The following is a 62,035-nucleotide window of genomic DNA, read 5'->3' as shown; positions in this document are numbered from 1 at the left end:
GACCTCATGATCCACCCACCTCAGTCTCCCAAAATGCTGGGATTAAATTTCCATTTTTAAAGCCAACAGATGTCATGAGACTTATTCACTACCACAAGAACAGCACAGAAAAGAACCACCCCCATGATTCAATTACCTCCTGTCGAGTCCCTCTGACCATACGTGGGAATTATGGGAGCTACAAGATGAGATTTGGGTGGGGACACAGAGCCAAAGCATATCAAGGTCACTATAAGTCATTCATTTAGCCAAAATGATAACTCAACAATTTTTAAAAGGCAAAAACCTCTACTCATTGACAGAGGGAACACTTAGTTTCCCAAACTCTGTCTGTTGTCTTTCCCTTCCCTTTCCTATAGTTTATTCAAAAGACAAACAAAAATCTTTCATAGCCAGCCATGGTGTCTCATGCCTGTAATCCCAGCAATTTGGGAGGCTGAGGTGGGTGGATTGCCTGAGCTGAGGAGTTCAAGACCAGCCTGGGCAACATGGTGAAACCCCATCTCTACTAAGATACAAAAATTAGCCAAATGTGGTGGCACACACCTGTAATCCCAGCTACTTGGGAGGCTGAGGCAGGATAATTGCTTGAACCTGGGAGGCAGAGATTGCAGTGAGCCAAGATTGTGCCACTGCACTCCAGCCTGGGTGACAAAGCAAGACTCCATCTCCAAAAAAAAAAACAAAAAAAAAAAAACTTTCATTATTCTTTCATATACATAAATATCTTACTCAAGAGAAAAGCCAAGTTTCTTTTCTTTCTTTAATTTTTTATTTTAAATTCTGGAATACATGTGTTGAACATGCAGATCTGTTACATAGGTATACATGTGCCATGGTGGTTTGCTTCACCTATCAACCCGTCATCTAGGTTTTAAGCCTTGCATGCATTAGGTATTTGTCCTAATGCTCTCCCTCCCCTTTTCCCCCACCCACCAACAGACCCAGTGTGTGATGTTCCCCTCTCTGTGTCCATGTGTTCTCATTGTTCAGCTCCCACTTATGAGTAAGAACATGCAGTGTTTTGTTTTCTGTTCCTCTGTTAGTTTGCTGAGATGATGGTTTCCAGCTTCATCCATGTCCCTACAAAAGACACAAGCTCATTCTTTTTTATGGCTGCATAGTATTCCATGGTGTATATGTGCCACATTTTCTTTATCCAGTCTATCATTGATGGGCACTTGGGTTAGTTCTAAGTCTTTGCTATTGTATATAGTGCTGCAATAAACATAAGTGTGCATGTGTGAGAAAGCCAAATTTCACCCTTGCATTTGTGTACTATTAATGTCAACATCAATTTTTAATAAAACCTTATAGGCAAATCTATCTAATCCTAATCAGTTTCACCATAAGGTAAGAGTCTCTTAAGCCTCTTAAAACCCTTTACAAATTTTTGTTAAAGAGCAGATCAGTTCTCTAAGAAAACCCTGTTGTGCTTATTCCAATGTTCAATTTATGGAAAAATCAAATAATACCCCTTTAAATTTAGCTGATATGTTCCCACACAGAATTTCTTTTACAATATTAGTGTTCTATAAACCTTCCACAACTTGCTCAAACCTTCAGCCTTATCCTATCTAACTTAAAACAATCCTTTAATTCTTTAATTTAGGCACACACAAAAACCCACATTCCCTTGCCTTCTTATAATCTTTTGCCAAAATCACATTTTGCTTTCCTCACACACCTTGCATGTAAAACTGTTTTTTCAGTAGTCTCAATTACATGGTACAATGTTAACTCTTAGCAATTTTTATTTTTGATGAAAAACCTGGTAAGTGATTTTAATTATGTACTAGGTGTGGAGCCTAGGACACCAGAAAGAAATGCAGATAAAGTCTGATTTATTCCAGCATAGCCAGGAGGCATGGCTAACTCCACATGTCCCCAGGGCTTACCTAGAATGTAATGGCTCCAAAACAAGTAAGTTGAACAATTTTCAAAAGACAAAGCAGTTTATTACCTTAAAGCATTTAGCAAACCTAATATCTGATGTGCCTAACTTAGACCAAATAGCTTTATTTTACCAATAATCTTTAAAACTCTTCATTTCTCAAAGTCACATTAACTAAAAGGCATTAATTACAGTTTTTATTTTTGATATGGTTCAGCTGTGTCTCCACCCAAATCTCATCTTGAATTGTAGCTCCCATAATTCCCATGTGCTGTGGGAGGGACTAGGTGGGAAATAATCAAATCACAGAGGTGGTTTCCCCCATAATGTGCTCATGGTAGTGAATATATCTCATGAGATCTGATGGTTTTATGAGGGAAAACCCCTTTGATTTTGTCCTTGCCCACCACCATGTAAGACATGCCTTTCACCTTCTGCCATGATTATGAGGTCTCCCCAGCCATGCGGAACTGTGAGTCCATTAAACCTCTTTTTCTTTACAAATTACCCAGTCTTGGGTATGTCTTTATCAGCAATGTAAAAATGAACTAATACAGTAAATTGAACCAGGAGTGGGCACTGCTGTAAAGATACCCAAAAATATGGAAACAACTTTGGAACTGGATAGCAGGCAGAGGTTGGAACAGTTTGGAGGGCTCAGAAGAAGACAGGAAAATGTGAGAAAGTTTGGAACTTCCTAGAGACTTGTTGAATGGCTTTGACCAAAATGCTGATAATGACATGCATGGACAATGAAACCCAGGCTGAGGTGATCTCAGATGGAGATGAGGAACCTGTTGGCAACTAGAGTAAAGGTGACTCTTGTTATGTTTAGCAAAGAGACTGGCAGCATTTTGTCCCTGCCCTAGAGATTTGTGGAACTTTGAACTTGAGGGAGATGATTTAGGGTATCTGGTGGAAGAAATTTCCAAGCAGTGAAGCATTCAAGAAGTAACTTGGGTGCTGTTAAAAGCATTCAATTTTAAAAAGGAAATAGAGCCTAAAAGTTCAGAAAATTTGCAGCCCAATGATGTAATGGAAAAGAAAAACCTGGCCAGGCATGATGGCTCATGCCTGTAATCCTAATACTTTGGGAGGCTGAGGTGGGCTGATTGCCTGAGCTCAGGAGTTTGAGACCAGCCTGGGCAATACGGTGAAACCTCATCTCTACTAAAATACAAAGCAAATTAGCCAGTTGTGGAGGCATGCACCTGTAGTCCCAGCTACTTCGGGGGCTGAGGCAGGAGAATTGCTTGAATCCAGGAGGCAGAGGTTGCAGTGAGCCAAGATTGTGCCACTGCACTCCAGCCTGGGTGAGAAGAGTGAGACTCCATCTCAAAAAAAAAAAGGAAAGAAAAACCCATTTTCTGAGGAGAAATTCAAATCAGCTGCAGAAATTGGCCTAAGTAATCAGGAGCCAAATGTTAATCACCAAGACAATGGGGAAAATGTCTCCAGGGCATGTCAGAGGCCTTGAAGCAGCCCCTCCCATCACAGGCCCTAAGGCCTAGGAGGAAACAATGGTTTCTGGGCAGGACACAGGGGCCCCATGCTCTGTGCAGTCTAGGGACTTGGTGCCCTGCATCCCAGCCACTCTAGCCATGGTTAAAGGTGCCAAGGTACAGCTCAGGCCATGGTTTCAGAGGGTGCAAGCCTCAATCCTTGGCAACTTCCATGTGGTGTTGAGCCTGCAGGTGCACAGAAGTCAAGAATTGAGGTGTTATGCCCAGACCATTAGTTCCCCAAAGAAGACCACCAGAGTCCAGAGTCAAAGCCAAGCGGCAAGGATCTTTACTACAAGTTCGAACTTGGTCCCTCCATTCCACAGCATACAAGAGGGCCCTGAACAATGCGAGTGTTTGCTTTTTATAGCCTGAGAGTTACAGGGGAACAAAGAAATTCTTTTGGTTCCCACTTTTTCAGTAAAACTTAGAATGGCTGTCTCCTTATCGGAGACTTTCCTGGTGGTGTTTGTACTGGGCTCAGGAAGTTTGAGAGATATATGGTGATATGTGGTGAGATGGGAGGATGGGATGTGTTTGTACTGGGCTTGTTTGTTTTGAGCCCGGGGCTGAGGAATGTGCCCGGCTCCTTTCATTCCCCCCTTTTCTTTTCAGGTATTTTTAGAGCCAATCTTGGGTCTTATAAGTCTGATTCTGTTTCAGCGTTTACAGGTTGGTATTGGGCTCTGAGGACCATGAGTTGTACAGTGTCAAACCTTTCTCTAACGAACCGCAAAATTCTGTTAACAGCACAAGGTCCTAAGGTAAGCAGAAATAGTAGACTCAGTAGGGGTCCAAGGAAGGGAGCTAACAGAGAAAACATAGATGAGTTCCACCACTGATCTGCAGCTGAAGCAAACTGCCATGTTCTTACTTCTGTGCTTAACTTGCGTAACTGTTGGACCCGGTCTTCCACGAGCCCTGATTCATTTATGTAGAAACAACAGTCTTCCTTTAGAAACATACATGTTCCCCCTTTTTCAGCAGTGAGTAGGTCTAAGGCCCTCCGGTTCTGCAAGGTTACCTGTGCTAGGGACATGAGCTGCCACTGAAGGGAGGCAAGGGACTCAGCTGACTCCTCCATAGCAACAGCAAATTGTTGGTACAGCTTGTTACTTTCTATAAGGGTGTGACCTAGGGCTCCCCCAGCTAGTCCGGCCGCCATGAAGGATGCGGTGAGGGAGATTCCTGCAATGAGGGGGAGAAATATGGCTCGTGCAGGTCTCGGTCTAGGGTCTGGGTGAATAACAGCACTAGTCCAGTTACTGGTATACCCTAGGAACTTGCCGGCAGTAAGCAGAGTTAACCGGGGAACTAACGTGACAGGAAGACACAGTAGGTTGGTAACAGAGGGGCTTGATAGGTTTTTAGATAATGTTCCATTACACCAGAAGAATATGCCTGACGGAGCCCTTAAGGTGATGTTAGGGGGCATTGCAGTGATGTTGCAGAGGCTGGAATTAGTTCCTGAGAAACAGTAGGGAAACTTTTCTTGACTGGGGTTTAGGTATAGTGGCACATTAGGGATAGGGGCATATGAGAGGTTTCGGTGGTTGTTAGCTTGGGCTGAGGTGGAGGATCCCCATGGCAGGGGGACAGCAGTTAGCGGTGGACGCCCTAGAGTGGCACACAGAAAGCAGCCAGACAGGCTGTGAAGTCCTGTAAGGTTGGCAAGTTCTAATCCTTCTTGCAATAATTTTAACCAGGAAAAAGGATGTAAGTCTTGTGTCAGGCGGTTTTCTTGTCGCTGGATATTTCCATGGACCAGGGGCCGTACCTGCACTAGACCCCGCCACAGATAGAGGTGACTGCTAGGCCATGTGGAGGCGGAGGAGTAGTATATAGCCCCGTGTTGAGGCGTGGTCCAGCGGGAGTTCCAGGGGTCTCTAACTATCCATGTATATGAAAGGTCTCTATCTCATCTGCGATGGAAGGGCCATCTGGGATCTATCTGTTCTTTTCCACCCCACCATTGGTATTTATGGATGTTACAATAGTTATAAGGGCAGCCGGCACTTTGGTGCCACCAATAGTGTTTACAATTGTATTCAGTCTGATCATACTCGAAGCATATTATTGGTGCCACTGGTTTGGCTACTGGGAAATCGGTAAAATTTAGTAAAATTGGGCTATTGCACCCTGAGGAGGGGCAATCTGCACTGGCCACTAATTTCCCGGGCTTATGAGGTTGCCCAGGGTGGGTTTGGTTTTCATAAAGCCAGAATCTCCAGACAAAGGGATTAGGAGCTGGCTTTATGTTTTCCCCAGTGGCCACTAGGGCGACTAATGTTAGAGTTAGACTACCTAACTGCATGTTTGCAGTGAGCTATGCTGCCGGCGCAGGGTGAGTTTTAAGGGGTTGTTCTTAGCTCTGTCCACAGTCCACTTGTCCGGTGCTTCAGCCGCCGCCGTGATTGGCCCCAGAAGGCCGGAGGTTGGGTCCACTGGCTTGACGTGGGTGTAGTGGATCCACGACGCAATGCCTTCTACCTTCAGGGTGGTGGGTGTGGTCAGGAGTACTTGGAGTGGTCCTTTCCACCTGGGCTCTAGAGTCTCTTGTCGGTGTCGCTTAACCAGGACCCAGTCTCCCGGCTGGTACGGATGGGGTGTCGGTGGGGGACTGGTCTCATATAGCTCTTTCAGCTTGGGCCAGATTTCTTGGTGAATTTTCTGTAAGGCTTGTAAGGAAAATAAGAATTCAGAGACATTTTCTGTTTCAGACTTAAGCAGGTCATCTTTTAAGCTAGGAACCAGGGGTGGAGGTCTGCCATACATGATTTCGTAAGGGGTAAGGCCCAGTTTGTAAGGGGTATTACGGGCCTGGAACAGAGCATAGGGGAGAAGGACTACCCAATTAGCGCCAGTCTCTATAGTCAATTTAGTTAAGGTCTCTTTTAAGGTCCAATTCATCCTTTCTACCTGTCCTGAACTCTGGGGCCTGTAAGCGCAATGTAGTTTCCAATTTGCCCCAAGGATGGAAGCCAAGTCCTGACTTACCTTAGCGACGAAAGCAGGCCCATTATCTGACCCTATCTGGATGGGGAAGCCATACCTGGGAAGGATATCTTCCAGAATTTTCTTTGCTACGACCTGAGCAGTTTCTCTTTTGGTTGGGAATGCTTCAGTCCACCCTGAAAAAGTATCTACAAAGACAAGTAAGTACCGGTACCCGTACTTTCCTGGCTTTATTTTGGTAAAATCTACTTCCCAGTAGATACCGGGCCTGGTTCCCCTGAGCCTTGTTCCTGCTGCAGCTTGAGATTGGGGGTATGCGTTGTTAAGCTGGCAGACTTTGCAACTTGTCACGATACTGCTGGCCGTCTCAGCTATATGTCTGATTTTGAGCTTGGAGCGTCTGATCAGGTCTATCATCTGCCGGGCCCCCAGGTGGGTGGTTCAGTGGATGTGTTCTAACACCTGTTGTCCTAGTTTTTCTGGTAGGATGGTTTGGTCATTAGTATCAGTCCACCACCCATTCTGGATTTGTTTCAGGGGAAGTTTGTCAATCCACTGGAGATCTTGTTCTGAATATTCAGGGAAATATGGCAAGTCCCGGGGGCCCGGGTCAGGGAGCTGGAGTGCAAGGAGTTGGCTGGGAGCCTTCGCCACATTCCTTGCAGTTTGGTCTGCCAGAAAGTTGCCTTGAGCAGTTGGAGTAGTTAGTTTCTGATGCCCTGGGCAATGTACAATGGCTAACTTTTCTGGCCTCCATAGGGCTGTTAGCAGGGCTAGGATCTCTTGCCTGTTTTTTATCTCTTTTCCTTCAGCCGTCAGTAACCCTCGCTCCCTGTAAATGGCCCCATGTATATGCGCCGTTGCAAAAGCATATCGGCTGTCTGTATATACTGTCAGCTTTTTCCCCACCCCTAAGGTAAGAGCTTGGGTGAGCGCTATCTGTTCGGCCTTCTGGGCCGATGTCCCCAGGGGCAGGGGTTCCGCCCAGATTACCTCAGTCTCTGAAGTTACTGCCGCTCCAGCATACCTCTGGCCTTGATGCATGAAGCTGCTCCCATCAGTGAACCAGACGAGGTCGGCGTCAGGAAGTGGGCGGTCCTGCAGGTCTTCTCGAACTCCGTGCACCTGAGCTAGTATCTTGGTGCAGTCATGGAGTGGGGCATCCAGGTCCGGGTTGGGCAGCAGCGAGGCAGGGTTTAAGGTCGTTGGGGGCAGGAAAATTATCCTGAGAGGATTTAGTAGTAGTCCTTGGTAGTGGGTGAGCCGGGCATTACTCATCCATCGATTAGGTGGCTGTTTGAGTACACCTTTGATGGCATGTGGAGTAACGACCTGCAATTCTTGCCCCATGACAAGTTTATCAGCATCTTGCACCATCAGAGCCGTGGCCGCAATCATTCGGAGACAAGGGGGCCACCCGGCAGCTACTGGGTCTAACTTCTTTGACAGGTAGGCAACTGGCCTCCGCCAGGGGCCTAAGTTCTGAGTTATTACTGCCTTGGCGACACCCTTATTCTCATCCACGTATAAGTGGAAGGGCTTGGTAACATCAGGTAGTCCTAGTGCAGGCGCGGAGAGTAGGGTGGTTTTAATCTGTTGGAAGGCCAACTCGGCTTCGTCTGTCCAATTAAATGGCTGTTGCCCCCGTGTTGCCTGATACAAGGGTTTAGCCAGTTCTGCGAACCCAGGTATCCATAGTCTGCAAAATCCTGCCGACCCCAGGAATTCTCTTACTTGTCGGGTGGATTGTGGCCTGGGGATCTGCAGAACAGTTTGTTTCCGGGCGTCTGTTAGCCAGCGCTGCCCTCCCTTAAGCAGGTACCCTAGATATGTTACCTCTGGCTTACAGATTTGAGCTTTCTTTGCCGAGGCTCGGTAGCCTAGATTCCCCAGAGCTTGTAAGAGACCCTTGGTCCCTTGGATGCAAGCTTCTTGGGTCTCAGCAGCAATTAGGAGGTCATCAACATACTGTAGTAAAATTATTTCAGGGTGTTTACGTCGGTACTCACCCAGGTCTTCATGGAGGGCCTCATCGAACAGGGTAGGAGAGTTTTTTAATCCCTGTGGCAGCCTGGTCCATGTCAGTTGGCCACTTATGCCCCTATCAGGGTCATTCCACTCGAAGGCGAAGAGCTTTTGGCTCTGAGGGGCTAAAGGCAAACTGAAGAAAGCATCTTTCAAGTCTAAAACAGTGTACCATTGATATTTAGGGTTTAAGGTACTTAGGAGGGTATACGGGTTAGGTACAGTTGGATGTATGTCCACAACCCTCTTGTTGATTTCTCTTAAGTCTCGTACAGGTCTGTATTCTCCACTATTAGGTTTTCGTACCAGCAACAATGGAGTATTCCAGGGTGAGTGACATGGGCAAAGGACCCCTTGGTCAAGGAGCCAGCGGATATGCGGGGCAATCCCTTTCTTGGCCTCTAGGGGCATTGGGTATTGGCGTACCCGCATGGGGTCTGTCCCAGGCTTTAGTTCAATAAATAAGGCAGGACGGTGTTTTGCTAGACCTAAGCCCCCCGTCTCTGCCCACGCTTCTGGATATTGCTGGAGCCAGGTTGCTATGTCCTGGTCAGGGGCCGCTTTCTCCTGGTGGAGCCGGTAGTCATCTTCTAGGTTTATAGTCAGGACAGACACGGGTCGATTGTGGGAGTTGGTCACTATGGGCCCCTCAGGGAGGAAATGGATCTGTGCTCCCATTTTAGTTAGCAGGTCTCTCCCCAATAGGGGACAGGGGCTCTCAGGGATGACCAGGAAAGAATGGGTTACATTCTTGGCTCCGAGGTTTACTGTTCTTTGTGTTGTCCATGGGTATTTCTTAACTCCTGTGGCCCTTGTACCCACGAGGATTTGGAGGATAATTTCCCATTAGTTTTAACTAAGACTGAGTACTGTGCTCCCGTATCGACCAAGAACTGGACTGGGGACCCCTCCACTTGCAAAGTTACCCTAGGTTCGGGGAGGGGGTCCGAACACCATCTTCCCTAGTCTTCGTCTTGAGTGACTAGTACGGGTGTAGACCTAGGGGGTCCGGGTCCCTGTCCTCGTGGTTTCTTTTTGGGGCAGTCTCTTACCCAGTGGCCAGCCTCCTTACAATAGGCACATTGGTCTTTGCTCAGATTATCATGCCGGGGGGGACCGCCTAGGTTGGGTGTACTCTGGCTGTAGATGCTCTTTCTGTACCACTGCTGCCAGGACCTTGGTCATTTTTTCAGTGGCCTTAAATTGCTTTTCCTCTGGAGTATCTCTGTTATTGTAAACCCGCTGGGCTATCTGAAGGAGGTCCTGAATCCGCTTCCCCTCCAAGTCTTCTAATTTCTGGAGTTTTCTCTTAATATCTGGGGCTGCCTGATTTACAAAAGACATTACAACAGCTGCCTGACTTCCTGGAGCCTCTGGATCTATGGGGGTGTACTGTCTAAAAGCTTCCATTAATCTTTCTAAGTAGGTAGCTGGGCTCTCTGTCTTCCCCTGCAGAATAGAATATACTTTAGCCAAATTAGTGGGCTTGCAAGCAGCTGCCCGGAGACCTGCCATTAGAGTCTGGCGATAAAGGTGTAGCCGTCCCCTACCTTCTGCTGTATTGTAGTCCCACGCTGGCCTGGTCAGAGGAAAGGTTGCATTTATGAGGTCGGGGTTGGCAGTCGGTTGACCGTCATCCCCCGGGACCAGCTTTCTAGCTTCTATCTGTATTCTCTCTCACTCCTCCATGGTGAACAAGATTCGGAGGAGCTGCTGACAATCATCCCAAGTGGGCTGGTGGGTGAACATGACACTATCCAGTAAAGCCAGTAAATCTTTGGGGTTGTCTGAAAACCGAGCACTCTGAGTCTTCCAGTTATACAGATCACTGGTGGACAATGGCCAGTACTGGAGCCTGGGGATTCCTGTGTCATCTGGGGGTCCTATTTCCCAAAGGGGTAAAGCCACTGTGGAGTCAGGCGGCTGAGGGGGGCTAGTCCGCAAAGTGCGCCCTCGCGTCCGCCCCGCCGGCCCTTCAAAGTTACTTTCCCTTTCAGCGGGCCCGTGTGTGCTGGCCACCTCCTGTCTGCCTGCTCCCTCCCACAGCTCAGCCAGGGGGGCTGGGGCCTGGGGCCCGGAGGGGTACGGAGGGGGTTCTGTGAACAGTGGGTCCCCGCTGTCAGGTAGAACAGGATGGGGGGGGCAGTGGGCTGCTTGGATTTTAGTGGTCGAGCAACCAGTGCCTTACAGGGTTCAGAGGCTAATTGGAAAGGGGACAGCCAAGGAGGCGGGTTCTCAACAAGGTCCTGCCATATGAGGATATATGGGATTTGATCTAAGTGGCCCGCACGCCCAGGTAGGAAAATCTTGGACTTTACTCTAGTGATGACAGCAAGTCGGAAGGTCCCTTCGGGTGGCCACCCCACATCAAAGGCAGGCCATTCGGAGCGACACAGAGTAATTAGCTTTCATTTCCTGATTTCTATACCAAGATCATGGCCCCTTGCTCTAACTTCTTTGAAATTACTCGTAAGGAGAGATAGGGGAGTGCTCTGGGTATCACCCATCCTGTAATAATTTGTAGTCTCTTCCTATAAAGGAATGTGGGTTTGAATCCCTGTAAAAGAAATCTGATTTGACTTCTTATCACAAGCGCGCACCGGTAGCCCGGGTCAGAGTTAGCTGCCTGGGTCGCGGTCGCGCTGAGGCAGCCCAGATTAGAGGCAGCTGCTGCCTGCCAAACCGGGGCAGTTGAGATCACAAGTGTGCACCGGAAGCCCGGGTCAGAGTTAGCTGCCTGGGTCCCGGTCGCGCTGAGGCAGCCCGGGTCAGAGGCAGCTGCTGCCCGCCAAAATTGGGGCAGCTCAGATCAGAGACAGCTGCTGCCCGCCAAACCAGGGCAGCTCAGATCAGAGACAGCTGCTGCCCACCAAGCCGGGGCAGCTCAGACCGCAATATAGATCAGATGAGAGCCAGGGGATGTCTCCCACCGGTCTCCGCTGGCTGTTCTATAGTGCGTCCGCCAGGACTGTGCCAGCTCCAGTTTCAGACCTCGCGAGTCACGGATTCGGATTCAGAACAGACAACAGACACAGACAGACAAACGGAGACAAGCCAGCTCACCTATCAGTAGATCGATCCTAGCAGATCCGTTGACCAGGGGTCTGGTGGGCTTGGGGAATCCCGGACGGTCCCCCAGATGTTATGCCCAGACCATTAGTTCCCCAAAGAAGACCACCAGAGTCCAGAGTCAAAGCCAAGTGGCAAGGATCTTTACTACAAGTTCGAACTTGGTCCCTCCATTCCACAGCATACAAGAGGGCCCTGAACAATGCGAGTGTTTGCTTTTTATAGCCTGAGAGTTACAGGGGAACAAAGAAATTCTTTTGGTTCCCGCTTTTTCAGTAAAACTTAGAACGGCTGTCTCCTTATCGGAGACTTTCCTGGTGGTGTTTGTACTGGGCTCAGGAAGTTTGAGAGATATATGGTGATATGTGGTGAGATGGGAGGATGGGATGTGTTTGTACTGGGCTTGTTTGTTTTGAGCCCGGGGCTGAGGAATGTGCCTGGCTCCTTTCAGAGGTTTGGGAACCTCCATCTAGATTTCAGAGGATGTAAAAAAACATCTGGATGTTCAGGCAAAAGTTTGCTGCCAGGGTGGGGTCCTTATGGAGCATCTCTGCTAGGGAAGGGAAATGTGGGGTTGAAGCCCCCACACAGAGTCCCCACTGTGGCACTGCCTTGTGGAGCTGTGAGAAGACAGCCACCATCCTCCAGACCCCAGAATGGTAGATCCACCAACAGCTTTCACCATCCACCTGGAAAAGCCAAAGGCACTCAACACCAGCCTGTGAAAACAGCCAGAAAGTGGGCTGTACCCTGTAAATCCACAACGGCATAGCTGCCCAAGACCATAGGAACTCACCTCTTGCATCAGTGTGACCTGGATTTGAGACACAAAGTCAAAGGAGATCATTTGGCGCTTTAAGATTTGACTGCCCTGCCAGATTTTGGAATTGCATGGGGCCTTCAGCCCCTTAGTTTTAGCCAATTTCTCCCATGTGGAATGGGTGTACTTATCCAATGCCTGTACCCCCATTGCAGCTAGGAAGTAACTAACTTGGTTTTGATTTTACTGGCTCATAGGTGGAAGAGACATGCCTTGTCTCAGATGAGACTTTGGGCTGTGGACTTTTGAGTTAATGCTGAAACGACTTAAGACTTTGGGGAACTGTTGGGAAGGCATGATTGGTTTTGAAATGTGATGACATGAGATTTGGGAGGGGCCAGAGGTGGAATGATATGGCTTGGCTGTGTCCCTACCCAAATCTCATTTGAATTGTAGCTCCCATAATTCTCATGTATTGTGGGAGGGACTCAGTGGGAGATAATTGAATTACGGGGGCAGTTTCCCCCACACTGTTCTCATGGTAGTGAATATATCTCACAAGATCTGATGGTTGTATAACAGGAAACCCTATCACTTCATTCTAATTCTCTCTTGCCCACTACCATGTAAGATGTGCCTTTCACCTTCTGCCACTATTGTGAGGCCTCCCCAGCCATGTGAAACTGTGAGTCCATTAAACATCTTTTTCTTTATAATTTTTTTTGAGACAAAGTCTCATCTCTGTCACCCAGGCTGGAATGCAGTGGCACAATTATGGCTCACCAGCTAATTTTTGTATTTTCAGAAGAGACGGAGCTTCACCATGTTGGCCAGGCTGGTTTCAAACTCCTGACCTCAGGTAATCCACCTGCCTCGGCCTCCCAAAGAGCTAGGATTACAGGCATGAGCCACCGTGCCTGGCCTTTCTTTATAAGTTATCCAGTCTCGGGTATGTCTTTATCAGCAGCATGAAAATGAACTAAAACAATTTTTCTGACAAAATATTTGATTTAAATGCTTATTATTATTAAGCCAATTAATCACAACTTTTTCACATAAACATCACACACAACACATAAATATATAGACAGAAGAAGATCCAGTAGTTGTAAGATTTTTCATTTGCCAGTTTTTAAGATTCTTAATTGGATTACTGGATTCAGGGTGGAGTCCTTTGAGGAACAGGGCTAGGAAAACATGCAGTTTCTAGGGCCTAATAAGCAGGCACAGCTGGAAAGCAAACAGATCTCCAAAAATTCAGGGTCCCATTTTTATACTGGATTCTGGATCCCCAAAAGAGAAATGCTGTGGAACAAGACAGTGCAATGATTTTACTGTACATTTCATTGCAAAGCAACCCAAACTCAATCAACCCAGTTTTGTTCAGTCCATCCTCCATGGGAATCTTATGTCTCAGTGGGCAGGTAGGAGGACACCCAGCCAGGTGTGGAGCCTAGGACACCAAGCTCCTAGGCTAGTGTATCTTGATATACTAGGATATCCAAAAGTACATTAAGCCTTAGATTTTGAGAGGAATGGTATGCTTTGGCTGTGTCCCCACCCAAATATCATCTTGAATTCCCACATGTTGTGGGAGGGACCTGGTGGGAGGTAATTGAATCATGGGGACAGGTCTTTCCCGTGCTGTTCTCATGATAGTGAATAAGTCTCATGAGATCTGATGGTTTGATAAGGGGAAAGCTGTTTTGCTTGGCTCTCATTCTGTCTTTGCCTGCTGCCATCCACACAAGATGTGACTTGTTTCTCCTTGCCTTCCACCGTGATTGTGAGGCCTCCCCAGCCATGTGGAACTGTAAGTCCAAAAACCTCTTTCTTTTGTAAATTGCGCAGTCTCAGGTATGTCTTTATCAGCAGCATGAAAATGGACAAATACAAGGGATTTATCTACTTTCAGTTCCTGGGGTTTCATGAGGAAAAAAGGTTTTTCCCAAAATGGGGTCTGTGGCACTTCTTCTGATTTTCCCAAGGAGTCTGGGCTGTTAGAAATTATCTTAGGTCTTCACATCTGTAATCCCAGCACTTTGGGAGGCTGAGGTGGGCAGATCACAAAGCCAGGAGTTCAAGATCAACGTGGCCAACATGGTGAAACCCCTTTCTCTACTAAAAATACAAAAATTAGCTGGGTGTGGTGGTGCATGCCTATAGTCCCAGCTACTCAGGGGGCTGAGGCACGAGAATCACTTGAACCCAGGTGGCAAAGGTTGTAGTGAACCGAGATTGTGCCACTGCACTCCAGCCTGGGCGACAGAGTGAGACTCCATCTCAAAAAAAAAACAAAAAAAAAAGAAAAAAGTAATTATCTTAAGTCTGGCCGGACATGGTGGTACATGCCTGTAATCCCAGCACTTTGACAGACTGAGGCAGGTGGATCACCTGAGGTCAGGAGTTCAAGACCAGCCTTACCAACATAGTGAAACCCCGTCTCTACTAAATACAAAAATTAGCCAGGCACAGTAGCGCATGCATGTAATCCCAGCTACTTGGGAGGCTGAGGCATGAGAATCACTTGAACCTCAGAGGCAGGGGTGGCAGTGAGCCAAGATCATGCCATTGCACTCCAGCCTGGGCAACAAGAGTGAAACTGCTTCTCACAAAAAAAAAAAAAAAGAAATTATCTTAGGTCCTCTCATGTGTGCATCAAGAGTGGCAAGAAGACAAAATGAAGAAAATCAATTCAGTTGACTGAAAAGATAAAAATATTTTTTTCCTAGAAAAACAAGACCCAGAAAGAGAAAAAAAAAAAACATAAAGGTCTTGTCAATATACCTATAGCTTGAATATCTGCTTTTAATTAAGTTGATTTTGAACCAAATATCTTATTACAAGACTCTAGCCAAAACAAGCAGCAAATATTTCTTACCTTTGAACTTTACCAGAGGCAACCTCCCAAGTGCTCAGAGAAAGGAAAATTCAAGACAGGAAGTCAGAAGTTGTTCATGGAGGGAAAGAGAATCAATAAATGGCAAAAGTCACACAGATATCAAACCAGAAAGTATTACAACAGTGGGTAGCTAATTAGGTATGAGCAGGGCAGGAGAGGGCTCCCCACACACAGACACACACACACATGCACTAGGAGTGTTGGGCGACAATCAGGTGATGGTCAGGCGGTTGTTAACTGTTTCCTTAAAGTAGTAATCATTCACAGCTGGTGCCAGGGAACAGCAGTCTCCTAATAGATACAAAACACCTGAAACTGATCAGCAGCTTCCCAATAAGATCTCAGGAGTTGGAAGAAGTAACACAAGATCCTGGAAGGATGCCAACGTATAAAACCCCGAGTCAAGAGGTCAAGCTGTGCACTTGGTCTCTCGAGTCACCCACTTGGCTTGTACTTCCAAGTGTACTTTCCTTACTGCTCTAAAGCTTTTTATAAACTTTCCCTCGTGTGCTAAAACTTGCCTCAGTCTCTCCTTCTGCCTTATGCCCCTCAGTTGAATTTTTTCTTCTCAGGAGGCAAGAACTGAGGTTGCTGCAGACCCATGTGGATAACTACCACTGGTAAAAAAAAAAAAAAGTACTCATTCCCTAAGTCGGGAATTGAACCCTAGCCACCACTGTGAAAAGACAGAGTCTTATCCACTAAGCCACAGCATTGGGCAGTTTCTGCTGCTCTTCCCAGAAGTAGCCTAGAGAGGTCAATTTTGAACTTCAAATGGCTTTTAAATGTTCAAAATAATTTTCAGAGCTGTCACATGAACTCCAAAATTCCTGTTCCCTGGATGATGGAGACCAAGACAAAGTATTGCTCTATGGTTACAAGGTCAATCTCCCAATGACATTAAACAAGAAGATAGAGAAACCTCATCCAGCTTTTTTGTTTCAGGGATCTTCAGCAAAGTTTGTAACTAACCAGTTTGCCAGAATGGCTTGAACAGTGAGCTTATGGGGGTCCTAGGCCCACATTCTATTTTATTGTACCCCTTTTTATGACAGAACAATGCAGAAGGACAAATTCATAGCACAAAGTACACCAGATTTGCTACAGCTTAAGACCAGCCTCACGAATCCTTTTACTCATTAATTAAAACTTTGCGGCCAGGCGTGGTGGCTCATGCCTGTAATCCCAGCACTTTGGGAGACCAAGGTGGGCTGATCACCTGAGGTCAGGAGTTCAAGACCAGCCTGACCAACATGGAGAAACCCCGTCTCTACTAAAAATTCAAAATTAGCCAGCCATGGTGGCGCACACCTGTAATCCCAGCTACTCAGGAAGGCTGAGGCAGGAAAATCACTTGAACCCAGGAGAATCACTTGAAGCCAGGAGAATCACTTGAACCTGGGAGGCAGAGGTTGCAGTAAGCCAAGATCACGCCATTGCACTCCAGCCTGGGCAACAAGAGAGAAACTCCGTATCAAAAAAAAAAAAAAGTCTTTCATGCTGGGCACGGTGGCTCACACCTGTAACCCCAGCACTTTGGGAGGCTGAGGCGGGCAGATTACCTGAGATCAGGAGTTTGAGACCAGCCTGGCCAACATGATGAAACCCCATCGCTACTAAAAATACAAAAATTAGCTGCGCGTGGTGGCACGCGCCTGTAATCCCAGCTACTCAAGAAGCTGAGGCAGGAGAATCCCTTGAGTCTGGGAGGTGGGTTCACTGCAAGCCACTGGAGTGCACGCCACTGCACCCCAGCCTGGCGACAGAGCCAGACAAGAAAAGCAAAGGGGTGGAACACAAAAATCCACGCAAATTTCCAAAAGCCAAATTTTACACCCCCTGCAATATTGCCATTTACTACCTGTTTCTTTCTGACCCAGTCAGATGTAAGAGGCTTCTAACTAGATCCAAGCCAGTTAATCAGTTAATTACTGAATCCAATCTGGTCCTGGACCCAGTCTGGTTTCTGTCAGGACTTTCAAACCAAGTTTGGATCAGAAATTTGCTCAGAGAAACTCAGAGAACTCAAAACACAAATCTATGGCGCTTCGGAATCCGAGAGAGAACTTACCCATGATCCCTGCTTGGTCACTCAGCACTCCTGGGGGTTGTGAGAAGCTCTACTTCAGATCCCACTTCTGACACCATCTGAAAAACTTCAGCCAAATTAAATTTAAAAGAGTTTAATTGAGCAGTTAATGATTGATGAATTGGGCAGCCTTCTGAGCCAGGGTAGACTCAGAGACTCCAACAGGGCTATATGGTGGAAAATTTATGGACAGAAAAAGGAAAGTGATGTATGGAAAATGAAAGAGAGATGCAGAAACAGCTGCATTGGTTATAGCTTGGCATTTGCCTAATTTGAACATTTAGCCACATTTGACTGACCAAAACTTGGTGATTGGCACAAGAGTAGACTGCAGTTTGTTTATACTTCCATTTAGGCCATAGTTTGTGATGTACAGAGAAACCTTCAGGCCAAACTTAAAATATGTAAGGAGGCAGCTGTAGGCTAAACTTGATTTAACAATGGAGAAAATTTAAGATTACATCACACAAACAGAAAGAAGGGCCTGGGCACCTGTAGTCCCAACACTCTGGTAGGCCAAGACAGGAGGACTGCTTGAGCCCAGGAGTATGAGACCAGTCTGGGAAACATACGGAGACCCCATCTCTACAAAAAAAAATTTTTTTAAATAAAATTTTAGGCCAGGTGCGGTGACACTGAGGTGGGCGGATAACCTGAGGTCAGAAGTTTGAGACCCACCTGGCCAACATGGTGAAACCCCATCTCTACTAAAAACACAAAAATTAGCTGGGTGTGGTGGCAGGCACCTGTAATCCCAGCTACTTGGGAGGCCAAGGCAGGAGAATTGCTTGAACCCAGGAGGCAGAGGTTTGCAGTGAGCTGAGATCATGCCATTGCACTCCAGCCTGGGCAACAGAGGGAGACTCCATCTTAAAAATAAATAAATAAGGCTGGGCAGAGTGGCTCACACCTGTAATCCCAGCAGTTTGGGTGGCAGAGGCAGGCGGCTCACAAGGTCAGGAGTTTGAGATTAGCCGGCCAATAGGGTGAAACCCTGTCTCTACTAAAAATACAAGCCGGGCGCGGTGGCTCATGCCTATAAACCCAGCACTTTGGGAGGCTGAGGCAGGCGGATCACGAGGTCAGGAGATCGAGACCATCCTGGCTAACATAGTGAAACCCCGTCTCTACTAAAAATACAGAAAATTAGCCAGGCATGGTGGCGGGTGCCTGTAGTCCCCACTACTCAGGAGGCTGAGGCAGGAGAATGGCGTGAACCCGGGAGGCAGAGCTTGCAGTGAGCCAAGATCGCGCCACTGCATTCCAGCCTGGGTGACAGAGTGAGACTCCGTCTCAAAAAAAAAAAAAAAAAATACAAAAATTAGCTGGGCACAGTGGCGGGTGCCTGTAGTCCCAGCTACTCAGGAGGCTGAGGCAGGAGAATCGCTTGAACCTGGGAGGCTGAGGTTGCAGTGAGCCGAGATCACGCCACTGCACTCCAGCCTGGTTGACAGAGCGAGGCTCCATCTCAAAATAAATAAATAAATTAATTAATTAAAATAAATTTTAAGAAAAGAGAAAGAAAGTTTAATAATGATTTGAAGGGTTATATATCAGATATCACTTAAGGCCAGGCACAGTGGCTCACGCCTGTAATCCCAGCACTTTGGGAGGCCAAGGCAGGTGGATCACCTGGGGTCGGGAACTCGAGACCAGCCTGACCAACATGGTGAAACCCCGTCTCTACTAAATACAAAAAAATAGCCAGGTGTGGTGGTACATGCCTGTAATCCCAGCTACTCAGGAGGCTGAGGCAGGAGAAGCGCTTGTACCCAGGAGGTGGAGGTTGCAGTGAACCAAGATTGCGACACTGCACTTCAGCCCGGATGACAGGAGTGAAACTCTCTCTCAAAAAAAAGAAAAAGAAAAAAAAAGATATCGGCCGGGCGCGGTGACTCACGCCTGTAATCCCAACACTTTGGGAGACCGAGGCAGGTGGATCACAAGGTCAGGAGATCGAGACCATCCTGGCTAACATGGTGAAACCTGTCTCTACTAAAAATACAAAAACTTAGCCGGGTGTGGTGGCGGGCGCTTGTAGTCCCAGCTACTCCTCGGGAGGCTGAGGCAGGAGAATGGCATGAACCCGAGAGGCAGAGCTTACAGTGAGTTGAGTCGAGATCACACCACTGCACTCCAGCCTGGGTGACAGAGCGAGACTCTGTCCAAAAAAAAAAAAAAAAAAAGCTATCACTTAAAAATAGCAGCAAGTGAATGAGTAAATCAGCCTCACCTTCAAAATAATCTAACCTGACCACCATTCACACCCCTACTGCTTTCATCCTCATCTAAGCCACTAGCATCCCCTGGCTGGCTGCAAGTCTCCTCATTGGTCTCTCTGCTTCTGCTCTTGGCAGTCTTCAATATATCCTCAACACAGCCAAAGTCATCCTGTTAAATCAGTTTACCCTCCTACTCAGACCTCTCTGAAGGCTTCTAGTCTTGCCCAGAAGGCCCACAATATCCTACACAATCTGCTCCCATCTTACCTTTGTGCTGTCATGACCTGCTGCTTTCCTCCATACTTAATGCAGCTTCTGCTAGCCAAATCTCCTTGCAGCTCCCTGAACACAGTGAAGATACTCCCATCTCAATACCTTGGCAGTTGCTATTCCCTCTGCCTGGTACTTCATGGCTCAATCCCTCACCTTCTTCAGATCCTTCCTCAATGTCACCTTCTCACTGAAGTCTTCTCCAAAGATCTATTAAAGTTGTAAGCCACCACCACCCCCAATATATCTATGTCACTACTCAACTTTCTTTTTCTCCATAGCACTTTTCAAACTTAACATTCTAGTCTGGGTGTGGTGGCCCATGCCTGTAATCCCAGCACTTTGGGAGGCTGAAGCGGGGGGATCATTTGAGCCCAGGAGTTCAAGAACAGCTGGGCAACATAAGGAGACCTGGTTTAAAAAAATAAAAATAAATAAATAAATAAAAGCTTGACATTCTATTATTTATTTTTATAGCATATTGCATATTTCCTGGTACTAGGGTACAATCTCCAGAAAGGCAGAAATGTTTACCTGACTTGTTGCTATATCCCCAGCATCTAGAATATGTTCTGGCACATAATAGGCTCGCAATTAATGCTTTTAAAAGAAATAAACACACAAATTTGTGATTAGAAAACATTCATGAAGCCTGCTGTTAGTTCTAGAGCAGCCACTAAAAGGATAGGAAAAAAGCTTACAATTTTAAAACTAGTAGAGAGAAAAAAACAATGACACAATTGTATTAGTTTCCTAGGGTTGCCATAACAAATTGTCACAACCTAGGTGGCTTTTTAAGAAATTGCTCTATTTCAGAGGTCAGAAGCCCAAAATTAAGACATCAGCAGGACTGTGCTCTGTCCAAAGACTCTGCAGGAGGATCTTCTCTTGCCTCATCCAGCTTCAGGTAGAAAGCAATCCTTGGGTTTTTTGTTTGTTTGCTTTTGGTTTTGATAGAAATGGGGTTTCACTATATTTTTTGCCCAGGCTGGTCTCAAACTCCTGGGCTCAAGCAATCCTCCCACCTCAGCCTCCCAAAGTACTGGGATTATAGGTATGAGGCACCATGCCTGGCCAATCCTTGGTATTTATTGATTTGTGGCCACATAACTCCCTTCTCTGCCTCCATCTTCATACAGCTGCCTTCCCTCTCTGTGTGTTTCTGTATCTGTGTCTCTTCTCTTCTTATGAGGATATTAGTTATATTGGAATTAGGGCCCACCCTAATTCACTATAACTGCATTTTAAATAGTTGTGTCTGCAAAAATCTCATTTCCAAATAAGGTCACATTCACAGGTACCTTGGATTAGGACTTTAACATACCACTTTAGGGAACACAGTTCAACTCACAATAGCAATCATCAGTCTTGGTCTTGAATTATGTCTATATTCATACAGAATGCTCAGCAATGCTATGGTCTGAACATTTATGTCCTCTCAAATTCATATGTAGGTTTGTTAATATCCTGTTTAGAATTGTTGCATATACAGTCATGAGGGTGGTTGGCTTATAATTATCTTTTCTTGTGATACTCTTGTGAGATTTTCATATCAAGGTTATGCTGGGTACAGTGTTAGAGGAGCAGCCCACAAGACCACCCTCACTTCTGACACCGATTGCAAGGTTGGGGTCCCCCAATATCCTCCTCATCTCTGACATTAATTGTCAGCTTGGGGGGTCCCCAAGACCACCCTTGAGTTTAATAATTCACAAGAAAAACTCACAGTGCTCATGGAAAGTTCTGTTTACTGCAGCTAAGAATACAGGTTAAAATCAGCCAAGGGAAGGGGTACATAGGGCAGAGTTCAGGAAAGTTCTAAACACAGAACTCCCAGTTGTCCTTTCCATGAGTTGTGGACAGTGTTAATTTCCTGACATCCAGTGTGTGATAATACTCGCAGAATATTGTCAACCAGGGAAGCTTACTCAGGCCAGTTTATTAGGCTCAATCACATAAATCTGGTCAGCTGCCCTCAGTCTCCTAGCCCTTGCAAAGGTTGAGCTGATACCACTGTTCTGGTGTGGGGTTTTCATGAGGTTGCAGTCACGTGGTGGCTGGGGTTGGGATAATCTTTAAGACTCTTTCTCTAACATGTCCGATCCCTGGGTGGGCAAACTGAAACAGCCACAGGAAGAAGCATATATGGCTTCTTGGGCATCTTTCTACTTCTTTTTTTTTTTTTTTTTTTTTAATTGAGATGGAGTCTCGCTGTCGCCCAGGCTGGAGTGCAGTGGCGCGATCTTGGCTCACTGCAAGCTCTGCCTCTCGGGTTCACTCCATTCTCCTGCCTCACCCTCCTGAGTAGCTGGGACTACAGGCGCCCGCCACCACGCCTGGCTAATTTTTTTTTGTATTTTTAGTAGAGATGGGGTTTCACCGTGTTAGCAAGGATGGTCTCGATCTCCTGACCTCGTGATCCGCCCGCCTCAGCCTCCGAAAGTGCTGGGATTACAGGCGTGAGCCACCGCACCCGGCCATCTTTCTACTTCTATATGATCTTTTCACATGGTCTCTCCAGCATAGCAGCTTCAGGATAGTGGACTTCTCACTTAATAAATCAGGATCCGAAGGCACAAGTCCTAAGAAAGAGAAAGCCAGGAAGAAGCTGTATCATTTTTTAGAATGCAATCTCAGAGGTCACACTTCTGCCATATTCTTTTCATGAAAACTTAGTCACTAAGCCCGCCCAAATTTGGTGGGGTGGGGGGAATTACCAAAGAATTGGCAGACTATATGCAGAATATGCCATATCAGTGAATTTTCTATGTCAGAATGATCTTTCCAAGGTGAAAAGCAATACTGGATCAGGGTTGGTCTCTGAATTTTGAAAGCAACACATATAACATGTGAGCCTGCTGCTTTCATCTAGGCCAATTTTAAGTGGGGCACAAAGCAAGAAAAGCCTCCACGGCAAGTCTAGGCTTTGATGAAAATTTTCCTTCCACGTGGACCTTATGGTTGAGCATACCATATAAGATTGCTAGTTGGAAAAGGTATTTTAGCTCTCCCTTTCCCCTCCCCCTCCCCCTCCCCCTCTCCTTCTCCCGCTTTCCGCTCAGTCTCCCTCTCCCTCTGTCCTTCTCCCGCTTTCCGCTCAGTCTCCCTCTCCCTCTGTCCTTCTCCCGCTTTCCACGGTCTCCCTCTGTTGGCAAAGCTGGACTGTACCACCATGATCTCTGCTGGCTGCAACCTCCCTGCCTTTTTCTCCTGCCTCAGCCTGCCGAGTGCCTGGGATTGCCGGCGTGCGCCGCCACGCCTGACTGGTTTTTGTATTTTTTGGTAGAGACGGGGTTTTGCCCTGTTGGACCGGCTGGTCTCCAGCTCCTGACCGCGAGTGATCTGCCCGCCTTGGCCTCCCGAGGTGCTGGGATTGCAGACGGAGTCTCACTCAATCAGTGCTCAATGTTGCCCAGCTGGAGTGCAGTGGGGTGATCTCGGCTCGCAACAACCTCCACCTCCCAGCTGCCTGCCTCGACCTCCCAAAGTGCCGAGATTGCAGCCTCTGCCTGGCCGCCCATCATCTGGGATGTGAGGAGCCCCTCTGCCCGGCCGCCCAGTCTGGGAAGGGAGGAGCGTCTCTGCCCAGCCGCCACCCAGTCTGGGAGGTGAGGAGCGTCTCTGCCCGGCTCCCCGGTCTGAGAAGTGAGGAGCCCCTCCGCCCGGCAGCCGCCCCATCTGGGAAGTGAGGAGAGCCTCCGCCCGGCAGCCGCCCAGTCCGGGAGGTGGGGGGCAGCCCCCGCCTGGCCAGCTGCCCCGTCCGGCCAGTAGGGGGTGCCTCCTCCCGGCCACCACCCCATCTGGGAGGTGTGCCCAACAGCTCATTGAGAGCGGGCCATGATGACGATGGCGGTTTTGTCGAGTAGAGAGGGGGGAAATGTGGGGAGAGGAGAGAGAGATCAGATTGTTACTGTGTCTGTGTGGAGGGAGGGGGACATGGGAGACTCCAGTTTGTTCTGTGCTAAGAAAAATTCTTCTGCCTTGGGATGCTGTTAATCTATAACCTTACCCCCAACCCCTTGCTCTCTGAAACATGTGCTGTGTCCACTCAGGGTTAAATGGATTAAGGGCGGTGCAAGATGTGCTTTGTTAAACAGATGCTTGAAGGCAGCATGCTCATTAAGAGTCATCACCACTCCCTAATCTCAACTACGCAGGGACACAAATACTGCGGAAGGCCGCAGGGTCCTCTGCCTAGGAAAACCAGAGACCTTTGTTCACATGTTTATCTGCTGACCTTCCCTCCACTATTGTCCTATGACCCTGCCAAATCCCCCTCTCCGAGAAACACCCAAGAATGATCAATAAATACTAAAAAAAAAATTTAAAAAAAAAAAAAAGAATACCGCAGGGAAAAGGTATTGTATGGAGTCTCTGACAAGCCCCAATAGGAGAAGCACACCACTCACCTCTAGGGTTTTAGAGTAAGACTGTTTGGTCTTCTGCCAATTATTCTCCATTTGAACAGCTCCTGCCTTGCTGCTGGGTGCTGGAGAGGCTAAATGCATGACTAAGGAGCATCAAGTGGCTACCAAACCCAAACTCCCCATCAAGCACTGGGTACGAACTGTGAGTAAAAACTTCCTGGCCAGGCGCGGTGGCTCATGCCTGTAATCCCAGCACTTTGGGAGGCCAAGGAGGGTGGATCACCTGAGGTCAGGAGTTCGAGACCAGCCATGGTCAACATGGTGAAACCCCTTCTCTACTAAAAATACAAAAAATTAGCCAGGCGTGGTGGCGGCGCATGCCTATAATCCCAGAATCCCAGCTTCTCAGGAGGCTGAGGCAGGAGAATCACTTGAGCCTGGGAGGCAGAGGTTAGAGCAAAGTTCCATTTCTAAAAAAAAAAACAAAAAACTTCCTTCATGACAGTCATTTTTGTGTCTGTATGCCTTACCATACCCAAAACAAATTCCAGGTACCCTTAAAACACAATGTGACCAGCAGACTTCCTCCCCTCAAAGAAGGTGATCAAAACAAGAGCTGCATTTATATATATATATTTTATATATATGCATTTATACATTATATATTTATATTTATATTTATTTTATTTATATATAATATAATAATATAAATATATATATACATATATTATATATATATACATTTATATAATATATATAATATTTATATATATACATATATACATTTATATAATATATATAATATTTATATATATATTTATATATGTACATATATATTGTATATATATGCTATATATATATATATATATTTTTTTTTTTTTTTGTAGAGACTGGATTTCGCCATGTCACTGGTGCTGGTCTTGAACTTCCTGGACTCACGCAATCCACTTGCCTCAGCCTCCCAAAGTGCTAGGATTGGCCAGGCGCAGGGGCTAACACCTGTAATCCCAGCACTTTGGGAGGCCGAGGCTGGGGGATAACTTCAGGTCAGGAGTTCAAGACCAGTCTGGCCAACATAGCAAAACCCTGTATCTACTAAAAATACAAAAACTAGTCGAGCGTGGTGGCAGGCACTGATAATCCCAGCTACTTGGGAGGCTGAGGCAGGAGGATCGCTTGAACCCAGGAGGCAGAGGTTGCAGTGAGCCAAGATGGCACCACTGCACTCTAGCCCGGACAATAGAGTGAGACTCCATATCAAAACAAAACAAAACAAAAAAAATGATTCTTCCTGCGGCACGTATGTGCTGTCACTACAGAGCAGCGCCATGGCAGACTCAGAAGCACTAAGCTTCAAACATATAGGGCCTTGATCCCTGGCTCCTGCAGGCTGTCAACAACTTGGGCTGCTCGTGACCTACGTTGATCCAGGAAAAGGCTATCCCATTGGCCCTAGAGGGGAAGGGCCTCCTGGCTCAGGCTGGCAGGGGCTCCAGGAAGACAGCTGCTTACGCTATTCTGATGCTGCAGCTGTTGCTCCACAGGATGGCAACAGGTCCAGTAGTAGAACGTGCAGTGAGAGGCCTTGTTCTTGCTCCTACCAAAGAGCTGGCACAGCAGGCACAGTCCATGATTCAGTGGCTAGCTACCTACTGTGCTCGGGATGTCCGAGGGGCCAATGCCTCAGCTGCTGAAGACTCAGCCTTTCAGAGAGCTGTGGCTGATGGAGAAGCCAGATGTGGTAGTGGGGACCCCATCTCGCATATTAAGCCACTTGCAGCAAGACAGCTTGAAACTCCGTGACTCCCTGGAGCTTCTGGTGGTGGACGAGGCTGATCTTTTTTCCTTGGCTTTGAGGAAGAACTCAAGAGTCTCCTCTGTCACTTGCCCTGGATTTACCAGGCTTTTCTCGTGTCAGCTACTGTTTTTTAGTTCCTTCTTCTTCCTCTTCCTCTTCTCTTCTTCTTCTTTTTTTTATTATTATTTTTTTTTATTGATCATTCTTGGGTGTTTCTCACAGAGGGGGATTTGGCAGCGTCATAGGACAATAGTGGAGGGAAGGTCAGCAGGTAAACAAATGAACAAAGGTCTCTGGCTTTCCTAGGCAGAGGACCCTGCGGCCTTCCACAGTGTTTGTGTCCCTGGGTACTTGAGATTAGGGAGTGGTGATGACTCTTAATGAGCATGCTGCCTTCAAGCATCTGTTTAACAAAGCACATCTTGCACCGCCCTTAATCCATTTAACCCTGAGTGGACACAGCACATGTTTCAGAGAGCACAGGGTTGGGGGTAAGGTCATAGATCAACAGCATCCCAAGGCAGAAGAATTTTTCTTAGTACAGAACAAAATGAAGTCTCCCATGTCTACTCCTTTCTACACAGACACAGCAACAATCTGATTTCTCTATCTTTTCCCCACCTTTCCCCCTTTTCTATTCCACAAAACCGCCATCGTCATCATAGCCCATTCTCAATGAGCTGTTGGGTACACCTCCCAGACGGGGTGGTGGCCAGGCAGAGGGGCTCCTCACTTCCCAGATGGGGCGGCCGGGCAGAGGCGCCCCCCACCTCCCTCCCAGAGGGGGCAGCTGGCCGGGCGGGGGCTGACCCCCCACCTCCCTCCCGGACGGGGTGGCTGGCCAGGCGGGAGCTGACCCCCACCTCCCTCCCGGCCGGGGAGGCTGGCCGGGTGGGGGCTGCCCCCCATCTCCCTCCTGGACGGGGCGGCTGGCCGGCCGGGGGCTGCCCCCCACCTCCCTCCTGGACGGGGTGGCTGCCGGGCGGAGACGCTCCTCACTTCCCAGACGGGATGGATGACGGGCGGAGGGGCTCCTCACTTCTCAGATGGGGCAGCTGCTGGGCGGAGGGGCTCCTCACTTCTCAGACGGGACGGCCGGGCAGAGACGCTCCTCACCTCCCAGATGGGGTCGCGGCCGGGCAGAGGCGCTCCTCACATCCCAGACGGGGTGGCGGGGCAGAGGCGCTCCCCACATCTCAGACGATGGGCGGCCGGGCAGAGACGCTCCTCACTTCTTAGATGGGATGGCGGCTGGGAAGAGGTGCTCCTCACTTCCCAGACTGGGCAGCCAGGCAGAGGGGCTCCTCACATCCCAGACGATGGGCGGCCGGGCAGAGACACTCCTCACTTCCCAGACGGGGTGGCGGCCGGGCAGAGGCTGCAATCTCAGCACTTTGGGAGGCCAAGGCAGGCGGCTGGGAGGTGGAGGTTGTAGCTAGCCGAGATCACACCACTGCACTCCAGCCTGGGCAACATTGAGCACTGAGTGAACGAGACTCTGTCTGCAATCCTGGCACCTTGGGAGGCCGAGGCTGGCAGATCACTCACGGTTAGGAGCTGGAGACCAGCCCGGCCAACACAGTGAAACCCCGTCTCCACCAAAAAAATACGAAAACCAGTCAGGCGTGGCAGCGCGCGCCTGCAATCGCAGGCACTAGGCAGGCTGAGGCAGGAGAATCAGGCAGAGAGGTTGCAGTGAGCCAAGAGGGCAGCAGTACAGTCCGGCTTTGGCTCGGCATCAGAGGGAGACCATGGAAAGAGAGGGAGAGGGAGACGGTGGGGAGAGGGACAGAGAGAGGGAGAGGGACAGAGAGAGGGAGAGGGAGAGGGCTCTTCTTCTTTTTTAAGACAGAGTCTCACTCTGTCACCCAGGCTGGGGCGCAGTGGCGTGATCTGGGCTCACTGCAACCTCTGCCTCCCAGGTTCAAGCAATTCTCCTGCCTCAGCCTCCCTAGTAGCTGGGATTACAGGCACACACCACCATGCCCAGCGAATTTTTATATTTTTAGTAGAGACAGGGTTTCACCATGTTGGCCAGGATGGTCTCAATCTCCTGACCTCGTGATCCACCAGCCTCTGCCTCCCAAAATGCTGGGATTACAGGCATGAGCCACAGCGCCCGGCCATGTCGGATAGTTTTAACGAGGATGTACAAGCACTCAAAGAGCTGGTATTACATAACCTGGTTGCCCTTAAGCTACAGGAGTCCCAGCTGCCTGGGCCAGACCAGTTACAGCAGTTTCAGGTGGTCTGTGAGACTGAGGAAGAAAAATTCCTGCTGCTGTATGCCCTGCTCAAGCTGTATGCCCTGCTCAAGCTGTCATTGATTTGGAGTAAGTCTCTGCTCTTTGTCAACTCTAGAATGGAGTTACTGGCTACACCTGTTTCTGGAGCAGTTCAGCATCTCCACCTGTGTGCTCAATGGAGCACTTCCCCTGCTCTCCAGGTGCCACATCATCTCACAGTTCAACCAAGGCTTCTAGGACTGTGTCATAGCAACTGATGCTGAAGTCCTGGGGGCCCCAGTCAAGGGCAAGCATCAGGGCGAGGGGCCAAAGGGGACAAGGCCTCTAATATGGAGGCAGGTGTGGCCCGGGGCATAGACTTCCACTATGTGTCTGCTGTGCTCAACTTTGATCTTCCCCCCACCCCCGAGGCCTACATCCATCAAACTGGCAGGACAGTGTGCTACAATCCAGGCATAGTCTTAACCTTTGTGTTGCCCAGGGAACAGTCCCACTTGGGCAAGATTGAGGACCTTCTCAGTGAAGAGAACAAGGGCCCCATCCTGCTCCCCTACCAGTTCCGGATGGAGAAGATTGAGGGCTTCCGCTATCGCTGCAGGGATGCCATGCACTCAGTGGCTAAACAGGCCATTCGAGAGGTGAGATTGAAGGAGATCAAGGAGGAGCTTCTGCACTCTAAGAAGCTCAAGATGTACTTTGAAGACAACCCTAGGGACCTCCAGGTGCTGCAGCATGACCTGCCGTTGCACCCCGCGGTGGTGAAGCCCCACCTGGGCCATGTTCCTGACTACCTGGTTCCTACTGCTCTCCATGGCCTGGTGCACCCTCACAAGAAGCGGAAGAAGCTGTCTTCCTCTCATAGGAAGGCCAAGAGAGCAAAGTCCCAGAACCCACTGCACAGTTTCAAGCACAAAGGAAAGAAATTCAGACCTGCAGCAAAGTCCTCCTGAGGCTGTTTGGGCCTCTCTGGAGCTGAGCACACGGTGGAGCAGGCTTCCACCCTGCATGGACAGGTGAGGCTCTGGTGCTCGCTATACAGCCTGAACAGCGAGCTGGGCCCTTCAGCTCCTTGGCACTGCTAGGCTGGTATCTTGCCCCTTGACAACATTATAAAAATTTTAGCTGCCCCCTGCCCCAAAAAAACAAAAGAAAAAAAAGTGCTAGGATTACAGGCATGAGCCACTGCATCCAGCTTAAAAGCTTTTAAATATTTAGTATTTTTTTATATTATACTTTAAGTTCTAGGGTACATGTGTACAACATGCAGGTTTGTTACATATGTATACATGTGCCATGTTGCTTTGCTGCACCCATTAACTCATCACTTACATTAGGTGTCTCTCCTAATGCTAACCCTCCCCACTCCCCCCAGCCCATGACAGGCCCTGGTGTGTGATGTTCCCAGCCCTGTGTCCAAGTGATCTCATTGTTCAGTTCCCACCTATGAGTGAGAACATGTGGTGTTTAGTTTTCTGTCCTTGTGATAGTTTGCTCAGAATGATGGTTTCTAGCTTCATCCGTGTCCCTACAAAGGACACGAACTCATCCTTTTGTATGGCTGCATAGTATTCCATGGTGTATACATGCCACGTTTTCTTAATCCAGTTTATCATTGGTGGACATTTGGGTTGGTTCCAAGTCTTTGCTATTGTGAATAGTGCCACAATAAACATATGTGTGCATGTGTCTTTATAGTAGCATGATTTACAATCCTTTGGGTATATATCAAGTAATGGGATCGCTGGGTCAAATGGTATTCTAGTTCTAGATCCTTGAGGAATTGCCACACTGTCTTCCACAATGGTTGAACTAGTTTACAGTCCCACCAACAGTGTAAAAGTGTTCCTATTTCTCCACATCCTCTGCAGCACCTGTTCTTTCCTGACTTTTTAATGATAGCCATTCTAACAGGTGTGAGGTGGTATCTCACTGTGGTTTTCATTTGCATTTCTCTGATGACCAGTGATGATGAGCATTTTTTCATGTATCTGTTGGCTGCATAAATGTCTTCTTTTGAGAAGTGTCTGTTCATATCCTTTGCCCACTTTTTGATGGGGTTGTTTGATTTTTTCTTATAAATTTGTTTAAGTTCTTTGTAGATTCTGGATATTAGCCCTTTGTCAGGTGGGTACATTGCAAAAATTTTCTCCCATTCTGTAGGTTGCCTGTTCACTCTGATGGTAGTTTCTTTTCCTGTGCAGAAGCTCTTTAGTTTAATTGGATCCCATTTGTCAATTTTGGCTTTTGTTGCCATTGCTTTTGGTGTTTTAGTCATTAAGTCCTTTCTCATGCCTATGTCCTGAATGGTATTGCCTAGGTTTTCTTCTAGGGCTTTTATGGTTTTAGGTCTAACATTTAAGTCTTTAATCCATCTTAAATTAATTTTTGTACAGGGTGTCAGGAAGGGATCCAGTTTCAGCTTTCTACATATGGTTAGCCATATGTAGAAATGGCCATCTACAAGTGGCCAGCACCATTTATTAAACAGGGAATCCTTTCCCCATTTGTAATTTTTGTAAGGTTTGTCAAAGATCAGATGGTTGTAGACGTGTGATGTTATTTCTGAGGGCTCTGTTCTGTTCCATTGGTCTATATCTCTGTTTTGGTACCAGTACCATGCTGTTTTGGTTACTGTAGCCTTGTAGTATAGTTTGAAGTCAGGTAGTGTGATACCTCCAGCTTTGTTCTTTTTGTTTAGGATTGTCTTGGCAATGAGGGCTTTTTTTTGGTTCCATATGAACTTTAAAGTAGTTTTTCTAATTCTGTGAAGAAAGTCTTTGGTAGCTTGTTGGGGATGGCACTGAATCTATAAATAACCTTGGGCAGTATGGCCATGTTCACGATATTGATTCTTCCTATCCATGAGCATGGAATGTTCTTCCATTTGTTTGTGTCCTCTTTTATTTCATTGAGCAGTGGTTTATAGTTCTCCTTGAAGAGGTCCTTCACATCCCTTGTAAGTTGGACTTCTAGGTATTTTATTCTCTTTGTAGCAATTATGAATGGGAGTTCACTCATGATTTGGCTCTCTGTTTGTCTGTTATTGGTGTATAGGAATGCTTGTGATTTTTGCACATTGATTTTGTATCCTGAGACTTTGCTGAAGTTGCTTCTCAGGTTAAGGAGATTTTGGGCTGAGATGATGGGGTTTTCTAAATATACAATCATGTCATCTGTAAACAGGGACAATTTGACTTCCTCTTTTCCTAATTGAATACCCTTTATTTCTTTCTCCTGCCTGATTGCCCTGCCCAGAACTTCCAACACTATGTTGAATAGGAGTGGTGAGAGAGGGCATCCCTGTCTTGTGCCAGTTTTCAAAGGGAATGCTTCCAGTTTTTGCCCATTCAGTATGATATTGGCTGTGGGTTTGTCATAAGTAGCTCTTACTATTTTGAGGTATGTCCCATCAATACCTAGTTGATTGAGAGTTTTTAGCATGAAGGCTGTTGAATTTTGTCAAAGGCCTTTTCTGAATCTATTGAGATAATCATGTGGTTTTTGTCTTTGGTTCTGTTTTTGTGATGGATTTCATTTATTGATTCATGCATGTTGAACCAGCCTTGCATCCCAGGAATAATGCCAACTAAATCTTGATGGATAAGGTTTTTGATGTGCTGCTGGATTCGGTTTGCCAGTGTTTTAGTGAGGATTTTTGCATCAATGTTCATCAGGGATATTGGTCTAAAATTATCTTTTTTTGTTGTGTCTCTGCCAGGCTTTGGTATCAGGATGATGCTGGCCTCATAAAATGAGTTAGGGAGGATTCCCTGCTTTTCATTTATTGGAATAGTTTCAGAAGGAATGGTACCAGCTCCTCTTTGTACCTCTGGTAGAATTCAGCTGTGAATTTGCCTGGTCCTGGACTTTTTTTGGTTGGTAGGCTATTAATTGTTGTCTCAATTTCAGAGCCTGTTATTGGTCTATTCAGAGATTCAGCTTCTTCCTGGTTTAGTCTTGGGAGGGTGTATGTGTCCAGGAATTTATCCATTTCTTCTAGATTTTCTAGTTTATTTGCATAGAGGTGTTTATAGTATTCTCTGATGGTAGTTTGTATTTCTGTGGGATCAGTGGTGATATCCCCTTTATCATGTTTTATTGCATCTATTTGATTCTTCTCTCTTTTCTTCTTTATTAGTCTTGCTAGTGGTCTATCAATTTTGTTGATCTTTTCAAAAAACCAGCTCCTGGATTCATTGATGTTTTCAAGGGTTTTTTGTGTCTCCATCTACTTCAGTTCTGCTCTGAGCTTAGTTATTTCTTGCCTTCTGCTAGCTTTTGAATTTGTTTGCTCTTGCTTCTCTAGTTCTTTTAATTGTGATGTTAGGGGGTCAATTTTAGATCTTTCCTGCTTTCTCTTGTGGACATTTAGTGCTATACATTTCCCTCCACACACTGCCTTTAAATGTGTCCCAGAGATTCTGGTGTGTCTTTGTTCTCATTGGTTTCAAAGAAGATCTTTATTTCTGCCTTCGTTATGTACCCAGTAGTCTTTCAGGAGCAGGTTGTTCAGTTTCCATGTAGTCGTGCAGTTTTCAGTGAGTTTCTTAGTCCTGAGTTCTAATTTGATTGCACTGTGGTCTGAGAGACAGTTTGTTATGATTTCTGCTCTTTTACATTTGCTGAGGAGTGCTTTACTTCCAACTATGTGGTCAATTTTGGAATAAGTACAATGTGGAACTGAGAAGAATGTATATTCTGTTGATTTGGGGTGGAGAGTTCTGTAGATGTCTATTAAGTCAGCTTGGTGCAGAGCTGAGTTCAAGTCCTACATATCCTTGTTAACCTTCTGTCTCGTTGATCTGTCTAATATTGACAGTGGGGTGTCTCCCATTATTATTGTGTGGGAGTCTAAGTCTCTTTGTAGGTCTCTGAGGACTTGCTTTGTGAATTTGGGTGCTCCTGTATTGGGTGCATGTATATTTAGGATAGTTAGCTCTTCTTGTTGAATTGATCCCTTTACCTTTATGTAATGGCCTTTTTTGTCTCTTTTGATCTTTGTTGGTTTAAAGTCTGTTTTATCAGAGACTAGGATAGAAACCCCTGCTTTTTTTTGCTTTCCATTTGCTTGGTAGATCTTCCTCCATCCCTTTATTTTGAGCCTATGTGCATCTCTGCATGTGAGATGGGTCTCCTGAATACAGCACACTGATGGGTCTTGACTCTTTATCCAATTTGCCAGTCTGTGTCTTTTAATTGGAGGATTTAGCCCATTTAAATTTAAGGTTAATATTGTTAATATTTACATTTAAGTTTAATTATGTGTGAATTTGATCCTGTCATTATGATGTTAGTTGGTTATTTTGCTTGTTAGTTGATGCAGTTTCTTCCTAGCATCGCTGGTCTTTACAATTTGGCATGTTTTTGCAGTGCCTGTTACCAGTTGTTCCTGTCCATGTTTAGTGCTTCCTTCAGGAGCTCTTGTAAGGTAGGCCTGGTGGTGACAAAATCTCTCAGCATTTGCTTGTCTGTAAAGGATTTTATTTCTCCTTCACTTATGAAGCTTAGTTTGGCTGGATATGAAATTCTGGGTTGAAAATTCTTTTCTTTGAGAATGTTGAATATTGGCCCCCACTCTCTTCTGGCTTATAGAGTTTCTTCTGAGAGATATGCTGTTAGTCTGATGAGCTTCCCTTTGTGGGTAACCTGACCTCTCTCTCTGGCTGCCCTTAACATTTTTTCCTTCATTTCAACTTTGGTGAATCTGACAATTATGTGTCAGATTCACCAAGATACTACTCTTCTCGAGGAGTATCTTTATGGTGTTCTCTATATTTCCTGAATTTGAATGTTGGCCTGCCTTGCTAGGTTGGGGAAGTTCTCCTGGATAATATCCTGAAGCATGTTTTCCAACTTGGTTCCATTCTCCCCATCACTTTCAGATACACCAATCAAACGTAGATTTGGTCTTTTCACATAGTCCCATATTTCTCGCAGGCATTGTTCATTTCTTTTTACTCTTTTTTCTCTAAACTTCTCTTCTCAGTTCATTTCATTAATTTGATCTTCAATCACTGATACCCTTTCTTCCGCTTGATTGAATTGGCTACTGAAGCTTGTACTGAAACTTGTACATGCGTCACATAGTTCTCATGCCATGGTTTTCAGCTCCATTGGGTCATTTAAGGTCTTCTCTACACTGTTGATTCTAATTAGCCATTCGCCTAATCCTTTTTCAAGGTTTTTAGCTTCCTTGCGATGTGTTTGAACATCCTCCTTTAGCTCAGAGAAGTTTGTTATTACTGACCTTCTGAAGCCTACTTCTGTCAACTTGTCAAAATCGTTCTACATCCAGCTTTGTTCCACTGCTGGCGAGGAACTGCAATCCTTTGGAGGAGAACAGGCGCTCTGGTTTTTAGAATTTTCAGGTTTTCTGCTCTGGTTTCTCCCCATCTTTGTGGTTTTATCTACCTTTGGTCTTTGATGATGGTGAAGTACAGATAGGGTTTTGGCATGGATGTCCTTTTTGTTGATGTTGATGCTATTCCTTTCTGTTTGTTAGTTTTCCTTCTAACAGTCAAGTCCCTCAGCTGCAGGTCTGTTGGAGTTTGCTGGAGGTCCACTCTAGACCTGTTTGCCTGGGTATCGCCAGCAGAGGCTGCAGAATAGCAAATATCGCAGAACAGCAAACATTGCTGCCTGATCCTTCCTCTGGAAGCTTCGTCTCAGAGAGGCACCCAGCTGTATGAGGTGTCAGTTGGCCCCTACTGGGAGATGTCTCCCAGTTAGGCTACATAGGGGTCAGGGACCCACTTGAGGGGGCAGTCTGTCCATTCTCAGAGCTCAAACACTGTGCTGGGAGAACCACTGCTCTCTTCAGAGCTGTCAGACAGGGATGTTTAAGTCTGCAGAAGTTTCTGCTGCCTTTTGTTCAGTTATGCCCTGCCCCTAGAGGTGGAGTCTACAGAGGCAGGCAGGCCTCCTTGAGCTGCGGTGAGCTCCACCCAGTTCAAGCTTCCAGGCCACTTTGTTTACCTACTCAAGCCTCAGCAATGGCAGACGTCCCCTCCCCCAGCCAAGCTGCCACCTCGCAGCTCAATCTCGGACTGCTGTGCTAGCAGTGAGTAAGGCTCTGTGGGCGTGAGACCCACTGAGCCAGGTGCAGGATATAATCTCCTGGTGTGCCATTTGCTAAGACCATTGGAAAAGCGCAGTATTTGGGTGACAGTGTCCTGATTTTCCAGCTACAGTCTGTCACAGCTTCCCTTGGCTAGGAAAGGGAAATCCCCCAACCCCTTGTGCTTTCCAGGTGAGGCGATGCCCCACCCTGCTTCAGCTCACCCTCCGTGGGCTGCACCCACTGTCCAACCAGTCCCAATGTGATGAACCAGGTACCTCAGTTGGAAATGCAGAAATCATCCGTCTTCTGCATTGATCACGTTGGGAGCTGCAGACCAGAGCTGTTCCTATTTGGCCATCTTGGAACCCTTCCCAATATTTAGTATTTTAAATATTTAGTTTCTTGTTAGCTGGTCTTCAGTTGACTTGATTCTCTATCTAGTTACAGCCATGGTGCATGTTGCATGCAGTCATCTATACGTTATTTAAACAGGCTTAAATATTAAATGTGTTACCCACCAATAATAAAATAGACCCTTATGAAAACTATAAAAACAAAACACACAAAAAAAGCCATTGGGTACGTTTGTTCAAATCTTTTTTTTTTTCGAGATGGAATTTCACTATTTGTTGCCCTGGCTGGAGTGCAGTGGCACAATCTCAGCTCACTGCAACCTCTCTGCCTCTCAGGTTCAAGCAATTCTCCTGTCTCAGCCTCCCCAGTAGCTGGAATTACAGGCACCTGCCATCACACCCAGCTAATTTTTAACATTTTTAGTAAAGATGGGGTTTCACCAGTTGGCCAGGCTGGTCTCGAACTCCTGACCTCAGGTGATCCGCCCCCCCTTGGCCTCCCAAAGTACTGGGATTACAGGCGTGAGCCACCATGCCTGGCCTTAAATCTCTTTTTTTTAAATGCTCTTAGGCTTGGCACGGTGGCTCAGCCCTGTAATCCCAGCACTTTGGGAGGCTGAGGCGGGCAAATCACGAGGTCAGGAGATCAAGACCATCCTGGCTAACACAGTGAAACCCTGTCTCTACCAAAAATACAAAAAAATTAGCCGGGCATGGTCATGGGTGCCTGTAGTCCCAGCTACTTGGGAGGCTGAGGCAGGGGAATGGCATGAACCTGGGAGGCGAAGGTTGCAGTGAGCCAAGATCTTGCCACTGTACTCCAGCCTGAGCGACAGAGCAAGACTCCACCTCAAAAAAAAAAAAAAAAAAAAAAAAAGTTCTTTATTGCCTTCAGCTGTCAGGGCTTCATGACTTACATTCTATAGAATTTAAACAAAATCCTCTGTTTCTCAATGGCAGCACAGCTGGCATTTGAGATCAGACCATTCTTTGTCATGGAGCAGGGATGTCCTGTGCAGTGTAAGGTGTTTCACAGCATCTCCAGCCTCTATTCACTAGATGTCAGTAGCGCTCCTGCCAGGCCTTCCACCACCACTGGTTATGGTGTCTCCAGACATTGCCAAATGTTCCCTAGATGTAGGGTTGCCAGGTAAAATATTGCATGGGACAAACATACTAAAAATATTATCGATTGTTTATCTGAAATGCAAATTTAAGTTGGCCTTCCATATCTTTATTTGCTAAATCTGGCAACCCTATCTGAGAGGTGAAAAACCCTATCTGAGAGGTAAAATCACCACTACATCTCCTACCTCCCATCCCATTTGAGAACCAATGCTCTAGTCCACAGGGAGCAATGGAGAAAAAGTGTGGTAATGGGTTTGGGAAATGTTATGATTAGATTTGCATTTGGAGCAAAGCATTTTTGTTTGTTTGTTTGTTTGTTTGTTTTGTGTTGTGTTGTTTTGTTTGAGATGCAGTCTCACTCTGTTGCCCAGGCTGGAGTGCAGTGGCACGATCTCAGCTCACTGCAACCTCCGCCTCCCAGGTTCAAGTGATTCTCCTACCTCAGCCTCCCGAGTAGCTGGGATGATAGGCACCCACCACCACACCCGGCTAATTTTTGTATTTTTAGTACAGACAGGGTTTCACCATGTTGGCCAGGATGTTCTCAATCTCTTGACCTCGTGATCCACCCGCGTCGACCTCCCAAAGTGCTGGGATTACAGGCATGAGCCACCACGCCCAGCCTGGAGCAAAAAAACTATAAGACGTCCAAGCCCTCTTCACCAGCCAGGACTGCTGTAGTCATCATCCTGTTTGAGACCTGATTGGAATGCCTGGCTCTCTTTTTTTTTTTTTTTTTTTTTTTTTTGAGATGTAGTCTTGCTCTGTCACCCAGGCTGGAGTGCAGTGGTGCAATCTTGGCTCACTGCAACCCCCACCTCCTGGGTTCAAGCGATTCTCCTGCCTCAGCCTCCTGAGTACCTGGGACTACAGGTGCACACCACCACAACCTGGCTAATTTTTGTATTTGTAGTAGAGATGGAGTTTCACCATATTGGCTAGTCTGGTCTCAAACTCCTGACCTCGTGATTCGCCTGTCTCGGCCTCCCAAAGTGCTGGGATTACAGGTGTGAGCCCCCACACCTGGCCATCTCTCCTTTTTAGTAAGCAACTGGAGTTGGGATTCCAGATGCGGCCAGGCACATGCACCTCTGGAGAGACTACCCTGTCTGCTAAAGCTGGAAGAATAAAAGAAATGGGTGAGTGTGCTATCTCCTGTTTCTCTTCTTTAATATGTTTATATTGAAGGCTTTATTTAATTAGCTAATAAAGGTGCATTAGGAAGAATTAACATGAAATATTTTCTCTTGTCCTTAAATCCAGTTCAGGGATCTCCTAAAAACAGGAACATACTTGTGTTCTGGGACAGATGAGACTTGAAATTCCAAACCCAGAATGTCTTTGTCTTTATTTTTCTTTTCTTTTCTTTTTTTTTTTTTTTTTTGGATAGAGTTTTGCTCTGTCACCCAGGGTGGAGTGCAATGGCGAGATCTTGGCTCGCTGCAACCTCTGCCTCCCTGGCTCAAGCCAACCTTCCACCTCAGCCTCCTGAGGAGCTGGGACTACAGGCACGCATTACTTCCCAGCTAATTTTTGTACTTCTTGTAAAGATGAAGTTTTGCCATGTTGCCCAAGCTGGTCTCGAACTCCTGACCTCAGGCAATCCACCTGCCTCGGCCTCCCAAAGTGCTGGGATTACAGGCATGAGCCACCATCCCTGGCCCAGAATGTCTTTTTATTTTTCAATTTTTTTATATCTTTTTGCTAATCTTCTCTATATTGTTCCAATTTTAGTATATGTGTTGCTGAAGTGAACATTTATTTTTATTCAATGGGTTCTTCCTAGCCACTGTGCAAGCCCAGAATATCTGAGGTGGAATTCACCAGAACCATAGGTATTCTTTTAAAATATCCCTCAACACATCAGCCAATTTATAAAAAGAATTCAAAGAAACATAGAGTTGCAAATTGATGTAATTTAGTCTCCTCTCCTCCTTGTTAGAATTCCAGTTTTTCCGTCTCCAAATAGCCGGGGTTGGAAGATGGGTTCTCGCCCTGACACCTCAGAGCTCTGTCTCATCTATAGAACAAGAGTACAGCCGCCTCCGTTATCTCCCGACTGCAGCTGCTCTTAACGTGAGTTCCATATCCATCCCAGTCAAAGGCGGAGAAGTCCCCACACTGACGGGGCTTGCCCTGTGGGAAGAACCCTCCTCCACCGATGCAGTGCTGGGAAACAGAAAGAAGAAACACTGTGAGGGATTAGATTTGCTGCTGACACCAGTGAGCGCAAGGCTGGTCTCGAACTCCAGACCTCAAGTTATCCGCCTGCCTCGGCCTCCCAAAGTGCTAGGATTACAGGCGTGAGCTACCACACCTGGCCCTATGCATGTATTTTAAAGTAGTAATGCATGCAGGAACATACACAAACACGCACTAATGGACAGTCTGAGGAGCACAGAGCCAGTAGAGAAACTTGTCAAGGAAAAGGGCATAAAGACATATACTCTAGTCCACCCCCAGTGACCACGTGGTCAGCATCCTCCGAATTCTAATCTGCAAGTCCCTCCATGAGAGAATAGCTGCCTCATCTTAGCTGGAAAATGAAAAGGCTGAAAGCTGGGGCAGGGAAGATGGAACTGTGAGTTCAGACTGTCAGTTGGGAAGGGAAGGGGGCCCTAAGTGAATGCCCTTGTTCTTGATGGCTCTGACGCTCTCTTCCTCCAACCCCTAGGCACAGGATGTCCCTCAAATACAATCTCCCACCACTACAACTGTGGTGCTGTCTCCTACAAGACTGGAAAAACAACAAAAGTATAAAGCTTCTAAAAGTTAAGATTAATATTGGAGAATATTTTCACGACCTCAGTGTAAGGAGGTACATCTTAAAGAAAACATAAAAAGTACTAACCATAAATGAAAATTTTGATAAACTGAATTCCATTAAAATAAATTATACTCAGCCGGGCACGGTGACTCATGCGTGTAATCCCAGCACTTTGGGATGCCAAAGTGGGCAGATTGCCTGAAGTCAGGAGTTTGAGAACATGGAGAAACCCATCTCTACTAAACCCATCTCTACTAAAAATACAAAAAAATTAGCCGGGTGTGGCAGTGCATTCCTGTAATCCCAGCTACTCAGGAGGCTGAGGCAGGAGAAACACTTGAACCCGGGAGGCAGAGGTTGCAGTAAGCAGAGATCCCGCCATTGCACTCTAGCCCAGGCAACAAGAGTGAAACTCCATCTCAAAAAATAAATAAATAAATACGTAAGATTTAAAAGACAAATAAGTTATACTCAACTTCTGGCATCTACTACTCCAAACTTTGTACCACTTAATTTTTATTAAAAATATGGACTCTTCAGGCTGGGCGTGGTGGCTCACGCCTGTAATCCCAGCACTTTGGGAGGCCGAGGCGGGCGGATCACGAGGTCAGGAGATCAAGACCATCCTGGCTAACATAGTGAAACCCCGTCTCTACTAAAAATACAAAAAAAATTAGTGGGGCGTGGTGGTGGGCCCCTGTAGTCCCAGCTACTCGGGAGGCTGAGGCAGGAGAATGGCGTGAACCCGGGAGGTGGAGCTTGCAGTAAGCTGAGATCGCGCCACTGCACTCCAGCCTGGGTGACAGAGCAAGACTCTGTCTCAAAGAAAAAAAGAAAGAAAGAAAGAAAAGGACTCTTCAAAGAAAAAAAAAGAAATAAAAAATAAATTATATTCATAAGACATCATCAGGAGAGTAATGAGAGTAAACAGAATGAGAGTAAGCGAGTAACCACAGAGACACACATTGATACACCCCACACAGGTACACACATGTGCATACCCATGCACACACATGGTGAAGGGGGCCAGCCCCTCCACACCTGTGGGTATTTCTTGTCAGGTGGGATGAGAGACTGAGAAAAGAAATAAGACACAGAGACAAAGTATAGAGAAAGAACAGTGGGACCAGAGGACCAGCACTCAGTATACGGAGGACCTGCACCGGTGCCAGCCTCTGAGTTCCCTCAGTATTTATTGATCATTATTTTTACTATCTTAGTGAGGGGAGTGTAGCAGGGCAACAGGTAGGGAGAAGGTCAGCAGGGAAACATGTGAGCAAAGGAATCTGTATCATGAATAAGTTCAAGGAAAGGTACTGTGCCCGGATGTGCACATAGGCTAGATTTATGTTTCTCTTTACCCAAACATCTCAGTGTAGCAAAGAGTATCAGAGCAGTATTGCTGCCAGCATATCTCGCCTCCAGCCACAGGGCGGTTTTCTCCTATCTCAGAATAGAATGAATGGGAGTGGTCAGCTTTACACCCAGGCATTCCATTCCCAGGGATGAGCAGGAGACAGAAGCCTTCCTCTTACCTCAACTGCAAAGAGGCCTTCCTCTTTCACTACTCCTCCTCAGCACAGACCCTTTACGGGTGTCAGGGTGGGGGATGGTAAGGTCTTTCCTTTCCCATGAGGCCATATCTCAGGCTGTCTCAGTGGGGGAAAACCTTGGACAATACACAGGCTTTCTTGGGCAGAGGTCCCTGCGGCTTTCCGCAGTGCATTGTGTCCCTGGTTTATCGAGAATGGAGAATGGCGATGACTTTTAGCAAGCATACTGCCTGCAAACATATTGTTAACAAGGCACATCCTGCACAGCCCTAAATCCATTAAACTTTGATTCATTACAGCACATGTTTCTGTGAGCACAGAGTTGGGGCTAAAGTTACAGGTTAACAGCATCTCAAAGCAGAAACAATTTTTCTTAGTACAGATTATAATGGAGTTTCTTATGTCTTCCTTTTCTACATAGACACAGTAACAATCTGATCTCTCTTTCTTTTCCCCACATGTGGGCCATTGATCTCCCCAAAAACTCACATGCTCAGTGTTACAGCCAGTAACTTTTATCCCAGCACAAAGGGCGTTGGCTGCTCTCTCGTTATTAAACACCCGGAACTGAACAAATCCTGCAACAAATTCCCCTGAAAAAGAAGAGGTGAAGAAACAGCCAAGTATTCAAAGAAGGAACTAGAAGCAGCGTCCCATTGGCCAGTCCAGGGATTCCCTAAGCCAAAAGCTGAGGCTACAGCCAAACACCCCAGGCTGTAGAGGTGCAGCCCAGTACCTTTATGGCCAGTGGCTGGTGCACGTCAGTCCTAAACTTGTCCCCAAGGAAACCTCTTTTCATCTGGGGCAAGAGGACAAAAGCTGGGGCTCACAAAAGGACCCTTGTCTGCTTACAGCTTACAGGAGAAACTAGACTCTACAAAAAGATTACCAAAAAGATCTGAGAAGGCCCAGCAGGAATAAGCAATGATCAGATGTGGCTGCCTGTTGCTGTTTACACACTTCTCATCCAATTACCATGGGTTAGTTTCCCTGACCATCACCTGCTTTCATCAAAATATCAAAGGCAAACAGTGATGTCTTTGATTTTTTTATCCACAACTTTACTTCTGTGCTCTTATTATACTGAAAACTGTCTTTTGTAAGATAATTAAAGTTATCCTTCATAACAAAAGTAAATCTCTCTCACCACTCTGCTAGTGGTTCTTTCCTGTGAGCCTCAGTGTGCACTTTTTTTTTTTGACAGGGTTTCGCTCTTGTTGCCCAGGCTGGAGTGCAGTGGTGTGAACTCAGCTCACCGCAACCTCCGCCTCCCAGGTTCAAGCGATTCTCCTGCCTCAGCCTCCCGAGGAGCTGGGATTACAGGCATGCGCCATCATGCCCAGCTAATGTTTTGTATGCACCTTTTCTTAACTATTATTGAAGGGGTGGCCTGCCCCTCCACACCTGTGGGTGTTCCTCGTTGGGTGGAACGAGAGACTGAGAAAAGAAAGAGACACAGCGACAAAGTATAGAGAAAGAAAAGTGGGCCCAGGGGACTGGTGCTCAGCATAAGGAGCACCAGTACCAGCACCAGTCTCTGAGTTCCCTCAGTATTTACTGATCATTATCTCTACCATCTCAGAGAGGGGGATGTGGCAGAACAATAGGGTAATAGTGGGGAGAGGGTCAGCAGGAAAACATGTGAACAAATGTCTGTGTCATAAACAAGGTTAAGAAAAGGTGCTGTGCTTTTGACGTGCACATACATAAACATCTCGGTGCATTAAAAAGCAGTATTGCCGCCAGCATGTCTCACCTCCAGCCCTAAGGTGGTTTTCTCCTATCTCAGTAAATAGAACATACAATCGGGTTTTACACCGAGACATTCCATTGCCCAGGGATGAGCACGAGACAGATGCCTTCCTCTTATCTCAACTGCAAAGAGGCCTTCCTCTTTTACTAATCCTCCTCAGCACGGACCCTTTACGGGTGTCGGGCTGGGGGACAGTCAGGTCTTTCCCTTCCCACGAGCCATATCTCAGGCTATCACATGGGGAGAAACCTTGGACAATACCTGGCTTTCCTAGACAGAGGTCCCTGCAGCCTTCCGCAGTGTATTGTGTCCCTGGGTACTTGAGATTAGAGAGTGGTGATGACCTTTAACAAGCATGCTGCCTTCAAGCACTTGTTTAACAAAGCACATCCTGCACAGCCCTAAATCCATTAAACCGTGAGTCAACACAGCAGGTGTCTCTGTGAGCACAGGGTTGGGGGTAGGGTTACAGATTAACAGCATCTCAAGGCAGAAGAATTTTTCTTAGTACAGACCAAAATGGAGTCTCTTATGTCTATTTCTTTCTACATAGACACAGTAACAGTCTGATCTCTTTTTCTTTTCCCCACAATTATAAGAGTATACAAGCTGGTGATGAAGAAACCTGGGATTACGTCCTGTGAAATGGGGATAACAGCAATTCTAACTTCATAGTTTTCTCATGGTAATTAAATGACACAAAAACATGTTAAGTTCCAAGACAAGAGTCTGGTGCATTTTAAGTGCTCAGTAAATACTAGCAATTATTAATTGTTGTTATTTGCCACCATTCTCCAAGAGTACAAGAAAATATTTATGACTGGACTTAGGGAGCAAACACTCACGTTGACCATACGGTGAGTAATAAGATGCAGTCTTCTTAGCATCACCAAAGTCATAGACCACAGGTATGGCTGGGCCATTGTCATTCCAACATTTCCCTGATCTGTATTTCACTGGGTATTTCTGCAGAGACCCAGAAGAAAGGTTTTGTGAGGACAGTAGAGATGCTGCCACAGTGTGGGGGGAGGAGGGGTTTCAAATTAACTGCCATTAACCAAAACCAATCATAATAATAGTGACTGCTTTTCCCCATAGCTGTGTCTCCCCAACAGCCCCAAACCCCTTGTCCCTGTCTCTTTCTCCCTGTGCTTTCCTGTCCCACAGGCCTCTTCCTTGCCTAGCTTAGAGTTTCTGAGAGGCCAGACATGAGTTCACAGTGAATCAAAGGAAGGAGAAACAGCCAACCACTCAGTAGTGATGTGGAACCACAGGACAGATCTGCCCCCTACCCTAGACACTTGGCTCTCTGTTCACCAAAGAAAGTGCCCCCCAGCCAGCAGCCCTGTGTACCTGGTAGATGCCAAACAGATTATGTCCCAGTGTCTGGAGGAAGCCAGTGTCCGTGCGGTACCTCAGCAGGGCGCTGTTTCTCCAATGCTGCATGGGGGACTTGTTGGGCACATGCCAGATGCCCAGGTCCTTGGCCTGGATGTCGTAGTAGCCAGGGTTCTGGAAAGCAACAGACACTGAGCCTGACTGGGCCAAGAGGTACCAGGAGGCAGAAGGTCCACATGTGCAGCCTCAGCTGGGCTGGGTGCTCTGGGATCAGTAGGCAGATGGCCAGCCACGCTCAGACACCCCACTCCCAGCTGATGATCCCACCACCACCCAGGGCCCTAACAGCCTTGTTGAGAGGAAGTTGTGATTCAAGTCCTGTATTTCTCTCTTCTTCTCCAGCCCTTCCCCACATCCCCACCTTCCAGCCCTCCCTCCTGCAGGCTGGTGACCAGCCACACTCCACACCTCACCCTCACCCAAGTGGGAGGGAAGTGGCACCAACCTTGTAGTCATCGCTCGTGGCCGCCTCTGCAGATCCAAAGGTGTTGTAGTTGGCCCAGTTGCCGTCCCCCTCTGGGTAGTCTGCTTTGTTGCCCTGCTGACTGGACCAGCGATCGCCCACCGTGCACTTCCCATGCATGTCATTCTCGTGCACGCTGGCCACCAGGGTCCAGCCGCCACCCCCAGAGGTCATATCACAGAAGGTCTGGTAGACAACACCATTCTTGGTGCGGAGAAAATACAGGCCATCTGTAGAGAGAACCAGCCCAGAGCCTCCCTGTCTGAGAGCTCAGGGTTCATCTCAGCCCCGTGAATAGAAAAGCCCTAGGAAGTCAAAAGTACGCTCAGAAGACTCCAACACATACTTGCTGGAAGATGATGCTCCACGCATCTTGTGTTCTGCTCACCTATGAGCAGAGGCACTGACTGCCTTGGCTTCACACTATCTTTTCAAAGAGTTTGTAGAGCAAATAGCCTTAGAAGAGACAGAGATGGTATCTCCCTTTTGACAGTGCCACCCTGTGGCCAGGAGAGGCCAGAAATCAGCACACGCCACATCTGATTCTACAGCAGGATGGGGCCTCTGTGCAGCTCAGAGCAAAGGTTGTGCCCATTTCATAAGATTCAGCTTCCCTAAGCTCAGAGTTCCCCTCCTGTTCACAAGCTTGCAGGAGACTGGCTCCACGGTGGCATCCTGGTGACCTTGCACATTTGCGCATAGGCCACATAGGGACAGCTGACCTAAGTCTTGGCAGAAAGCCTGTGGTCTTCCCGAAACACGGAAAGATGGGAACCTTGTGAGGAGCTGCAACAAGGTCACTTCTCACCCCCCTTCCCATCTTTCGTGGAGGCTGTCATGAGACAGCTGTCATGACTGGGTCATCATCTCCTGGGTTCTGAAGAGGTATGAGGCTTTTTGCCTCACTCACCCCCACCCCGTAGGGTACACAGGCTATGAAACAGCTATGGCAGCATGGACTGGCTCCTCAGCCACTGCCCATGTTGTGTTGTCACTCGCCCTCTTTTCTGTGCTGTCTTGTGGGGCAAGGGATGGGAAAAGATGACACTTTTGCCGATCTTGAACTTGCTATCTATGTGAGTAATAAACTCTCTGGCTCTGAAAAGGGCTTGTTGTTTCCTTGCCAGCCACATTTGTCAGCCGGCTTGACAAACCCACTACTTGGGCAGATGTCACCTGGCCCAGTACAAGAAAATGCTGATGCTCTGGCTACTGCTATTTCTGTGATTAATAAAGCTCTTTGTCTCTGGCAGGTTTTCTGCCAGCATCTATAAACCTGGGGCAAGTAGGGGCAAATCTTAGACTCATCACAGTTCTTGCCACCACCATAAGCGTCACCAGGAACACTGCATTCTCTCTGTGTTCAGAAGACTTTGTGACTGGAATGGGACACAAAAGCCTCAAAATCCCCACTAGAAACCTCCTTGAGTAGGAGCTGGGGGCAGAACAGGCTCCACATGGATATGTCCCTCCTGATTTCCGTGACTGGGCTCTGTTGAGCTAAAAAGTGGCTTCAAAGAGAGAATGCTGAGTTGGTTCATTACTCACCACCAGCACTATGGCAGTGTTCCTTGATTTCTTTGCAGCTTCTAGGCAGGGAAGAAAAGGAGAAGGCACAGGTTTCGAATTCCCTCGAGAGCATCTCAAGAGAAGAGGCTGCTGCTAGAAAATGTGAGAATGAGTCTCATTAAAAGTCTGACCACTAAGGCCATCTTTCCTGGCCAACCTCTGCCCCTGTATCAACTCATCACTCTGCTCTGAAGTCCCAGGAGGTCAGGGATTCCCTATGCTAAGACGGTTTGATCCAACAGCTGGTATAGGTTAAACACCTGGAATCTTCCACTCGACTAATTTTAATTAAATACCTACTGTGTGAACTACCTAGACACCGGACAAAGACAATTTGACACATTTCTTCAAGAGACTACATTCTACAAGGAAGGAGCACATGGAAAGGGACCCAACTGAGATGGGAGGGCAAACCCACCAACGGGGGTGAGGCCTGGGAACTGCTGGGGAAGGGACCAGCTGTAACTCAGAGCAGGCTGATTTTGATGGGAGAATGGGAGCTGGCTACAGGACAGGAAGGAAAGGGGAGAGTACACCCCAGGAAGAGAAGAAAGCACATGAGATGGCCTGAAGCAATAACAGAGCCCAGCCCAGCCCAGCTTGCCAAAAACTACAGGTCAGTTGCTTACTGCGGCTGGAACATATGTTGTAATACAAAGAGGTCTGGAAACCAAAGCTGAAAAATTAACAGAGGCCAGTGGATGAAGGGCCATGTATATTAGTCTAAAAGCCTAGAAATCATTCCAAAAGCCTGGCAGAGCGGGAAAAAGTGTAAAATTACAGGACTCAGGCCAGGCACAGTGGCTCATGCCAGTAATCCCAGCACTTTGGGAGGCCGAGGAGGGTGGATCACAAGATCAGGAGTTCAAGAACAGCCTGGCCAATATGGTGAAACCCCATCTCTACTAAAAATACAAAAATTAGCTGGGTGTGGTGGTGCACACGTGTAATCCCAGCTACTGGGGAGGCTGAGGCAGGAGAAGCTCTTCAACCCAGGAGACGGAGGTTGCAGTGAGCCGACATTGTGCCACCGCACTCCAACCTGGGCAACAGAGCAAGACTCCGTCTCAAAAAAAAAAAAAAAATTACAGGACTCAAGGTAAAACCCAGACAAACCCTGATGACAGTGCCTCCTTGAGCAGACACTTAACATCTCTGATCCTTTTTCTTCATCTTTAAGATGTCATTAATAACTTCTTTATACTCATGGAGATCAAATGAGATGACATATGTAAATGTGCTTTTTTTAACTGATGGATTGAAATAAACAATAAACCCAATATCAATGAAAAAATATCACTATTGTGCCTACTGGAAGAATAGAATTGTGAGGATTCTATTCTCATAATATCCTCCTCTGCGACTAGAGGAGGGTGTACCCTGGACACAGCACTGATCACCCAGCTCCCTCTGGAGATCCCAAGGCCAAGGCCACAAGAGCAGCTGAGCAGGGACACAGTTCTTACTCTCTCACCCCATGAATCCCTCACAGCCACAGAAGCAGAGAATCAAGCCCTAGGAAATACCTGAGCTAACACCTTGACTGCTTCAGACCAGACCCCAGGAGAGGCCAGAAATCAGCACCCAGTCCACACCTCAAGTTGGCTGCCTAGCCTGGGTTCCGTGCCTCTCCAGGACTTCCCCTTTGACCCTTGACTTCAGAGCCCTGCCCAGCTCTACTCCCTCCAGGCCCTGCACAGCAGAGGGGAGCCCAGGAAACTGCAGCTCCTACTCTCAGAAGCCATTTACCTGCACTGCACCCACTGGTGGCCACAGAGAAGAATAACAGGAAGCAGAGTCTGGTCATTGTCCTCTAAGGAAAAACAAGATGCACAAGGTCACTGGCTGGCCCTTCCTTTGTCATCCTCTCGTTCTTACTTCCTGACCTTTCTGAGTCAGGAATCCTCAAATGGAAAGTGATGGGCTTATGAGCATTCTAGAACCTCCTGGAATATCCCCCATGGCTGTCCAACACTACAAATACCCAAGGGGCCATGGGCTCATTTCCCTGAAACTCTAAATCTCTAAAACTGAGACCTGAGCTGGCATCATTGCTCCCACACACATGGATCAAAAACACTTTTCTCACCAGCATGGACAGCATCCTTACAGATGCCAGGAGCTGATAGTTCCCTTCCGGTGGACACTCGGAGCTCCCCTGCAGAGGATCCTGATGAAGGGTGAAGTGCTGGTCCCTTTATGTGGAGAGCTGTGGAGAGCCAAACCACCTGAGCCCTGCCCAGCCCAGCCCTGAGCAGCCTAGGCTGCTAGCCCCTCCCTCTGAAGCCCTTCCCTCTGAGGGTACCTGAGCCTGGGACCATGGAAATGAGAAAGGACGTGCAACTGGCTGGAGGAGCAGGGATCTGTGTTCCTGGCCACACAGGTGACTGTCGCCATCTGAGGAGGGGCATCCTGCTTTGCCAAGGCAGGCCATACAATGTAGCAGTATCTAATCAGATTCATGGATAGGTCACAATCCTCCCCTGCATTCTCCCTCTCCCACCTCCCCCAGATGCCCTGGCCCCCTAGACACAGCTCTGTCAAGAAATCATCCTTTTAGACTGAGGTGACACCTCATGAAAAATAAATTAATTAATTAAGAATAATAATTGGCCAGGCACAGTGGCTCACACCTATAATCATAGTGCTTTGGGAGGCTGAGGTGGGCGGATTACCTGAGGTCAGGAGTTCAACACCAGCCAACATGGTGCAACCCTGTCTCTACTAAAAATACAAAAATTTAGCTGGGTGCAGTGGCGTGCACCCGTAATCCCAGCTACTCTGGAGGCTGAGACAGGAGAACTGCTTGAACCCAGGAGGTGGAGGTTGCAGTGAGCCAAGACTGCGCCACTGCACTCCAGCCTGGGCAACAGAGCAAGACTTCGCCTCAAAATAATAATAATAATAATAATTTAAATAAATAAATAAATAAATGGGAAAAGAAGACATCATCCTTCTAATCTTTCCTCCAATTTCTCTATGAGGCCTTCCCTGACACCCCCATCACCAGACAAAGCTGATGGATCCTTCCTTTGTCCCACTATACACTGTCCAAACACTAATTATTGCATGTATCCTGCTGTAATTTTATTGTTTTATTAACTCTGTTTAGAAACAATTTAAAATTTATTAAATGTTGCAAAAATAACAATAGTATAAAACCACATATATGCCCTTTACCTAGATTCAACTATTGTTAATATTTCACCCCATTTGCTTTATCTTTCATGTTCTCTCTCTCTATATATATATATGTATAGATATATGTATATAAAATACACCCACCCACACACAAAATTTTTTTCTGAACCATTTGAAGGTAAGTTACATACATCATCGGCTTTTACCTTTAAATAAATGTATACGGGTTTTTTTTATTTTGTTTTGTTTTTTGAGACAGAGCCTCACTCTGTCACCCAGATTGGAGTGCAATGGCGTGGTCTCAGCTCACTGCAACCTCCGCCTCCCAGGTTCAAGCGATTCTCCTGTCTCAGCCTCCCGAGTAACTGGGATTACAGGCACCCACCACCACGCCCAGCTAATTTTTGTATTTTTAGTAGACACGGGGTTTTGCCATCTTGGCCAGGCTGGTCTTGAACTAGTGACCTCGTGATCCACCTGCCTCGGCCTCCCAAGTGCTGGGATTATAGGTGTGAGCCACCATGCCTGGCCAACTGTGTGTTTTCTAATAATAGGAATATGTCATGTATAACCACAGTACAATTATCAACATCATATTATTAAAAACTCTTTTTTTTGGGCTGGGCGCGGTGGCTCATGCCTGTAATCCCAGCACTTTGGGAGGCCGAAGCGGGTGGATCATCTGAGGTCAAAAGTTCGAGACCAGCCTGACCAACATGGAGAAACCCCGTCTCTACTAAAAATACAAAATTAGCTGGGCGTGGTGGTGCATGCCTGTAATCCCAGCTACTCAGGAGGCTGAGGCAGGAGAATCACCTGAATCCAGGAGGCGGAGGTTGCAGTGAGCCGAGATCACACCATTGCACTCCAGCCTGGGCAACAAGAGTGAAACTCCATCTCAAAAAAAACAAAAAACAAAAAAAACTCGTTTCTTTTCTGTAGAAACGGGGTCTCCCCATGTTACCCAGGCTACTCCTGAACTCCTGACCTTGATCGTCCTGCCTCAGCTTGCCCAAGTGCTAGGATTACGGGCGTGAACCACCAAGCCAGCCCGTTAACTCTTTTTAACGTAACTGATACTTCCCTAGAGTATCATCAGCCCAGGGGTCATGGTGAGTTAGCATTAATGAGACAGGAATTTCTCTGGCTTTCATGCCCTCCCATTGTAAGGAGACTTCTGGTCCCCTTTTAAGTCCATAATCCCAAGGGGCATCTTGTGTGTGCTAACAAACATTTCTCCATTCCACACATACTCCCAGCCCACCCTGACTCCTTTCAGCACTGCCTACTGAAACCACAGTAGGCACACACCACAGCTGAACACCAACTGTATGATTTGGCATCCCTGCTGCCTCTGATGCTGGACCTGGTGTCGGGACAAGCTGCTGGTGTTTAAGGCACTGCTTCCTCTCACTCCCAGGCCTCCGGCACATCTCTTGCTATTCAAGGCATGGAAGTCATCCACCTCGTAGGGTGCTGGAGAAGGGAAACGCCTCACTGCTCCCATGATGGGCACCAGACCAGGACATGTCTCCAGGTGTCTCAGTGACCTCAGTGACACTGCTCTTTCAGTGTCTTTTGCAGTCTGTCTCTCTCTTGGACTCAGACAGGAATCTAAGGAGATGAGGATAGAGGACAAACCTGGAAGATGTCATACTACTCTGATGGACCTTTGTCTCCGAATACTAAGATACTATTATTGGAAAGATTTTGTAAGCTCCTTCTCCCGAAACTTTTGAATTTTTTTATTTGAGTATTTATATAGGTATTTGCTTAATACCTGTCTCCATCTTTATAAAGACAGAATCTATGTCTGTGGTTGTCCACCAGATGTCCAGGCCTATGCACAATGCCTGGCACACAGTGGGCCTTCAATATGCATTAGTTGAATGAAAGAAATTGACTCCAGGTGGTACTAAAAAACTGCTTCCTCCAATCCAAAAAAATTTCTAGGAATGAAAATGGCCAATGCAAAATTTTACAGTTTTCTCCCCTTTGTTGTAATTACTCTAAGCCATGTTTCCACCATCAAATATTCAATAAAAGTTAGAATGCATGCAACAGCTTGGTGTTTACCAATGCTTTGGAGGAAAAAAGGAAGAGATGTGGTGCCCTGTTTGGGAAAGAACAACAGGAAAAAGGAAACCAGACAAAAACAATGGCAGCCCCAAACAGATGGATGATAAGGAATAGATGAGAGCCCAGGAACTGGCTGAAATGCAGAAACACACAGGAGAAAAATAGATCTCCTTGGCACTCTTCAGTTGAATTGGGTAATTTTCTACAGTAGATTTTTCCCGCAGTACCAGAACTACTGGGAATGGCAATGAAAACGTAGCTGGAAGAAAGGGGACCTGAGGCTTCCATTACATATTCATAAATGTTTATTATCCACTTACTACCTTTCTTTGTAAATTCTGGATTTTTTTTTTTTTAAGACAAAGTCTCACTCTGTTGCCCAAGCTGGAGTGCAGCGGGATGATCTCGGCTCACTGCTACCTCCGCCTCCCGAGTTCAAACGATTCTCCTGCCTCAGCCTCCTGAGTAGCTAGGACTACAGGCACGCACCACCATGCCCAGCTGATTTTTGTATTTTTAGTAGAGACGGGGTTTCACTATGTTGGCCAGACTGGTCTTGAACTCCTGACCTCATGATCCGCCTGCCTCAGCCTCCCAAAGTGCTGGCATTACAGGCATGAGCCACCAAGCCCGGCCAATTCTGGATATTTTAAATTTCATTTTTAATACCTCTAGCGTTAATTTTCATGTAAATCTGAGGAGAACATCTAAATTGATCTTTCTTCATCTTGCAAATTTTTTTTTCCCAACATTGTTTATGGATTGTTTTCCATCATAATTTTTTTTTTCTTTGAGATGGAGTTTCACTCTGGTTGCCCAGACTAGAGTGCAATGTAACGATCTCAGCTCACTGCAACCTCTGCTTCCCAGGTTCAAGCGATTCTCCTGCCTCAGCCTCCCAGGTAGCTGGGATTACAGGTATGTGCCACCATGCCTGGCTAATTTTGTATTTTTAGTAGAGACAGGGTTTCACTGTTTTGGTCAGGCTGACCTCAAACTCCTGACCTCAGGTGACCCACCCACCTCAGCCTCCCAAAGTGCTGGGATTACAGGGATGAGCCACTCCACCCGGACTTCCATCACAATTAGTGCCTTTAGTAGGCATTAAATGAGTTCTTACTTAGGGTCGATTCATCTATTTTTGTACAAGTACTATGTCGTTTAAGTTATTACAGCTTAACAACATATTGTGATTCCAAGAAGGCTAATGCCTACATTTACACGTACATATAAAATAGTTGTTTATCAAATGCAAAACCTTATTAAGTGTTTCTTTGGGCCAGGCACAGTGGCTCACAACTGTAATCCCAGCACTTTGAGAAGCTGAGGTAGGAGGATGACTTGAGCCCCGGAGTTCCAGAACAGCCTGGGCAGCATAGTGAGACCCTGTCTCTAAAAAAAAAAAAAAAAATTAGCCAGGTGTGGAGATTTGCACCTGTAGGCCCAACTACTCAAGAGACTGAGGCAGGAAGATCACTTGAGCCCAGAAGGTTTAGGTGTCAGTGAGTAATGATTGTGCCACCAAACTCCAGCCTGGGCCACAGAAAAAAAAAAAAAAAAAGTTTATTTTTTATTCTTCCTTGTATATTTATTTCAGACTAACTTTAAAAATCAAAGACCAGGCCAGGCGTGGTGGCTCACACCTGTAATCCCAGCACTTTGGGAGGCCAAGGTGAGTAGATTCACTTGAGTTCAGGAGTTCAAGACCAGCCTGGGCAATATGGCAAAACCCCATCTCTACAAAAAATATAAAAATTATCCAGGAGTGGTGGCACACGCCTGTAGTCCCAGCTACTCAGACGCTGAAGCAGGAGAATTGCTTGAACCTGGGAGGCAGAGGTTGCAGTGAGCCAAGATTACACCACTGCACTCCAGCCTGAGTGACAGAGCAAGACTCCATCTCAAAAAAAAATTATAATAATAATAATAACCCTTTTTAATATATAGTTCAGAGCTAGTTATTTCCTTATATGTCTAATTTCCTCATCTGCTTATCTTGGACAAGCATCAGCAACCTTTTTTCTGTAAAGGACCAGATAACAAATACAATAGACTTTATGGCCACATAAGTCTTTGTTGCATATTCTTCTTTCTTTTTTGTTTGCTTGCTTGCTTATTTTTAACAATTTTTATGTGAAACCCTTCTTAGCTCACTGGCCATGCAAGACCAGGCCATGGTCTAGAGTTTGCCAACCCCTGATCTTGAAGACAAGCAAAGGGTATCAATGTTATTCTCTTCTGTTTTTCCACCCACCCATCTCCTCCTGGAATCTACCACAAGACCTGGTCTGCAGTAGAATCTTTGTATAAATTTGTTTAAAAAAATAAATCTGGCCAGGCATGGTGGCTTACGCCTGTAATCCCATCCCTTTGGGAGGCCAAGGTGGGCGGATCACTTGAAGTCAGGAGTTGGAGACCAGCCTGGCCAAAATGATAAAACCCCATCTCTACTGAAAGTACAAAAATTAGCCGGGCATGGTGGCTTGTGCTGGTAGTCCCAGCTACTCGGGAAGCTGAGACACGAGAATCACATGAACCCAGGAGGTGAGGTTGCAGTGAGTGAAAATCATGCTACTGCCCTTCAGCCTGAGTGACAGAGGGAGACAGTCTCAAAAAAAAAAAAAAAAAAACACGTGCACACACACACACACACACAAATTAGCCAGGCATGGTGGTGCATACCTGTAGTCCCAGCTATTCAGGAGGCCAAGGCAGGAGAATCACTTGAGCCTGGGAGGTCAAGGCTGCAGTGAGCCGTGAGCATGCCACTGCACTCCAGCCTGGGCAGCAGAGCAAAACCCTGTCTCAAAATAAATAAAGAAAGAAAATAATCTGCCTCCTGAGACTAATTATTCCATTTGGGACTGCTTTTTGATTGTAAAAATAAATCTTATGTTCTTTTGTGCTAAATATCTCCTCCATTGGTGGTGTTTCAATTGTCTGGTAAGAGAAATGCAAAATTCCTAGGAAAAGCCCATACCTGCAGATGCAGGCCATTCCTGCTGGAAATCGTATCGTTGGAGAGGCTAGGAGATGGAGTAACCCATGAGTCCACATTTCCTTGTCCAAAACTCTGCACCAAATGAGTTTTAGAATTCAAAAAGTTAAAGATTTGCAAAAGAAACAGTTTGAACATACCATATATAGCTAACATCTCCAAGAGAATCTAAGGCAACCCTTGTAATAGAATAAGGTATAGCTTTTTTGGAATTTTAGAATTGTGGATAAGGAATCGTGGACTTGTACTGACCTTATAGAACTGTTGTAAGGTTCAAATAACCATGCACTTTGTACACTATAAAACATTAAGAAAACATTAGATCATATTAATTTCTTTATCATTGTTGGGCTCACCATCTGCTCCCTAAGGCCTGCTCCCCAGATACTGTGGCATCAAAGGGAAGCCCTCCTGAATATGCCTTTTGTGTCAAATGGCTGTGGGCTTGGGATGAAGGAAGGGTCAAATTACAGTAGGATCTGGGGAAAACACCGCTGGCCCAAAGTTTACTCTGCATGTCACAAAATGCTCTGTTTCCAGGAATCATCAATTGTTCCCTAAGTTCTTGAGGTCAATGCCTTCCCATTACTGTAAATTATCATGGTGATGTCAGTCCAAATTTCTAAATATTTCCCTGGCAATAAAACAAATTTCTATAGTTTTTTTCTGCAATATAAAATACTTCTAGGTCAGGTAAGGTGGCTCACATCTGTAATCCCAGCACTTTGGGAGGTCAAAGCTGGCAGATCACCTGGGGTCAGGAGTTCAAGACCAGCCTGGCCAACATGGTGAAACTCCATCTCTACTAAAAATACAAAAATTAGCTGGGCGTGGTGGTGGGCACCTGCAATCCCAGGTACTCAGGAGGCTGAGGCAGGAGAATCGCTTGAACCTGGGAGGCAGAGGTTTCAGTGAGCTGAGACGGCGCCATTGCACTTTAGCCTGGGCAGTAAGAGTAAAACTCCATCTAAAAAAAAACAACTTCTAAAAAGTAAAGTGATGGCCAGGCATGGTGGCTCACACCTGTAATCCCAGCACTTTGGGAGGCTGAGGTAGGAGGGCTGCTTGAAGCCAGGAGCAGAACTTGAGACCAGCCTGGGAAACATAGTGGGACCCCATTTCTATAAAAAAAAAAAAATTAGCCAGGCATAGTGGTGCATGTCTGTGGTCCCAGCTACTTGGGAGGCTAAGGTGGGAGAACTGCTTGAGCCCAGGAGGTTGAGGCTACAGTGAACCAGTGCATTCCAGCCTGGACGACAGAGCAAGACTCTGTTTCAAAAACAACAACAACAAAAAAAACACTAAGTGATAACAACTGCATGAAAAATAAGTAAAAATTATTACAGCATGCAAAAAGGATTCAATGAAGTATATTTATTATTAAATGTGTTTCAATATCACCCCAATATTATTGACTTATTTATTTAGCTGTGATAAAACTGGGAAATCCTAATTGATGTACTAAATTACAAAATGTGCCCTGAAAATTCAGGAAATGGAACCCATTCTATTTCTCCTGGAAAACAAATCACCATGAAAGCTTATTCTACTTGTAATTTTTGTGCATTTCCACTGGTGGTTGAAATGGAAAGAGGAGCCTGAGAAAAAGATTTATACCTCCTTCTGGTCAATCGTATGAATTCAGACTGGTCTCTTTACTTCTCCAGGAGTTACTATTCTCACCTGTTAAGTAGAGATAAGGGGTTTGCTGAAAACCAAAGTGAGATGAGGAAACCTTTAAGGATAAGATAGGGAATGCAGGGATTTGACAGTGTGTTCTCAGTGTTATTCCAAAAATACTTATTACTCTTTTCTCTGTCTTTTGTTTGTTTGTTTTTGTTTGTTTGTTTGTTTTTGTTTGTTTGTTTGTTTCTTTGTTTTTTGTCTTGCTCTGTCGCCCAGGCTGGAGTGCAGTGGCGTGATCTTGACTCACTGCAACCTCTGTCTCCTGGGCTCAAGCGATTCTCCTGCCTCAGCCTCCTGAGTAGCTGGGATTATAGGTGTCCACCACCATGCCCAGCTAATTTTTTGTATTTTTAGTAGAGGCGGGTTTTCGCCATGTTGCCCAGGCTGGTCTCGAACTCCCCACTTCAAGTGATCCACCCGCCTTGGCCTCCCACAGTGCTGGGATTACAGGTGTGAGCCACTGCGCCCGGCCTTCTTATTACTCTTACTCAAGTAACATCATAGTGCATTTGGGAGACACGTTTTCCATTTTTACTCCAAGTTGGAAGAAACTTTTCTCAGCCAAAGACCTTTAAAATTCATCCTATCCACAGAGCACAGTGGAACCTGCAGCCTTCTGGCAAAGGACCTTGATCCAGCACCAGGGGAAGAATGATAGAGCTGAAGCACCCATTCCTGGGCTCACAAGCAAAGGAAGGCCCAGATCCAAGAGAGTCCTCTGAGCACACACCCAAACAAGGATAAAGACCCAGAAATAAAGGCCCAGGAGTAAAAAGTGGACCAAGACAGTATGGCAGCATGATTACGAAAGCAAACACTTACCATTCCCTTGGGGAAGCTCCATTTCCCCGGTCGTAAAGTGAAGATATTAAGGCCTCTCACGGGGTTATTATGAGCATCAAATGGAATGACATGTGTTAACACTTTAGAGCCTATAAAACACCGCACGAATACTAGATAACATTAAACTGCTTTGGAGTTGTGGAACATACCATCTGCTCCTTCATGTCTGCTGCCCAGATAATGTGGCATCAAAGGGAATCCTCAGCCAACCCAAACTCACCTGAATGAGCCTTGCTTTATCAAATGGGCTGTAGTTTTGGGAGGAAGGAGAGGGAGGGAAAGGGCACAGGCGATAAGCTGGACCTGTGCAGGTGTCCTGCTGGCCTAGGTTCTCCTGCTCTCCTTTGAAGTTCAGAAAAGTCCTGTTTCCAGCAATCACTTATTGATCCTTGTGTTTGCTAATTAATGCCAGATCTTCAGCAAGACTGGGTTTGGTGTAAAAATAGTTCTTGTTAGTAATAAACTGTTTTAATTAGCCAGGCGTGGTGTCGGACACCTGTAATCCCAGCTACTCAGGAGGCTGAGGGAGGAGAATCGCTTGAACCCAGGAGGTGGAGGTTGCAGTAAGCCAAGATGGTGGCACTGCACTCCAGCCTCAGCAACAGAGCAAGACTCCGTCTCAAAAAAAAAAAAAAAATTTAAATGTTTTGACTGTACCAGGAGTGGTGACTCACACCTGTAATCCCAACACTTTGGAAGGCTGAGGCAGGTGGATCAAAAGGTCAGGAGTTCAAGATCAACCTCTCCAAGATGGTGAAACCCCATCTCTATTAAAAATACATAAAAATTAGCCGGGCGTGCTGACGTGCATCTGTAATCTCAGCTACTTGGGAGGCTGAGGCAGAGAATTGCTCGAACCTGGGAGGTGGAGGTTGCAGTGAGCCAAGATCGCGCCATTGCACTCCAGCCTGGGCGACAGAGCAAGACTCCATCTCAAAAAAAAAAAAAAAGAAAAAAGGGCCAGGCGCAGTAGCTCACACCTGTAATCCCAGCACTTTGGGAGGCCAAGGCAGGTGGATCACGAGGTCAGGAGTTTGAGACCAGCCTGGCCAATATGGTGAAACCCCATCTCTACTAAAAATACAAAAAAAAAATTAGCTGGGTGTGGTGATGCGCTCCTGTAGTCCCAGCTACTCGGGAGGCTGAGGCAGAAGAATCCTTGAACCCGGGAGGCAAAGGTTGCAGTGAGCCGAGATCGTGCCACTGCACTCCAGCCTGGGCAACAGAGGGAGACTCCATCTCAAAAAGAAAAAAAAAACAAAAATGTTTTGACTGCAGTTCAAAAATTGTTTCAAAACTTTGTTGCAATTTTAAAAATATTTCTCAAAATTAAAATGTTTGGAAGACTGCCCAAACAATATAAACAAATTCAATTGAAACATGCATTTAACTTTTATAAACTTATATTTATGACTCAACAACAAAAAAGCAAGCAACCCAATTAAAAATTTGGGCAAAGTAGGACTTACAGTATGATGTTGGGGAAAAAAAATGGACAAAGGACTTGGATAGACATTTCTTCAAAGAAGGTATACGAGTGGGCAACAAGCACATGAAAAGATATTCAACACCACTCATCATTAGGGAAATGCAAATCAAAACTACAGTGAAATACCACTTCACATCCTTTAGGATGGTTATTACCACGGGGACCGAGGGAGGTGAACAGAAAACAAGAAATGTTGATATGAATGGGCCGAGCACGATGGCTCACGCCTGTAATCCCAACACTTTAGGAGGCCGAAGTGTGTGGATCACTTGAGATCAGGAGTTCGAGACCAGCCTGGCCAACATGGTGAAACCCCGTCTCTATTAAAAACACACAAAAATGTGCTGGGCATGGTGGTGTGCACCTGTAATCTCAGCTACTCGGGAGCCTGAGGCAGAAGAATCGCTTGAACCCAGGAGGCAGAGGTTGCAGTGAGCCAAGATCACACCATTGCACTCCAGCCTGGGTGACAAGAGCAAAACTCCATCTCAAAAAAAAAAAAAAAGAAAAAAAGAAATGTTGGTATGAAGGTAGAGAAATTGGAACCCTTATGAATTGCTGGTGGGAATGTAAAATGGTGCAACCTCTGCAGAAAACAATATGGCAGGTCCTCAAAAAAGTAAACAGAATTCAGCTGGGCACAATGGCCCATGCCCATAATCCCAGCTCTTTGGGAGGCCAATGCAAGAGACTCGTTTGAGGTCAGGAGTCGGAGTCCAGCCTGGGAAATGTAGTGAGATCCCTATTACTATTTTAAAACATTTTTTTAAGAAAAAAATTAGCCAGGTGTGGTGGCACATGCCTATAGTCCTAGCTACTCAGGAGCCTGAGGGTGGAAGGATCACCTGAGCCCAGGAGCTTTAGGTTACAGTGAGCTCTGATGGTGCCACTGCACTCCAGGTTGAGCAAGAGAACAAGACCCTGTCCCAAAAATAAAAATAATAATAATAAACAGAATTACCACATCATCCAGCAATCCTACTTTTGGGTATATACTAAAAGAATTAAAAGCAAGGGCTTTCAATTTTACAGATATTTGTACACCCATGTTCATAGCAGCATTTTCCACAATAGCCAAAAAGTATAAACAACCCAAACGTTCAATAACAGATGCATGGATAACAAAACATGGTATTAGGAGTCTCTCTGAACATATTCTCGTTCTGGAGGCTGCTTGATTCACAAATTACAGAAAATAAATATAAATATAAATATGCTTTTTTAAAGAGATGGGGTTCCGCCATGTTGCCCAGGCTGGCCTCAAACTCCTGAGCTCAAGCAATCTGCCAGCCTCAGGCTCCCAAAGTGCTGGGATTACAGGCGTATGCCAATATGCCCAACCAAAAATAATTTTTTTTAAATGTGGCATGTACAGCCAATGAAGGAAGGAAAGTCTGACAGATGGTACAACATGAATGAACCTTGAAGATTATGCTAAGTGAAATAAGTCAGAAACAAAAAGATAAATACTGAATGATTCCACTTATAGGAGGTACCTATAAAAATCAAATACACAAAGACAGAAAGTAGAACAGTGATTACCAGGGGCTGGAATTGGCAGGCAGGAATGGGGAGGCGTGGTGTTTTTCTTCGATTTCGATGGCTTTAGAGGTACAAGTGGTTTTTTATTACAGGGATGAATTGTACAGTGGTGAAGTCTGGGATTTTAATGTACCCGTCACCTGAGTAGTGTACATTGTACCCAATAAGTGGTTTTTCATCCCTCACCCCCTCTCACTCTCTACCCTTCTGAGTCTCCAATGTCCATTATACCCCTCTGTATGCTTTTGTGTACCCATGGCTTGGCTCCCACTCATAAGTGAGAACATGCACTATTTGGTTTTCGATTCCTGAGTTATTTCACTTACAATAATGGCATCTAGTCCCCTCCAAGTTGCTGCAAAAGACATTGTTTTATTCTATTTTATGGCTGAGTGGTATTCCACGATGTATATGGATATATGTTATATACATATACCATATTTTCTTTTTTTTGTTGTTTTTTGAAACAGAGTTTTGCTCTTGTCACCCAGGCTGGAGTGCAATGGCATGATCTTGGCTCATCCAAGATCCAAGGTAACATCCACCTCCCAGATTCAAGTGATTCTCCTGCTTCAGCCTCCCGAGTAGCTGGGACTACAGGTGTCTGCCACCACGCCTGGCTAATTTTTGTATTTTTGGTAGAGATGGGATTTCACCATGTTGGTCAGGCTGGTCTCATACTCCTGATCTCAGGTGATTCACCCACCTCAGCCTCCCAAAGTGCTGGGATTACAGGCGTGAGCCACTGCGCCCGGCCCATATACCATATTTTCTTTATCCATTCATCAGTTGATGGGCACTTAGGTTAATTCCATGTCTTTGCAATTTTGAATTGTGCAATAAGCATACACGTGCAGATGTCTTTTTGATAGCATGACTTCTTTTCCTTTGGGTAGATACCTAGTAGTAGTGGGACTGTTGGAGAAATAGGAGGTTATTGATTAAAGGATATAGTATGATTGGAGGTAAAATACACCCAGTTTTTCAGAAAATAGGTATAGTATGAGATGATGAAAAGCTCTGGAGATAAATAGTGGTAATTATTGCTCAACAATGTAAATGTAGTCAATGCCATATAACTCTATACATTTTTTTTTTTTTTTTTTTTTTTGAGACAGAGTCTCAGCCTGTCACCCAGGCTGGAGTGCACTGGTGTGATCTTGACTCACTGCAACCTCTGCCTCCCAGATTCAAGCAATAGAACTCTACACTTAAGGCACTTAAAACAGTGGCTCATGTCTGTAATCCCAGTACTTTGGGAGGCTGAGGCAGGTGGATCACTCGAAGCCAGGAGTTCAAGACCAGCCTGGCCAACATGGCAAGACCCTGTCTGTACTAAAAATACAAAAATTAGCCAGGCATGGTGGTGCATGCCTGCAATCCCAGCTACTCGGAAGGCTGAGGCACGAGAATCGCTTGAACCCAGGAGGCAGAGGCTGCACTGCACTGAGATCATGCCACTGCACTCCAGCCTGGGCAACAGAGTGAGACTCTACAAAAAAAAAAAAAAAAAAAAAACCTCTACACTTAAATATGGCTACGATAAATTTTGTTATGTATTTTTTACCACAATAAAAAGTTCTTATTGAAAATAATTTATGTTTGGCTGGGCACAGTGGCTCATGCCTGTAATCCCAGCACTTTGGGAAGCTGAGGCAGGCAGATCACCTAAGGTCAGGAGCTCGAGACCAGCCTGGCCAACATGGTGAAACCCTGTCTCTACTAAAAATACAAAAAAAACTAGCTGGGCATGGTGGTGGGAGCCTGTAATCCCAGCTACTTGGGAAGCTGAAGCAGGAGAATTGCTTGAACTTGGGTAGCAGAGGTTTCAGTGAGCTGAGATCACACCATTGCACACCAACCTGGGCAAAAAGAGTAAAACTCCATCTCAAAAAATAAATAAATAAAAAATGAAAATAATTTATGTTTATGATTATGTATTTTTTTTAACAGGTTCTTTCCTGTCACCCAGGCTGGAGTACAGTGGTGCAAACATGTTTCACTGCAGCTTCAACCTCCCAGGCTCAAGTGATCCTCCCACCTCAGTCTCAGCCTCCCAAGTAGCTGGGACTACAAGCATGCACCACCATACCTGGCTAATTTTTTTTTTTTTT

General features: G+C 46.3%; 1 protein-coding gene and 1 pseudogene across 2 annotated transcripts; one reads left to right on the top strand and one right to left on the bottom strand.

Annotated features, from left to right (window-relative positions):
• The first annotated feature begins 25,383 nt into the window (after positions 1–25,383).
• LOC101131198 (probable ATP-dependent RNA helicase DDX56) lies at positions 25,384–29,049 on the top strand (annotated as a pseudogene).
• An 8,975-nt stretch (positions 29,050–38,024) lies between these two features.
• Positions 38,025–48,356, bottom strand: ITLN2 (intelectin 2). Of its 2 annotated transcripts, none has more exons than XM_055364247.2 (8): positions 48,233–48,356; positions 47,893–47,956; positions 46,123–46,236; positions 44,557–44,804; positions 44,067–44,225; positions 43,559–43,679; positions 41,450–41,553; positions 38,025–38,809 (listed from the first exon to the last, which is right to left on the bottom strand). In XM_055364247.2, exons 1-8 carry the CDS (start codon positions 48,245–48,247, stop codon positions 38,657–38,659), a joined length of 978 nt encoding a protein of 325 aa, XP_055220222.1. In that variant the 5' UTR covers positions 48,248–48,356; the 3' UTR covers positions 38,025–38,656. The 2 variants fall into 2 exon arrangements, with proteins under 2 accessions (XP_055220222.1, XP_018893395.1); XM_019037850.3 differs by having other exon boundaries at positions 38,397–38,809; positions 46,123–46,233.
• Positions 48,357–62,035: the final 13,679 nt, after the last annotated feature.

Source organism: Gorilla gorilla, chromosome 1 (genome assembly GCF_029281585.2).
Source record: "Gorilla gorilla gorilla isolate KB3781 chromosome 1, NHGRI_mGorGor1-v2.1_pri, whole genome shotgun sequence".
Classification (NCBI taxonomy): domain Eukaryota; kingdom Metazoa; phylum Chordata; class Mammalia; order Primates; family Hominidae; genus Gorilla; species Gorilla gorilla.
The sequence above is the reverse complement of the archived record's forward strand: the minus strand, read 5'-3'. Positions and strand labels throughout refer to the sequence as shown.

Coding starts and splice junctions, on each gene's coding strand:
- ITLN2 (XM_055364247.2), bottom strand. Junction 46,237..47,892: donor CACCAGTGGGTGCAGTGCAG/GTAAATGGCTTC, acceptor CACATTTTCTAG/CAGCAGCCTCTTCTCTTGAG. Junction 44,226..44,556: donor CCACGAGCGATGACTACAAG/GTTGGTGCCACT, acceptor GTTGCTTTCCAG/AACCCTGGCTACTACGACAT.